At 35.6% G+C, this 72,089-nt stretch overlaps 1 protein-coding gene and 1 pseudogene across 1 annotated transcript; both read left to right on the top strand.

Annotated features, from left to right (window-relative positions):
* Nucleotides 1–31,060: 31,060 nt before the first annotated feature.
* On the top strand, nucleotides 31,061–32,895 carry LOC121417916 (annotated as a pseudogene).
* A 16,245-nt stretch (nucleotides 32,896–49,140) lies between these two features.
* On the top strand, nucleotides 49,141–51,044 carry LOC121416699. Its single transcript, XM_041610166.1, has 2 exons — nucleotides 49,141–50,460; nucleotides 50,530–51,044. Exons 1-2 carry the CDS (start codon nucleotides 49,158–49,160, stop codon nucleotides 51,042–51,044), a joined length of 1,818 nt encoding a protein of 605 aa, XP_041466100.1. The 5' UTR covers nucleotides 49,141–49,157.
* The last annotated feature ends 21,045 nt before the right edge of the window (nucleotides 51,045–72,089 follow it).

The raw sequence follows: 72,089 nt of genomic DNA, 5'->3' as shown, positions 1-72,089 counted from the left end.
ACAAGCAAAAAAAGGTTCTCAACCCAAAAATTTTAGGGGGACGTAGGAAAATAAATTGACAAGCAAAAAAAAAAATAAGGTCATCAACAACAAACTTAGGGGGGACCATCCCCCCTCCTCAAATTTAGGGGTCCCCCCCCCCCCCGCTTCCGCCGCCTATGTTTATAACCATGTGAAAGTTAACCAAAAAAGTTATGAAATAAAATAAATCTCATTGAAGAGATTAGAAAAAAATAATTTTAAAAAATATGAAATTAAGTTTGAAAACTGAGAGAATATGACATGAAATGAACTAAATTTCATTGAAGAGATTAAAAAGAAAAAAAAATGAAATTAAGGTTGAAAAAGGAGAAAATATGACATGATGAAAAATAAAACACAGAAACATGTTGTCTGGATCTGGGTGTTTACAGCGCAAATCTGTATGTCTGTAAATGAAATTGAAAATGGTATTTAGGGCGAAATCGAACGGCCATTCCGTTTGTGCGAAATTAAATGACAACAGTGCGTCGTGAATGTAAATGATTTTATCTCTAAATTGAATCTCTATCAAATTTAAAGGAATTATTTTAACAGAAATTAAATACTTCATAAATTAAAATGAATCATTAGAGGAGAGGGTTTACGGAAATCCTTCGATTTTGAATATATATTATTTAATTAAAATGCAACTCTGACGAAATTGGTCGGGAAAACCTATATTTAAATTATATACAATTATGTAAAATAAAAATGAACAAGATGATGAAGAAAAAATACCTACCATTGGCATACTAGGTCATCGACACACTCAATGGCGGATCCAGGGAAGGGCACAGCCGACTCGTGCCCCCCCCCTTTTGTTGAGGCATAATTAATTTTTTCGTGGACGAAATACCCTTATTTTTTGGTTAACAACCTTCTTTTTTTTACATTTTTTTTAAATTCCTCCGTGTTATGGACTCAGTCACTCAATCACCATACTTCCACATCTCAAATTCTCGTTGTTGCAATGAAGAGACCTTATATAGAACAGGCGTATAATGAGATTCATGTTGCCTTCTTTAATCTCTTGTAGTTTCACTTTCAAGCACCATTCAACAACTGAGTTGATTAACCCTGTAACAAGTAAACAAAACAAGAAAGCATTCATAAGAAAAATGCTCCTGTGAAGTGTTACACTGAGTTACTCTTGTGGAGTATTAACTGTGTAAGCATGTATGCTCAATAAATCCATTTACTTTGTTGTAAATAACAATAAGTTCCATTTTCATTCTTATTGTTGAACATTTCATATTTATCTCTTTAAGCTTCTCCAAAAAGAGTGAATACAATGAATCCAAATAGAGTGAATACAATGAAATTATGTTAATACTCAATTTCTCTTATACCACTTTTAAATGTATTTTTAACAATACTCCACCTACTTCCAAACTGCAAATTTAGTATATTTAAAACTTGCATTTGTTTACATGCTAAAGATGCATCTTCAAAACAATATGGTTTGGCTGATAAACTGATAAGATAAAAGAAATGATCAATTTGCTTCTTTTCTATTTCTTTTAGCCAAATGTAAATCTATGTGTTTAAATAATGCATAATTGCATCTATAACAAATTTGTATAAAGCGCCTAGAATTGAAGTCTATACGGAGGCGTATCACACTAAATTTCAAGGAAGAATATCACTCCGCGGTGGACATTGTGCGTAAAGCTTTCACTATGGAAACTCAACCAAAAATATAGTTCCCTTTTTCCAGTAAAGAATGCATAAAAACTCATTTCTAAATGTTTGAACCTTCAAATGTTTAGCTCAAGTTAATAATAATCTTTGGCTTTCATCACTACTCTTTTCAGCCCAAAAGTTTGAAACAAATCACTTTCACTTTCAATGTCCACTGCGTGAACCTCTACGGCTCTAACTTTACAATATCAACGTACGATACATTTTACATTGAATAAACGGATTGTTGTAACCTGATACGTGTCATAAAAAACCTAATAAAATAACCATTTATCACATATTTTGTCCTAGAACTTTAAGTAAATACTCAAAAAACATACCTTCAGGTGTGGGATGAATCCCGTTGAAATTAATAAAGTTTTGGAGTCATAATAAGCAATCTGCTAACTGGACTTTCTTGGCAAAACTGCCGCTGTGGTACCAAAAAATGTGATCTCGGCAATTGCACAATTGTATGCTCGTAGTTTCTTTTACCAGTCGCCTAAAAACAAATATAACTGTGAAAGCTACGATAACGTTAAGTTTTACTTGAGTAGAGCGAAGCTTCTAAATATTTGCAATGATACGAATTTCGAGAGATTTCTTATTATTTTTTATGTGCCAAGAATTTAAAAAATATTAGCTAAACATATTATTCAAAGGATTAATTACATATATATTAAACAAGTAAATGCATGCTGCAATTTAACATATTCATTTAGCAAATTATTCCAAAAAAAATATGTTGCCATGACACTCCGGAAAATGTTCCCCCTTTTGGGAAATCCTGGATCCGCCCCTGCACCCACTCATCAATCACTTAAAGAATAAGCGTTTACAACCATATCCTATAAGTGTGACATGAATTACGTTTTTATCAAACATAATGGAATAAAATGATTCTAACTGAAAATATCTGAAAAAGAAATGTAGGGTGAAATTTGAAAAAAAAAATAAATACAGAAACATTATCAGAATTTGGAAGTTTAAAGTGCAAACATGTGTTCTGATAAATGAAATTGAAATTGGTGTTTCAGGCGAAATTAATCGATCAGCTCGTCGTCGCGAAATTAAATGACACCTTAGGGCCATTAATTTGAACGAGTTTTTCTCTGAATTGAATTTCTACAAAAATCAAAGGAATGATATAAAACGGAATTAAATGTTAAAACCTGTGTATAGCTTTGGTAAAGGGTCAATAATGTGATTGATAATCGAATATCATCTAATATGACAGTCTTACTGAAGCGTAGAGACCGTTAGATATTTTTCCAACTGCACTTCTCTGAGAAAATTTCAAATATTCAAATCTTGGATATATAGCGCCCTCTCTCGGCGATGCTTGTTTTAAATTTAAAAAATGGGCATTCAAGCACCTATCTTATAAATTTAGTGATTAGATATCCAAAAGTTACAGACAAAGAACATATCTTGAAAGTTTCAGCCCATTCCATGATTTGGAATAGGATTTAATTGAAAGACAAAAACACACAGATATTTGAATTTGATCGGGAGACCCGATCAAGTTAAATTTCCATGTAAAATCGCAAAATTTATCCTGTAAAACACATTTTCCTTTCATATCCTCCACATCATAACTGTTATAGGGCATATCCATTCATATTAGCTAGTAATGAATTGGAATAGTGATAGGAGCATTTTTATGGATTTACCAAAACTATACACAAGCTTTAAAATGAATGAAAATGAACTATGTGTCCAGAGGATGGACGAAATATTTCGAATTTGAACGTCCTATCATTAATTTAATTGCAACTCTGATGAAATTGGACGGGAAAACCTATATTAAAGTACATTGAAGAATGCAAACTTCCCTTTAGCATGTTTATGTTATGAATATACTCTGTAACACAAAACAGTTCAGAAATTATAAAATCAATTTCTGCAAACCATATACTGAAAATTGCAATCAATTTTACTGACATTCCCTGCCAACCTCCATATTTATCATGACCATTGATTTTCATTGATTCATATTTATATCAATAGAAGCGCCGAATCGATCACACCCCTATCGAGGATATAATAATGTGAGTATAGAAATATGTGTAATATCACTTATCCGTTGTCAATTCATTCTCTCTCGCACGGGGTCTAACATTGTGTGTTGGGAATTCCCCTCATTATAAATACGCGATGGTGTACTATTGTCACTATGGCAACGTGTGGTGATAATATTCAACGATGCGCCATCTTGTTTGAAGGAGAATCATACGATCTCTCTAGGTCATTTGATTTTCTTTAAATACAGATCCATAGATACAAACAGATGGTTAAGGATTTCTATTAATCCGTATAGGACAAAATAAGAACCAATAGTAAGGTGAGTGGATTGTTTTGCTTCCTCCTATTACTTCCTCCGAATTTACAGTGAAATCGTATAGATCTTTACAATTGTAATTTAAGCCAGGATGGGCAGAAACATTTGGTATGTAACACACGTCATGCAGGGCACTGGGAATAATTTCAAAAGGGATAGCTGGTTTAACATTGACATGTCAACAAGGGTATTAAAGGGGGGTGTTCCCTATACCTTTCAGATTTCCAGGGGGTAATGGCTATGGTAAATAGCCTACGTAGCGCCCATGGAACTTTGCAGTACCCCGCTTCCCATGGCCATCTCATTACTGGTAGATATATACAACTCCAATTTGCGATATATTCATTCCTGTTCGAGTTTCATTTAAATCAAGGCTAAAGCAGGGACAATGCCCGGGGGGGGGGGCGGCACTTCCATTCACGAGTGGATACCATGCGCGACCATGGGGTCTCAAAAAGCACCCTAAACACGTACTTTCCATATTCTGAAAATGCACCCCTTAACTCTTTAAGCGCCATTGGCAGCTATTTGTGCCCATAGGCCACTTATGCCGGTGGCAGCTATTTGTGACAAAGTAACTTTTTTTGTTTAACCAATTTTACAGCCAGAAAATCAACACCATATTCTGTGTTTTTTATGTTGTTATACTGGCAAGAAATTCACAATTCATTTTATCATATAAAAAATAGTGGTTTACATAGACATTTTTTGAGTAAAATTGTATTTTTGCATCATTATTCTGAAGAGTTGATTTTGGATATTGCCGCGATCTGAATCAAGATTTCCCCTATAGAAACATGTGATATAACGGTTGTGTGTAGCAATACACGTACTTCTATGGGCAGAGCAAAGGCGAGTGTGCGAAGGCATTGAGCTCAGAATTGACCAATGACAGAGCGGTACGATGTTCCTCACCCAGCACTACTCGCCCATTCGCTATTGTTACATGAATATTCATGAGGTATCGATCGGGTCTTTTGCAGGCCGGTATGGTAGTATTCTTGTGTCAAGGCTTTTTTGTGCCTGCAAATGTGCACGGTTTGGGGGAGATTTTTATTTATTTTTTTTTTTTGGGGGGGGAGGTTTTATACTTTGTTTTTTGCATTCTCATAATATTGTTCTCTTTATGAATATATGAGTAAAGAAGGCTGTCATCCAACTCTCGTCGCACTGCAATCATCACACTCATCGTTTATTTATTAATTTATTATTGTTATTATTATTATCATTATTAGTATGACTATTATCATTATCATTTTTATATTATTGTTATTTTAATTATTATCATTTTCGATATTTTTCTCCTTCACCTTATTCTTATTATCATTAAAGGGATGGTCCGGGCTGAAAGTTTTATAGTTTTATAAATAGGGCAGGATTCACTGAGCAAATTACCGAACAACTGGATAACAAATAACAAAGTTCTTGAATTTTAAAAGTCAATGCGGCAAGGGCGAAATAAAATGTATGATGTGTGTGATCTTTTATTTACAAAATTCTGTGAATTTCATGCATTTTCCGCAATGCGTTTTTTTTTTTCATTCTTCCTCATTTGTTTTATTAGCGAGAAATAATTAATATTAATCAATGTATCATTTCTTCCGATGATCCGCTTTCTTTTGATTTTCCCTTTTTGCCGGCAAAACGATGATGGGTAAATAACCCTACACGCTGAGCTCATATGTCAAATCTGATATCATATACTACTAAATGAAAAAAATAATATATCAAGCAAATTTGATAATTGAAAATGTTAAATGTACTAACATATCGAGTATGTTTATTGTGCATGAGTCCTACCGCATGAATAAAATATTGACAATGCACGTTATAAAGAAGTTTATTGGTGTCATTTATATATAATGTGAACAGCAAATGATGTCCATTTCATTTTTTTCAGGAAAGGGGAAGTCAAATTAATCCTTACCAGATTAATATTTTCAATGACGGGGTAATTATCGATATCACAAATAAGAGGTGTAGTAAATATAATTTCTGATATTGTCGAAAGCAATATCTTACTTTTCCGATAGATGATCCATTACAAACATATTACTTGAATAAACAAAGGTTTAACAAATTATAAAGATCTAAATTTCTACAAATTGTTAGTAATTGCTACCTTCACACCCCATCGCTTCGTTATTTCTTTTTCCGCTTTTATCTTTCAATTTTCTGTATGTTTGATTTGTCAAGAATTACATGTATATAGCTTATACATTTCTTCAATCTTAAATTTCATCTTTATCCTTTATTTCTAAATATGCAAAGTAGGCTACAGCTATAAGTTGATTTATTTATTTTAAACTATTTGTTTTCTTTATGCTTTTGATAAGTGGAAGTAACGCTGCCAGTGTTTGTGCTGGTGGTCGTGGTGGTGGAGGTGTGCTGTTTCCCCCTTGATTTCTTGTTATCATTCTCGACATTATCCATGGCATCTTTACCATCATCCCTATCGTCATCATCATCAGTTAGATTACAGGAAATTTGACGCATATTGTTGATGCAAAATGTCTTAAAGTCGAAACAAATATTTTAATAAAAATTATGTATTTTAATGGCAATAAGTCAATGGAAGGTGTTGGGGAAAGAGACAGAGGAATTTTAATCTTGATCTCAACGGAGAGAAAAGCTATTGTTCGTATCGGAACCTTTGAAAGTATTCAATTGTCAAATCAAAAGACGCGCGCGTGGCCCGATTTCTATAAACATCCTGTGCTAAATTGCTTTCCTCGATAATAGGTCAGGAGGGAGCGCGGATTAGACATTCCTCATGAAAGGGAGTCTGGGCATCTATTGTTTATGACTTGGTGGAATGAACAATAAAATGTAGTCGCTATCAGACAGGTTGCTACTTTGGTCGAACATTATTCTTTTTAATGCCGAACAGATATAATGAATATTTCACCCCCATCATGAAATGTCCAGAGTGAATTTTACCTGTTTTATCTATCGTTCTTTCACTGTTGAGCTACGATTTTATATCAAATAGTGATCCCATTGGGTTTCCTGGCATGTCGACGAAGACCGTTGACTTTTTTTCAAACCGCTTGCTATGTGTGCTCACTCGCTGAATGAAATGAAGCCTACAGTTTGATAATAATCAATTATTCAAAGGCAAAATATGCAATGAGGCCCTTTTCTTGTCTCAGATTTTCATATTTTCATATTTATACTGCATTATATTTTCCACAAGAAAAAGAATATCCAGCATCTATTGTCCATTTCTTGGCATGCACGAGATGCATAGTTGGCTTAGATTAATATCCTTTCATAGATGAGGCTACAAAGATCAGATATGATCATATTTGAAAATATTTTTTCCAGAAATCTTTATATCCTTTCCTATACAAATCATCTTTATTTCATAACAAAATATACAATTTACCCAGGTCCTTTGCCGGATATAGTGGGGCAAAGTCCGCTTCACTGGCAATATGCAGGAATTTGGAGTGTATATATACATACATATATATACAAGTATATATATATATAAACCGTAGCTCATTACGTGTTTGTTATATATCAATGTACCTATATGGCATATAGGTACATTGATATAAAACAAACACATAATGAGCTACGTGCAGTACATAAGAAATCGTAGTATGGGGAGATGTGTAACTATAAAAGGAATGAATTATGTGGACAGATGTCACGGGAAGAGAAAGTAAAATAAAAGTGAAAAAAAAAACCGAGATGAAAAAGAAAGGAGAGAGAGTCCAGAGATTACGAGAGATGGATGGATAGATAGAGATGTGAGATCAATTACGTAATAATGATAATGTATGAATATTATGCTAGAATTATGTTTTGTAATAAATACATTTAATTTTGTATTCAACCTGGGTCATCACAAAAAAGGGCTAAAATCAACATAAACATTTCCACCTGACCTCACATTTTTTAGGCGGGGGTTCAGACCAGAAATACAGAACAAATAGGCTTATTTTCATTTTGAAAATTTGTATTGATTTTTAGTTTGTAACTGATCTGCATTTCCTCTTCTTGATTCACGAAAAAAAATCTAGTTCTGTGTACTTTGCCAAGAACGCTCACATAATTTTGTGGGATTTTACACCCCAAACCTGTTATACCCCTTTCATAAACCTAATTATGCGGCTAATTATATAGCAGCATAATTTGGTCGTAAAATCGGAAGAGGACCAGAGTTATCCACATTATTTTTATGCTGCAATTATCGGCATAATAGCAGCATCGGGACCAGATTTTGACTTTATGAACGCATTTCGAAACTAAGGCGGGTAATTGCCATGGAGCGATCACAAGGTCACCCTTTTCAAACGCAACCGCATCCGGGGGGGGGGGGGTGCGGTTTCCATGACGATTATCCTCCTTTTTCAGGACGGGCGCTCGTAAAAATAATGCGGATTATTTTCGGAGTTTATGAACGCAATTTTTATTGAATTATCCGCATAGGTTTATGAAAGGGGTATTAGTGTATTGAATCTGTCCGATCCCTCTTTATCTATATTTAAATACATCATCTTTAGTTTTCTATATTTTGTCTCCTTGTGACTGGCAATAACTTTGTTACAGTACGAAAGCCCGTATGTACGACGAATAGACCCTGACAAAATATGACCAAACTTTACACTGATTCATGATCGAACGATAGTTGACTGGGTCGCAAATGTTTGTTGGCGACACTGGATAGAAATCGCCTACATTATCCAAAACAGTATATAGTTGAGTGCATCGCACACCACAAATCGTATCCAGGTTACGATTTTTCCAAAGCATGTTTTGCATTACGACAATATTGACAAGAATTGAAATGACATAAAAATTTACTCTGCACTAATAATTTTGTTGCGGAATACCGCGCATTCTAAAAAAATTACCGGGTCTTGTTTTGAAGACTACACGAATGTAAGGGTACGGTCGGCTGCACTGTGAAGATACATGGCTCTAATATATTATTGTGTGTGTTTGCGTGGGGATCGCAGCTGTGCTGTGATTGGTCACTTGATCGACGACAATGCCCTTTTTTGGAAAAGGACGGTTTCAATTGTGTGTGTATAAACCCTCTCGTATTTCAGAGGAAATAACTTGAATAGCAAAATAGTATTTCATTCAAAAGATCATTATTTTTCATATTTTTGTTTGTTCAGTTACATCAATAGATACGTCATTTGAAAGGGTAAACATTGAACTTTCATTTTATATTCTTAATTTCTTGGTATCTCTACAATTCCTTGGGTTATTTACTCTTTGAAATGTTCATGAAATCATAATTTTCTAGGTTTTACTTATTGAAAAAAACGATGTAAAATATTTCATCTTTTCTCAATTTTTCCAAACGCAGATTTGAAAGGTCATAACATGATCATAAAGTCCATGAACCATGCATCATTTCATGTGTAGAAGTTTTCATTATACAACGTACGGGTAAAGAGTTATTACCGTTTTAAAATCAGTCTTTGCTTACGTTTCGGTCAATTTAGGATTCCTCGAATATCCCTGGCACTAGAGGGGTATTGGACCTGGCATAGTAAGAGTTAACAAAAATTGGCGTGTGGAACCCTACCCTTAACAAGTATTGGAAACACAACGATACTCTTGGCAAATATTCCCTGAAATGAACCCCTAAACAAGTACAGGAATGTTTTATTGTTACGGGTCCTTCGGTCGTCGGCTTTACCTTATTTGGTTTAGTACGACCCCACCTTCTACACCCCGCGCAAATCGGACTATAAACACGAAGTTTTGGGGCATAAAGGACATCCTTTATAAAACATTTTAATTGTTTTATCATCCCCGCAAATTCGACCCTAAACACGTAATTTTCCTCGCGAAATAGATACCCTTTTTCCATTATTTTTGTGTTTTTGACACCCTTATCACGTTACATACGTAACGTGCCCTATCGTGAAAAAGACATCCTTTTTACGTGTTTTTTGGTCGCGCATGGTATCCACTCGTCAATGTAAGTGCCCCCCCCCCCCAGGGGACAATGGTGGCACTGGGGCATGTAGGATACCAAGGTTTCACACTAAAATGAAAATCTAAATTAGTAAGCTACTTCCATGGGCGAAAATCCCAGGGGGGGGGGGCAGGGGGACGTGTCCCTCATACCAAAAATAGTAGGGGAACATTTGCCAAGTTGTCCAGGTTCTGGTCCCCCTAACTTTGGGGACATATTTACGCCCTATTTCAGTGAAATTCTTATTAAAGTTCTGATCTTACAAATCAAGACAAAACAATACGAAAACTCATACGACTATAGGACCACGAATGAGAAACTAGTGACAGATCAAAGTATTATTCTGGCGCGTTCTCGTGAATATATATGCAATGTGATGATGTCATTTTTTATATTTTTATATAAATTTGTCTCCGAGAATGTGACAATATACATCTGACTGTTGTTTTTACTGTGTAAGAGGTCTATATGTGTTAGGTGATGTCTGAGGGTTTGCCTGCATGGTGGTATGACCAATCACGATAGTGGTTTACAGTACACCAGGTGTAACATTCTGAAAATGAACTAGAAAAGATAACCGAGATCCAACTAAAACAGACAGGTGAGAAAGTGAAGGTTAGAAAGTAGAGTATCTTCACTGTAAAACATATTGGGTAAAACTTTTACCACCGCGAGGGTAATTATGTGTCCAAACAATTTTATTTTCGGTGGTATTTTACCAAATGCGGGAAGCATATTGTCCAGTATAAAAAAATAAGCAGCAATCAAAATCGGACAACAAATAACGAAGTTATCGATTTGTAAAATTTATCAATATTTTATGAAAATAGTTCTATGCACATTGTCATGAATATTTATTAGGTGGGCTGATGATGTCCTATCCACACTTTCCTTTTTCTTCTGTTATTACATGAAATCATAAATAAATCATTTTTTTCATACATGCGTATGATGTGTCCCCATTATGATGAATTCGGTTGCCGCAATAAATAACTAATGCACTCAATCAGTTGTCAATCTAATTGGTAGAAAACTTTTGAATAGACCTAATTTTATATAATAAAATAGAGCCTGGAATCCCTTTAAATATTGGACCCTTTGTAAGTGTACGTGTGTATAATAGTGGGTGTGTGGATGGAGGTCGGGTGTTTGGGATTCGTTGTCTCTGTGTGGGTGTGTTTGTGTGTGGATGGATGTTGTGTGTTTGGGATTCTTTGTCTCTGTGTGGGTATGTATGTTTGTGTGTGGATGAAGGTTGTGTGTTTGAGATTCGTTGTCTCTGTGTGGGTATGTATATTTGTGTGTGGATGAAGGTTGTGTGTTTGGGATTCGTTGTCTCTGTGTGGGTTTGTATGTTTGTCTGTGGATGGAGGTTGTGTGTTTGGGATTCGTTGTCTCTGTGTGGGTATGTATGTTTGTGTGTGGATGAAGGTTGTGTGTTTGGGATTCGTTGTCTCTGTGTGGGTATGTATGTTTGTGTGTGGATGAAGGCTGTGTGTTTGGGATTCGTTTTCTGTGTGTGGGTATGTATGTTTGTGCATGGATGAAGGTTGTGTGTTTGGGATTCATTGTCCATGTGTGGGTGTGTTTGTGTGTGGATGAAGGTCGTGTGTTTTGGATTCGTTGTCTCTGTGTGGGTATGTATGTTTGTGTGTGGATGAAGGTTGTGTGTTTGGGATTCGTTGTCTCTGTGTGGGTATGTATGTTTGTGTGTGGATGAAGGTTGTGTGTTTGGGATTCGTTGTCTCTGTGTGGGTACATGTATGTTTGTGTGTGGATGAAGGTTGTGTGTTTGGGATTCGTTGTCTCTGTGTGGGTATGTATGTTTGTGTGTGGAAGAAGGTTGTGTGTTTTGGGGGATTCGTTGTCTCGGTGTGGGTATGTATGTTTGTGTATGGATGAAGGTTGTGCGTTTGGGATTCGTTGTCTCTGTGTGGATATGTATGTTTGTGTGTGGATGAAGGTTGTGTGTTTGGGATTCGTTTTCTCTGTGTGGGTATGTATGTTTGTGTGTGGATGAAGGTTGTGTGTTTGGGATTCATTGTCCCTGTGTGGGTGTGTTTGTGTGTGGATGAAGGTCGTGTGTTTGGGATTCGTTGTCTCTGTGTGGGTATGTATGTTTGTGTGTGGATGAAGGTTGTGTGTTTGGGATTCGTTGTCTCTGTGTGGGTATGCATGTTTGTGTGTGGATGAAGGTTGTGTGTTTGGGATTCGTTGTCTCTGTGTGGGTATGTATGTTTGTCTGTGGATGGAGGTTGTGTGTTTGGGATTCGTTGTCTCTGTGTGGGTATGTATGTTTGTGTGTGGATGAAGGTTGTGTGTTTGGGATTCGTTGTCTCTGTGTGGGTATGTATGTTTGTGTGTGGATGAAGGTTGTGTGTTTGGGATTCGTTGTCTCTGTTTGGGTGTGGATGAAGGTTGTGTGTTTGGGATTCGTTGTCTCTGTGTGGGTATGTATGTGTGTTTGTGTTTGGATGAAGGTTTTGAGTTTGGTACTCGTTGTCTCTGTGTGGGTATGTATGTTTGTGTGTGGATGAAGGTTGTGTGTTTGGGATTCGTTGTCTCTGTGTGGGTATGTATGTTTGTGTGTGGATGAAGGTTGTGTGTTTGGGATTCGTTGTCTCTGTGTGGGTATGTTTGTGTGTGGATGAAGGTTGTGTGTTAGGGATTCGTTGTCTCTGTGTGGGTATGTATGTTGTGTATGGATGAAGGTTGTGTGTTTGGGATTCATTGTCCCTGTGTGGGTGTGTTTGTGTGTGGATGAAGGTTGTGTGTTTGGGATTCGTTGTCTCTGTGTGGGTATGCATGATTGTGTGTGGATGAAGGTTGTGTGTTTGGGATTCGTTGTCTCTGTGTGGGTATGTATGTTTGTGTGTGGATGAAGGTTGTGTGTTTGGGATTCATTGTCTCTGTGTGGGTATGTATGTTTGTGTGTGGATGAAGGTTGTGTGTTTGGGATTCGTTGTCTCTGTGTGGGTGTGTATGTTTGTGTGTGGATGGAGGTTGTGTGTTTGGGATTCGTTTTCTCTATGTGGGTATGTCTGTGTGGATGAAGGTTGTTTGTTTGGGATTCGTTGTCTCTGTGTGGGTATGTATGCTTGTGTGTGGATGGAGGTTGTTTGTTTGGGATTCGTTGTCTCTGTGTGGGTATGTATGTTTGTGTGTGGATGAAGGTTGTGTGTTTGGGATTCGTTTTCTCTGTGTGGGTATGTATGTTTGTGTGTGGATGAAGGTTGTGTGTTTGGGATTCATTGTCCCTGTGTGGATGTGTTTGTGTGTGGATGAAGGTCGTGTGTTTGGGATTCGTTGTCTCTGTGTGGGTATTGTATGTTTTTGTGTGGATGAAGGTTGTGTGTTTGGGATTCGTTGTCTCTGTGTGGGTATGCATGTTTGTGTGTGGATGAAGGTTGTGTGTTTGGGATTCATTGTCTCTGTGTGGGTATGTATGTTTGTGTGTGGATGAAGGTTGTGTGTTTGGGATTCATTGTCTCTGTGTGGGTATGTATGTTTGTGTGTGGATGAAGGTTGTGTGTTTGGGATTCGTTGTCTCTGTGTGGGTATGTATGTTTGTGTGTGGATGGAGGTTGTGTGTTTGGGATTCGTTGTCTCTATGTGGGTATGTCTGTGTGGATGAAGGTTGTGTGTTTGGGATTCGTTGTCTCTGTGTGGGTATGTATGCTTGTGTGTGGATGGAGGTTGTGTGTTTGGGATTCGTTGTCTCTGTGTGGGTATGTATGTTTGTGTGTGGATGAAGGTTGTGTGTTTGGGATTCGTTGTCTCTGTGTGGGTATGTATGTTTGTGTGTGGATGAAGTTTGTGTGTTTGGGATTCGTTGTCTCTGTGTGGGTATGTATGTTTGTGTGTGGATGGAGGTTGTGTGTTTGGGATTCGTTGTCTCTGTGTGGGTATGTATGTTTGTGTGTGTTTGGGATTCGTTGTCTCTGTGTGGGTATGTATGTTTGTGTGTGGATGAAGGTTGTGTGTTTGGGATTCGTTGTCTCTGTGTGGGTATGTATGTTTGTGTGTGGATGAAGGTTGTGTGTTTGGGATTCGTTGTCTCTGTGTGGGTATGTATGTTTGTGTGTGGATGAAGGTTGTGTGTTTGGGATTCGTTGTCTCTGTGTGGGTATGTATGTTTGTGTGTGGATGAAGGTTGTGTGTTTGGGATTCGTTGTCTCTGTGTGGGTATGTATGTTTGTGTATGGATGAAGGTTGTGTGTTTGGGATTCGTTTTCTCTGTGTGGGTGTGTATGTTTGTGTGTGGATGGAGGTCGTGTATTTGGGATTCGTTGTCTCTGTGTGGGTATGTATGTATGTGTGTGGATGAAGGTTGTGTGTTAGGGATTCGTTGTCTCTGTGTGGGTATGTATGTTTGTGTGTGGATGGAGGTTGTGTGTTTGGGATTCGTTTTCTCTATGTGGGTATGTCTGTGTGGATGAAGGTTGTGTGTTTGGGATTCGTTGTCTCTGTGTGGGTATGTATGCTTGTGTGTGGATGGAGGTTGTGTGTTTGGGATTCGTTGTCTCTGTGTGGGTATGTATGTTTGTGTGTGGATGAAGGTTGTGTGTTTGGGATTCGTTGTCTCTGTGTGGGTATGCATGTTTGTGTGTGGATGAAGTTTGTGTGTTTGGGATTCGTTGTCTCTGTGTGGGTATGTATATTTGTGTGTGGATGGAGGTTGTGTGTTTGGGATTCGTTGTCTCTGTGTGTAGATGAAGGTTGTGTGTTTGGGATTCGTTGTCTCTGTGTGGGTATGTATGTTTGTGTGTGGATGAAGGTTGTGTGTTTGGGATTCGTTGTCTCTGTGTGGGTATGTATGTTTTTGTGTGGATGAAGGTTGTGTGTTAGGGATTCGTTGTCTCTGTGTGGGTATGTATGTTTGTGTGTGGATAAAGCTTGTGTGTTTGGGATTCGTTGTCTCTGTGTGGGTATGTATGTTTGTGTGTGGATGAAGGTTGTGTGTTTGGGATTTGTTGTCTCTGTGTGGGTATGTATGTTTGTGTGTGGATGGAGGTTGTGTGTTAGGGATTCGTTGTCTCTGTGTGGGTATGTATGTTTGTGTATGGATGAAGGTTGTGTGTTTGGGATTCGTTTTCTCTATGTGGGTGTGTATGTTTGTGTGTGGATGGAGGTCGTGTATTTGGGATTCGTTGTCTCTGTGTGGGTATGTATGTATGTGTGTGGATGAAGGTTGTGTGTTAGGGATTCGTTGTCTCTGTGTGGGTATGTATGTTTGTGTATGGATGAAGGTCGTGTGTTTGGGATTCGTTGTCTCTGTGTGGGTATGTATGTTTGTGTGTGGATGAAGGTTGTGTGTTTGGGATTCGTTGTCTCTGTGTGGGTATGTATGTTTGTGTGTGGATGAAGGTTGTGTGTTAGGGATTCGTTGTCTCTGTGTGGGTATGTATGTTTGTGTATGGATGAAGGTTGTGTGTTTGGGATTCGTTTTCTCTGTGTGGGTATGTATGTTTGTGCATGGATGAAGGTTGTGTGTTTGGGATTCATTGTCCATGTGTGGGTGTGTTTGTGTGTGGATGAAGGTCGTGTGTTTTGGATTCGTTGTCTCTGTGTGGGTATGTATATTTGTGTGTGGATGAAGGTTGTGTGTTTTGGGGGATTCGTTATCTCGGTGTGGGTATGTATGTTTGTGTATGGATGAAGGTTGTGTGTTTGGGATTCGTTGTCTCTGTGTGGATATGTATGTTTGTGTGTGGATGAAGGTTGTGTGTTTGGGATTCATTGTCCCTGTGTGGGTGTGTTTGTGTGTGGATGAAGGTCGTGTGTTTGGGATTCGTTGTCTCTGTGTGGGTATGTGTGTTTGTGTGTGGATGAAGGTTGTGTGTTTGGGATTCGTTGTCTCTGTGTGGATATGTATGTTTGTGTGTGGATGAAGGTTGTGTGTTTGGGATTCATTGTCCCTGTGTGGGTGTGTTTGTGTGTGGATGAAGGTCGTGTGTTTGGGATTCGTTGTCTCTGTGTGGGTATGTGTGTTTGTGTGTGGATGAAGGTTGTGTGTTTGGGATTCGTTGTCTCTGTGTGGGTACGCATGTTTGTGTGTGGATGAAGGTTGTGTGTTTGGGATTCGTTGTCTCTGTGTGGGTATGTATGTTCATAGAGCTATTAGCTCCATGGTATGTTTGTGTCTGGATGTGTGTGAGCATAGAGCTATTAACAGATCTATGGTGTGAGGGTGTCGGGGTGTGTGTGGTTGTGTGTTGGGAAGTTTGGGAAGAGGCCTGTCAGTTTGGCGAAGCAGAGATTTGAATGGTCATCTGCAGTTTGTCCCATATATTGTAATGCATGCAAAATCAAAATAAAAATACGCAGGGTGAATAACCTTACCATGACCTAATGATAGTAGTAATGCATGAGATATGTATATCGCACGATGCTAAGGGCGCTTCAGAGCAGAACAACAACAAAACCTATTTACATACCTGTCTAAACATACATGTCTGAACAATAAGTCAATGTCTATCAAAAAGCACTCCTAAAATATGTTTTACCATGAAAATGGTCACTAAATTCTGGGTTTTCAACCTGTGTGGAAGAAAATTCCACAGGTTAGGCTTTGCATGAGCAACTAGAATTTTTAAGAGATTAGATGATGAGGATCGTAAGGTCACTGAGGATTGATAATTATCAGTCAAAGACTTATTGTTATTGGGGAAGTTATAAATAAATAAATGATTATTTGTTATACTAAAGACCATACTTCAAAGTGTTGGGACAATTTTCTTAGTCACTCCGTATTGTCTCATCAGGAGTATGAATCATTTTAATTGGTAAATGAACTATATTTATTATTTTGGAAGTTTTGTTGTGAATCCAAAATAATGAAAGAAGAAATCAGAAATTTGTTACCCGCTAGCGCTGATCTTGATTTCAGTGTTTTGGTTGTCATATTATTTTTTTAGCCTGGAATACCCACTAACTATTTCCCCTTAGACTCATGTGTTAAAATGAGATTTGAAAAAAAATCGCCCAAAATAAGTCTTTATAATGACACCATCCAAACCTTTATGATGTGGTAGTTCATCCAATATCCTACCAACGCCAAAATTATGAAAAGATGTTTTGCAGCATTTTTTCGCGAACTTGGTTGCATTCACAGTGCTCACTGGGTTTCTTGGGCAACTAATTAATTTCCCATAAAATCCAGCATTGACAAATTACTGCTCTCCCATGGGACTGAACAGATCCAGTAGTAATCCCTCTCTATGCCCATATGAAAAATTGTTCAGATATGCACCGTTGATTTTATATGAATATTTGTCTAACCATTACGTCATTTTTTCTAAAGGGGATTCCCGAAATTGCCCCATCCCATTTGTGGTGTGCGTCCTTCAACACTGCACTGTAGTACAACAGCAACTATGCCATCTACGGCGAACCTCTGACCAACATAATAGCTTGAAGAGGAAGCGTACCAAAATAGGTAAATTTCATGTCGATGAAAAACGAACGTTCTTCAGATGGAATATTTTGGTTATTCATGCTATTATTCATTTCAAAAGGATTATTAACCTCTTTAAAGATTTAAAAAATCAATTAAAAATAGTCATTGCCATTGGTTTTAGGGCACACGAGAATAATTCATCTGCGCGCAATGCATGCCGGACAGGCGAAAGTAAAGATCACATGACTTTGTTGATTTCAATTATTCATCAAAAATAGATCAAGTGTTTGTATATTAAAAGAAAAACGATAGAGATAATGCTATGTTCATACTCTTTCATAATTAAGGCGTTTTGGGAGGCTAGACTGCATTTTTGTATTTCATTTTAATTATTATTACCTAAAATGCAGTTCTGGTTTTTGTGGCAATGAACTGGCCGAAATTATGGTTAGTCTTATTTCAACCCATTTAACTTTCGATTGAGCTGGGCAAGTACCCGATTAACATATCAAGTCCTAATGTACTGTTAATTGTGACTAATGTCAGTGAATTGAAGCAAAATCTATCGAAGGATTGATTTTTAATGATTTTTTGATGAGCTATGATATAACACGTGAGTGAATGGGGGTCTGTAATACTCATGTGTGCCCTATATCGCGACTACACATCTACACTGTCGTTGCTATGGCTAAGCGTTGTTACAACCGATAATGTCGCACCAACGCATAATGTCGCAATCTGCGACATTATGCCAAGAGCGTCCGACGCATAATGTCGCAGTCAACGCATAATGTCGTAGTTTTTCTAACGCATAATGTCACATGTCGCAACGCATATTGTCACAGCAAATCGTTAACGCATAATGTCACATGTCGCAACGCATAATGTCACAGCGGTATTTTCTTCAGGACTTGAGCTACAGATAAGATATAAAACATGCTTTTACTTAGTATTTTGAGACACGAAAAAGAGAATGAAATTATTTTCAAATCAGGATTACTCTTTGTATGGATATTTGTCGCTTTATTGCCATTTCATCTACTGCCTTTTCCCCACTATCGCATGGTCTGATATCATTTCGTCTACCATTAGTTAGTCAACTATCAACATAGTCCAATAACCATTTCGTCTAATTACCATCTCGTCTAATTGCCAGTTGGTCTAATAGCCGTTGTGTTTATTATCATTTAGTCTAATTGTATTTTTTTCAGTTGGTCCAATATCCATTTTGTCCAATATCATTTTCTCCTGAAGAGACTGATACCTTGCATTTAATACCTAATCTGACTAAACGTGTTATAAAAAGAAAACCTCTCATTAAACACCCCTCATTTTAATGTGAAAATGCAATGTTCCATATATATTTTGTGCGCTTCCTATCGCATTGCAGCTGCAAGTTCTACTTGCTTGATGTCCATCAATGGGCTAAATATGCATTATGTGGATTTACAACTTCTTGTTTACATGTTTAATTTTGTTCGAGGTGATTTATTGCCTTTGTATTCGCATAGAAATAAACAAAGTAAATAAAAGAGAATTGATAACAAACAACGAGTGTGAGCATTTCTTTTGCTCATTTCGCCTCTCTTCCTCAAAAATGATATTAGTCCAAAGTCTTTTCTCCAGACCCAGTTGTTTCAAAAATTATAATATAAATCCAAAGTCTTTATTCCAGACCCGGTTGGTTCGAAAATAATAATATGAGCCCAAAGTCTTTATTCCAGACCCGGTTGTTTCAAAAATAATAATATGAGCCCAAAGTCTTTATTCCAGACCCGGTTGTTTCAAAAATTATAATATAAATCCAAAGTCTTTATTCCAGACCCGGTTGTTTAAAAAATAATCATATGATCCAAAAGTCTTTTCTCCAGACCCGGTTGTTTCAAAAATTATAATATAAATCCAAAGTCTTTTTCCAGACCCTGTTGTTTCTCAAAAATTATAATATAAATCAAAATTCTTCATTCCAGACCCGGTTGTTAAAAAAATAATAATATAAGTCCAAAGTCTATATTCCAGACCCGGTTGTTTAAAAAAAATAATCATATGAGCCAAAAGTCTTTATTCCAGACCCGGTTGTTTAAAAAAATAATCATATGAGCCAAAAGTCTTTATTCCAGACCCGATGTTTCAAAAATGATATTAGTCCAAAGTCTTTTCTCCAGACCCAGTTGTTTCAAAAATTATAATATAAATCCAAAGTGTTCATTCCAGACCCGGTTGTTAAAAAAATAATAATATAAGTCCAAAGTCTTTATTCCAGACCCGGTTGTTTAAAGAATAATCGTATGAGCCAAAAGTCTTTATTCCAGACCCGATGTTTCAAAAATGATATTAGTCCAAAGTCTTTTCTCCAGACCCAGTTGTTTCAAAAATTATAATATAAATCCAAAGTCTTCATTCGAGACCCGGTTGTTAAAAAATAATAATATAAGTCCAAAGTCTTTATTCCAGACCCGGTTGTTTAAAAAATAATCGTATGAACCAAAAGTCTTTATTCCAGACCCGATTGTTTAAAAATGATAATATTAGTCCAAAGTCTTTATTCCAGACCCAGTTGTTTAAACAATAATAGTGCAAGTCCAAAGTCTTTTTCCAGACCCTGTTGTTTCAAAAATCATGATATGAATCCAAAATCTTTTTTCCAGAGCCGTGTGTTTAAAAAATTATAATTTTAGTCCCAAATGAGATACATTAATGATATTCCAGTGGAATAAAAAATTAGAATCGTGCTTAGTCTTTTCTCCAGACGCTAATGTTAAATTGAAAATCATGCATAGTCTTTGCTCCAGACCCGGTAACTAAAAGCTGAAACTTTAAAGTAATGTGTTTATATAGAACAAAAATGCAAAATCTTTTTCCCAGACCCGGTTAATGAAAAAAATATAATATAAGTCCAAAGTCTTTTTTCCAGACCCATTTATTTCAAAAATTATAATAATTATAAAAAAAAACAAAGACCCACGACCCTATTTATGTTGAATAACATGGAAATGTAGCGTAGTCTTTTTGTCAGACCCAGTTATAAAAGTCATTAAAAACACAACAACAACAACAAAACAAAGACCCTGCAACCATTAAAGGTCAAGTCCTCTTCAGAAAAATGTTGATTTGAATCAATAGAGAAAAATCAGACAAGCACAATGCTGAAAATTTCATCAAAATCGGATGTAAAATAACAAAGTTATGACATTAAAAAATTTTGTTTATTTTTAACAAAACAGTTATATGAACGAGCCAGCTACATCCAAATGAGAGAGTCGATGATGTCACTCACTATTATCTTAACTGGCGATTTCAATCTTCCTAAATTAAAGTGGTGCGATGGCTATATCAAAGAAATTGATGACTCTTCTCTAACACAAATTATGCTTTCTATAATAGAAGAGAATTCGTTATACCAACCTGTATCAGAAGCAACAAGAGTAACAGACACCACAAGTACAACTTTAGATTTGTTATTTTCATCAGACCCCTCTATAGTTGATGACGTACACACCATTCCTGGTATAAGCGACCATAATGCAATTGCTTTTACGATTGATAGTCTTAAGAAAATAACATGTAAACCGAAAATGTCCTATCTATATTCAAAAGCAAATTTTGATAAAATAAGACGTGATTTTACAAATGCTCCACTAATGGATTCTTGTTGGGGCGAGAATATGGAGGTTTCATGGCAGTCCTGGAAAAGCATTGTAATCGATATTGTAAATAAAAATGTACCACGTCGTAAAGTTGTCAAATTTTCTCACCTTCCATGGGTCGATAGGGAAACTAGAAACCAACTGCGCAAAAGAAATAGTATATTTAACTTGGCAAAGAAGTCTAATTCTAAGGCTCAATGGTACAAATTCCGTAATCTGAGACGGAATATAAAAAAGATGCTGAAGGTAAAATATAAAAATTACTTGGAAAATAACGTTTGTAAAGATATTAAAAGAAATCCTAAACGTTTTTGGAATTTTGTGAAAACAAAGAAGAAAAGTCACAATCCAATCCCGTGTTTACGGGTAAAGGATGGTGTTTTAACTGACGACAAGGAAAGGCAGATGCTTTGAATAGACAATTTGAATCCGTGTTTCGATTGCCCAGTAACATACATATTCCTGAATGCACAGAAAACAGTAATATATTTGATATGGACTATATTAACTGTGATGTCGAAAATGTACGAAAATTACTCAAGAATATTGATTCTACAAAGTCTGTTGGTCCAGACGGATTAGCCCCATGTATTCTTAAAGAAGGTGCCGTTGAACTCGCACCGTCGCTTTGTGATCTCTTTAATAGATCTCTTTCAACTGGAGATTTGCCTTTAGATTGGCGCTGTGCTAATGTGTGTCCCATTTTTAAAAGGGGGAAATAAAGAAGACCCAAGTAATTATCGACCCATATCCCTAACTTCGCACGTTTGTAAGCTCCTAGAAAGAATAGTTTGTAAACAACTTGTTCGTCATTTAAATGATAACAATATCTTACACGACAATCAACATGGGTTTCGTGAAAAGCGATCATGCGAAACTCAATTGATTGAGGTCATTCAAGACTGGAGTAAATGGATGGACTCGGGTAGCAATGTTCACATAGCGTTTTTAGACTTCGCTAAAGCCTTTGATAGCGTGTCACACGCACATTTAGAGTTCAAGCTCAAACGCTGTGGTATTAAGGGCTCAAATTTGAAATGGATAATGAATTTTTTGAAATTGCGAACACAACGAGTGGTATTAAATGGAGAATATTCAAAATGGATTGACGTGAAATCAGGTGTGCCTCAAGGGACCATCCTTGGCCCCATACTTTTTCTATGTTTTATATGTGACATATCCGATGGAATTGTCTCTGAAATGAAACTCTATGCCGATGATTGTATCTTATATAGACCAGTAAATTCTACGCAAGATTGTGAAATTCTGCAAAATGATCTCGACACGTTAAAGAAATGGTCAAATAAATGGTTTCTTGATTTTAATGTGTCAAAATGTAAAATAATGAAAATGTCCCGAAAAGTTTCAAAAATAGACTATGCATACAAAATGGATGGGAACGACTTAACCATAACTAAGTCTGAAAGGTATTTAGGCATTTTAATTAATGACACATTAAATTGGAAAGATCATTGTGAAGAAACATATACTAAATGTAATAAAATTATCGGTATTGTAAAAAGAAACTTTATGAACTGTCAAAGATCAGTTTTTAAGACCCTTTACGAGTCACTCATTCGACCATGCTTAGAGTATTGCTGTATAGCATGGGACCCGTATCGGGCAGCCCATATAAAATTACTCGAGCGTATACAGAATAGATACGTGAGAATGATGTGCCGGGATTGGCAAACAAGTTACAACGTACTTTTACAAAATTTGAATATGCCAACTTTGGAAACAAGACGAAAGTACCATAGACTTGTTATGTTTTATAAGCTCACTAATAATTTAGCTCATGTCAATGTAATGATTAAAGTAGCCCACAGAATAGGTAGAAACGATCACGATAAGAAGGTAATCACGCCCTTTGCAAAAACAGATTACTTCAAAAACTCTTTTTATGTTAGAACCTCCAAAGATTGGAACATGCTCCCTAGTAATGTAACAAATAGCACATCTATCTCGACTTTTAAAAACCTACTCAAGGCTCACCTTCTTATGTAATTTCTATGATACTAAATAATTTCACTTTTCCTTTCTATGATGATGCCTCACAACTAATTATTATCATTCTTTCCATATTATGTATAATTTTGAATCACACCACAACTCATTAAGATTTTTCATCAATTTTTTTATTGTATTATATTTTATTATACTTGTTATATTATGTTATCTTATCCATATTTTATTATTTGGTTCTTGTATCACATTTTTAAATATTTTTAACGTTACATAAATCTATTATTGATTTCTATGTCCTTTTCTATGGTAATTCACATTTTACTTTTCCGATTGTTTAATTTATGTTTTTATCTTGATGTTACTTTATATTTGGGATCCAAACTTGTACGGGTTTTTCAAACCTTTTTTTGTATCCCTTGACATGTTTTACTTTGTATGTTTTACTTGTCTAAATAAATACAAATACAAATACTATTTCTTTTGATTTTCATTGTTTGAATTATACATTATTTCAATTTTTACGAATTTGACGATTAGGACCTCCTTGCCTAAAGCACAAAATGTTGAAATAATAAATTTCCACGTGTTGCAGGGAGGAATGAAACCTCATTTCACATTACAATGACGAGAAAATAAAAATATTTCATATTTCATTTAAGAAAATACAAAAGAAATAGTGAGTGAGTGATGTCATCAGTTCCTCATTTGCATACCGACCGAGATGTGCATATAACTGTTTTGTGAAATGAAGCGAAACATTAAAATGCCATAACTTTCTTATTTTACATCCGATTTTGATGAAATTTTCAGTGTTATGCTTGTTGCATTTTTCTTTTTTTATTCAAATCAAGTTTTTGTTGGGGTAGACTTGTCCTTTAAAAAAAATAATTTCTTGTATATTCATTCCTTTTTTCTATGAAAAAACTGAGAAATAACAAAACATTAAAATACATATGAAAAAAAACTGAGAAATAAGATATCAGTAAGCAATAGGGGGATTACTTCCCGAAAACGATAAAGTTGTTGATTGACGATCTATGATATATTATATAAAAGAAAAACATTCTAACAAGAGGGGATAACCATTCCATTCCAGGTTTTTATTTGGTAATAAGTCATGATTGACCATTTATGCCACCCACTGTATGAGAAGTAGGGTAACAATTTTATTTAGTATTATTTTTATTACTTCTTTTTGTCTCACCTGCATAGCAGAGTGAGACTATAGGCGCTGCTTTTCCTACGGCGACGGCGGCGGCGTCAACATCAAATCTTAACCTAAGGTTAAGTTTTTGAAATGACATCATAACTTAGAAAGTATATGGACCTAGTTCATGAAACTTGGCCATAAGGTTAATCAAATATTATTTAACATCCTCTCAGAGTTTCATGTCACATGACAAAAGTCCAAGGTCATTTAGGGTCAATGAACTTAGACCATGTTGGGGGAATCAACATCAAAATCTTAACCTCAGATTAAGATTTTGAAATATCATCATAACTTAGAAAATATATAGACCTAGTTCATTAAACTTGGACATAAGATTATTCAAGTATCACCAAACATCCTGCATGAGTTTCACGTCACATGACCAAGGTCAAAGGTCATTTAGGGTCAATGAACTTTGGCCGATTTGGGGGTATCTGATGAATTACAATCAAAACTTAAAAAGGTTTTGGATCTGATTCATGAAACTTGGACATAATAGTAATCAAGTATCACTGAACATCCTGGGCAAGTTTCAGGTCACATGGTCAAGGTCAAAGGTCATTTAGGGTCAATTAAGTTTGGCCGAATCGTTTTTTTTTTTGGTGAATTACCATCATAACTTTGAAAGTATGTTGGTCTAGTTCATAAAACTTGGACATAAGAGTAATCAAGTATCACTGAACATCCTGTGTGCATTTTAGGTCACATGACAATGGTCAAAGGTCAATGAACTTTGGCCATAATGGGGGTATCTGTTGAATTACCATCATAACTTTGCAAGTTTATTGATCTGACTTTTGAAACTTGGACATAAGAGTAATAAAGTATCACTGAATATCCTGTGCAAGTTTCAGGTCACATGATCAAGGTCAAAGGTCATGTGAGGTCAATGAATTTTTGCCACATTGGGGGTATTTGTTGAATTACCATCCTATTTCTGTAAGTGTATTGGTCTAGTTCATAAAACGTGGAAATAAGAGTATCCAAGTATCACTTAACATCTTGTGCGAGTTATAGTAGTTTTTAAAGTCAGCACTGCTGCTATTTTGAATCGTGTGATGTAGGTGAGACGGCCAGAGGCATTCCACTTGTTTATTATTATTATTTTTTGTATATTCATTCCCTTTTTTTATGAAAAAACACAAAACTTTTAAATACATATAAAACAAAAAACCGAGGAATAAGATATCAGCACACAATATGGGGATTATTTCCCGTAAACGATAAGGTTGTTGATCGACGATCTATGAGATATTATATAAAAGAAAATCATTCTAGCAAGAGGAGATAAAGTTTTAACAAGTTCTTCGGTATTTTAAATTTTCAGTGTACCAAGCACTATTTGTAATATATTCAGCATTTCTTTTTATTAGTTACAATTCCAATAATCTCAGTGGCCTAAGATATATTTTCTGGGATTTTATTGACCCGTTAAGTAAGTAAAGAGAGAGAGAGAGAGAGGGGATTTATGTGATCAAGAAGTGATAAGATAGGAAAAAAAACTGATTTGAAATGACTGAAAGAGAGACAGGCAAAGAAAGAAGGGCCCCTCCCACACCCATACCAGAGTTACGGAGTTAGGCTGTCCCGTCGGTGGATTCAGGTCCATCAACATTTTGAGGTTTAATCTTTCCAGGGGGCAAACGTGTGTGTGTGTTTGAGTTTTGTCAGACGTGTCTAAATCAGATATGATTATTTACGTCTGGGACCGACCTTTAACGTCACCATCCGAAAGACGTGACCAGGGCTCGAACCTCTGCATCAATTTGTAACTTCCCTACATAGCTTGGATTACAGGCGCACGCAACAACGACCAGTGTGTTTGTGTGTGTGTGTGTGTGTATTTGAGTTTTGTCAGACGTGTATCAATCAGATACGATTATTTACGTCTGGGACCGACCTTTAACGTCACCATCCGAAAGACGTGACCAGGGCTCGAACCTCGACCCTCTGCATCAATTTGTAACTTCCCCAAAGCTTGGATTACAGGCGCACGCCACAACGCCCAGTCTTTAAATATGGTGTAGTCTTTGCTCTAGACCCATGCAGTTATTTCAAAATAGGAAATTATTAGAAACGATAAAAACAGACAAACAATGTTAAAGATAAATTCCAGTATTGGTAACGATCTCAAAATGACTTTTTACAGAATCTAATATAATGACCACCCAAGTGTCTGTTTGTATGAATAAAAAATATGTGCCAAAGGATTCTTCAAGAAATTGTGTAATTGCTGAGAAATAAGCAAAATAAGCGCGGATTCGGTCACTTCCGTCGGGTCTTTATTCCAGCAATAATAATACACTGTCCCACGTGTTCCTATCTGTGTTGGTGATTTTCAGTGTGAACATTTTTCAGCGTAGATTTCAAGATTTCACAAAGTTCAGTTTATGTAACTGTACCAGATCTAGATCCTCGATGATATACTGACAATTAAGCCTGGATTTACAGACTTTCTCATGAAATCAGTGTTTACTGCAACTACTGGCATTTCTCTTTAACCAAGACGCCACAGTATCATTGATGTAGAATAACGTTGTTGTTGTTGTTATTTTGGGTCTTTAAGGCGCGTACCATTCAGATCTGAATATTTACGCCTTTTATTAATTTGACGTTTTTGTGGTATTCAATTCAATTCAATTTTATTTATTTCACTTCCATCAAACAAAAACAAGTTGTATACCAACTTACGGTATGCCTTATCACAGGGTTTTATAGTTTGGGAGATGCTGGTGTCTAAGTTTTTAGATTAATCTGTTGCTTAATTTGTATTTTAAGAGAACTGGATGTGGGGTAAAGACAACTCTCCAAACCCAAGCATTTAACTGGGTTTAATTTTAAAGATTGATCTTAGCGTTGATTTTTTTTCAATATTTATTTATCTTAAAAATCGCTGGGTCTAGACGAAGGTCTAAGCATAATAATAGTGTTATTCAACAGGAATAAGAATAGGACAAAGTCTTATGTTTTTAAGATTGTTTGAATTAATTTCTTAATGACTGGGTCTGGAATAGAGACAACTCTCTAAACATGTGTACTAAACTTTTGTACTTGGTCTTAATTTGGAGGATTGTTGGTTCCTAGATTCGTTGTTGGGGGTTGGGTTTTATTGTTTTTTTTATTCTTGAAATAATTGTGTCTGGAGAAAAGTCTACAATCGATCTCCATGTTATTCCACAGTAGTTAGATTATTGGGTATTTGTTTTAGACAATTTTATTTTTAAATAATAACCAAGTCTGGAAAATGGACGTTTTCTTTGCAAATGCATAATTACAATGTTTTGTAGGGGTCTTAGTATTATTATACAAAAGAATCTGGGTGTGGGGTACAGACATATTTTTTTACTGGGTGTAACTTTTGAAAACTGGTTTTAGATTTGATTTTCTTTTTTAATTCATTTCTTAGATAACCTGGTCTGGAGGAAAGAGTACGTTTTACAACTCATGTTATTCCAAGAGAATATGATAGGGTCTTATGTTAGATTTTTTCGTAATTTTTGTAATAATTAGGTCTGGAATAAAGACAACATTCTAAACCTCTTTTTAAAAACATGTTCTTAGGTTCAAGGATTGCTTGGTATTAGATTTGGAGTTATTTATATTTTTACTCTTAGCCTTATTTTGAAAAACAAATGAATGGGTCTGGCTGAAAGACTACGCTATATGTCCATGTTATCCAGCATTAATAAGATTATGGGGTCTTTATACGGTTTTTGTTGTTGTTGTATTGTTATTTATTTTTTTTGAATAAGAGGGTTTAGAGAAAAGGCTAAGCTCGATTTTCCTTTTTTCCACTGGAATATCATTATGGTATCTTAGTTTGGACTTATATTATAATTTTTGAAATAACTGAGTCTGGAAAAAAGACTTTGGACTTACATTATAATTTTTGAAACTAATGCGTCTGGAAAAAGACTTTGGACTTTTGTGCTATATGATAGGGTTTTAGTTTTTAGTTTTGAATAACCGGGTCTGGAGAAAAGACTATGCTTGATTCTCAATTTACTCATAGTGCGTATATTCACAATACGTTCAGTATAATTTGAAACGACAACAAAGACTTTGATTCCACCAGTTTTAATTAACTGGGTCTGGAGAGAAGACTAGGCTCGATTCTCATTTTTATTCCACCGGAACATCATTATCGTATCTTAGTTTGGACTTATATCATAATATTTGAAACAATCGGGTCTTTGGACATATATTATTATCTTTTGAACAACCGGGTCTGGAATAAAGACTTTGGATTTATATTATGATTTTTGAAACAACAGGGTCTGGAAAAAGACTTTGGATTTATATTATAATTTTTGAAACAACCGGGTCTGGAGAAAAGACTTTGGACTTATATTATCATTTTTGAAACAATCGGGTCTGGAATAAAGACTTTAGGCTCACATGATTATTTCTTAAACAACCGGGTCTGGAATAAAGACTTTGTACTTATATTATCATTTTTGAAACAATCGGGTCTGGAATAAAGACTTTGGACTTATATTATTATTTTTTAAACAACCGGGTCTGGAATAAAGACTTTGGATTTATATTATAATTTTTGAATCAACAGGGTCTGGAAAAAGACTTTGGATTTATATTATAATTTTTGAAACAACCGGGTCTGGAGAAAAGACTTTGGACTTATATTATCATTTTTGAAACAATCGGGTCTGGAATAAAGACTTTAGGCTCACATGATTATTTCTTAAACAACCGGGTCTGGAATAAAGACTTTGTACTTATATTATCATTTTTTAAACAATCGGGTCTGGAATAAAGACTTTGGACTTATATTATTATTTTTTAAACAACCGGGTCTGGAATAAAGACTTTGGATTTATATTATAATTTTTGAAACAACAGGGTCTGGAAAAAGACTTTGGATTTATATTATAATTTTTTTAACAACCGGGTCTGGAGAAACGACTTTGGACTTATATTATCATTTTTGAAACAATCGGGTCTGGAATAAAGACTTTAGGCTCATATGATTATTTATTAAACAACCGGGTCTGGAATAAAAACTTTGTACTTATATTATCATTTTTGAAACCGGGTCTGGAATAAAGACTTTGGGCTCATATTATTATTTTTGAAACAACCGGGTCTGGAATAAAGACTTTGGATTCATATTATAATTTTTGAAACAACAGGGTCTGGAAAAAGACTTTGGATTTATATTATAATTTTTTTAACAACCGGGTCTGGAGAAACGACTTTGGACTTATATTATCATTTTTGAAACAATCGGGTCTGGAATAAAGACTTTAGGCTCATATGATTATTTATTAAACAACCGGGTCTGGAATAAAGACTTTGTACTTATATTATTATTTTTGAAACAACCGGGTCTGGAATAAAGACTTTGGGCTCATATTATTATTTTTGAAACAACCGGGTCTGGAATAAAGACTTTGGATTCATAGTATAATTTGTTAATTAACCGGGTCAGGAAAAGAGACTGTGCACTTTTGTGCTATATGAACGCATTACTATACGATTTTAGTTCAGAACGGATTTGCCAAAAATCCCTTCAAATTTATTACATTTGTGGGTAAAGTCATTATTACATTTGTGGGCGATCAAAAATTATTACATTTGTGGGTAAAGTGCATTATTACATTTGTGGGTGAAATTATTACATTTGTGGGTAAAGTGTTATTACATTTGTGGGCGTTATTACATTTGTGGGTAAAGTGTTATTACATTTGTGGGTGCAACAACCCCCCCCCCCCCTTCTTCCTCCAAATTAACGGTTATAATGAGGAAGAGAGGCGAAATGAGCAAAAGAAATGCTCACACTCGTTGTTTGTTATCAATTCTCTTTTATTTACTTTGTTTATTTCTATGCGAATACAAAGGCAATAAATCACCTCGAACAAAATTAAACATGTAAACAAGAAGTTGTAAATCCACATAATGCATATTTAGCCCATTGATGGACATCAAGCAAGTAGAACTTGTAGCTGCAATGCGATAGGAAGCGCACAAAATATATATATGGAACATTGCATTTTCACATTAAAATGAGAGGTGTTTAATGAGAGGTTTTCTTTTTATAACACGTTTAGTCAGATTTGGTATTAAATGCAAGGTATCAATCTCTTCAGGAGAACCCACTCTTTCTTTTGAGACCAAAGTTTTTGACTTTTTGTCATTTGACCCTCAGTATAGGGCACACTAGAGTAATTCATCTGCGCGCAATGCATGCCGGACAGGCGTAAGTAAAGATCACATGATTTTGTTGATTTAAATTATTCATTACAAATAGATCAAATGTTTGTATATCAATAGAAAAACGATAGAGATAGAGCTATGTCCATACTCTTTCATAATTAAGGCGTTTGGTGTTTGGGGAGGCTAGACTGCATTTTTATATTTCATTTTAATTATTATTACCCACAATGCAGTTCTGGTTTTTGTGGCAATGAACTGGCCGAAATTATGGTTAGTCTTATTTCAGGTCATTTAACTTTTGATTGAGCTGGGCAAGTACATGATTTACATATCAATTCTTAATGTACTGTTAATTGTGACTAATGTCAGTGAATTGAAGCAAAATCTATCGAAGGATTGATTTTTAATGATTTTTTGATGAGCTATGATATAACACGTGAGTGAATGGGGGTCTGTAGTACTCATGTGTTCACTTTAGCTGTCTAATTTTTTCATTCGTATTAATGTGTGCCCGTCTTACCCGACCCTCTGACCTGACATCGCTCTTAATAATCCATCTGCTCTCTCCTCTCTCCCCCTCCCCATTCTCTCTCTCTCTCTCTCTCTCTCTTCTTCTTCTTCTTCTTCTCCCATTCTTTCTCTTGATTTTTGTTTCTATGATATTCCTTAGATCACTAGACTGATCACCATGGCAACTAACTTCAACCCAGACCAACAATGTGAAGGAAAGGAGTGTCAATCAATCACAGATGTGACGTACTACGTGGAGGAGAAGAAGAGACTCTGTGATGACTGCGCCTCTAAAGAAGGATGCGTCGCAAGAGTTAAAAGAGGTGTACCAAATATTTATTGTGAAGAACATGATGAAAAGGTAAAATTATATTGTAAATCTCATGGTGTTCCATTGTGTTATTCATGCGCTATGATCAAACACCGGCATCCTTGCGAGCGACAAGATATAATGATGCAATACAAGACAGTGGGGCGAGGCTAACAGTTCTAAAAGAAAAAGGGAGGGACAAATTGAAAGAAGGTCGTCTTTATGAAGAAGAAATTGACCAATGCACAAAAGACACAGACACCCATCTACAAGCTTTGAAAAATGAAGTTAATTCGATAATCAAGGAGGCGATCAACACAGATAAAGCCAAGGAGAAGATGGAGGCTGACAAAATCAACCAAGAATTTGATGATAAGAATCAAGTACTTCAAGAACAGATTATGAAGATCAATGAAAAGATTCGAAAGAACAATGAAGAGAGAGAGAAACAACTTGAATTACTCCATACAAATGCACAGATTAGACAAAGACACATGGACAATAAGAAGATTGGTCTTCATAGAGACATTGATAACATTGTTAAAGAGAAGGATAAGAAGATCAGAGAGTTGATGAAATCATTACATGATGACACAAAAACAATAGAGAATGCATTACAGACCATAGATACATTACTAGAAGACGATAAAAACATTGTTAAAGATGGTCATAGTGTGAACATTTCAGTGAGTGATAAACTAAAGAAACCACATTATAAGGATAAAGTGAAACAAATCACTGATAAAATATCATGTGTGAGGTTTGTGAAGGGTGTTGGGAGAGAGAAGTATGATGGTAGGATTGGTGGGTATGATGGCGAGTGGATGCTTAGTGATACAATCAGTGTCAAAGATGAAATCAAAGTCCCGCTTATTGTGGGCTGCTTAGATGAAAGTAATGTGATCATCACCGACTGGTTGTCAGATAGACATACATACATGTTAGATATGAACACTAAACACATCCAAAGAGTGATAACAGGTACTGACACATCATGGGTCGTCTCCTGTGCATTACTGAATGATGGCAAGATAGTATGTGGTAAATACTCTAAAGGTTGTACAGGGAAATGTTTGACTAGATGCATCAGTGTGTATGACAGACAATGGACGAACATCAATGACGTCACAATACCAAGAAACACAACGCACGATACCTCATGGGTGGATGTAGCTGTTGACCGTGATGGGATGATCATCGCTGAGGAGAGGGATCAGTCTAAGTTATACGTCATCAACCCAGCTGATAGTAAGATCGTAAATACCATCAAATATAAACAGAAAGTACTGATGCGAGGTGTGCTATCATCAGGTCACATCATCGCTCAACCTTACCCTCTTGGTAAGAGAGTACTAATCATAGACAGACAGGCTGGTAAAAGGGAAATCCCCCACAGTGACGTCATCTTGAATGTCAGTGTTGATTCTGTAACAGAGGACCTCTACGTCGTGAAATCAGATGATGAGGGCAAGACGTGTGTGATTGATCAGGTGATGAGAGGGAGTGAAGTGAAGAAGAGAAGAGTGACGTCATTCCCTCTATCAACTAGACTGACTGATCAATGGACTAATGTTGGGTCAAGGCAATATTATCTTTCAGTATCTCGTGTAATGATCTCATTATCAGGCAAGATAATTGCTTCTGATGGAGACAGTATTCTCGTATTCGAAAAAAGACTCACATTCTAAACGAAACGTTGGGGATCAATTAGTTAATACATTCATTGTGACGACCATGAGACACATTGACAAGCAAAATACCTTCCTTTTTTAATAGACACTGAAAAACATTATTTCATAAAAAAATATATACCTACTGTAACCTTATAACTCTGCCTCTTTATTAAATGCTAATTTCCCGTTGTTTGCAAATTGCCATTTTGTTAATAAAACCTGCATTCCAAAAATATAGCACGTATTCTGAAATAACTTTCAGAATAATTTGTTGGATTGGTAATAATGATAATGATGATGGTGACGATGGTGATGATGATGATGATGATGATTATTATGATGGTAGTGATGATGATGATGACAATGATGACGACGGTGGTAATGATGATGGTGGCGATGATGATGATGGTGACAATGATGATATGCTAAGTTCACGCCAACGGCGAATGCCGCGCTTTAAATCGGCGATTAATTCGGCGTCATTTTTATTTAAGGATGAGGAGGGGGAGAAGGGTGACGATGATGAGCGTTGGAGAGTTGTGGCCCAGTGGATTAGTCTTCGGACTTTGAAACAGAGGGTCGTGGGTTCGAATCCCAGCCATGGCGTAATTTCCTTCGGCAAGATATTTATCCACATTGCTACAGCCGGGGTAATAATAATATACCAAGTATATTTCAGCGCCTTGAGCACACAATCAATGTGGATTTGGCGCTTTAGAAATACTCTATATTATTATCATTATTATTATTATGTTGAAAGTGATCGATGTAGATGACTGCCCAGAATACATTTACTGGTCAGCAATTTGTTATGGTCAGAAGAATCGATATAGTGTTTACATTATAATTCATGATGATAACAGCGTATACATAGCTTAGATAAAGTCAAAGGTAGTTTTACAAAATGATATTGTTATTGATTGTATTTTACATTGTTTAAAAATACTTTAAGTGAACTGCTAAGAACAATTATGCGTGTATCAAGTTACAATTTATTCTTTTTTAACTCTCTCAATGTATTTTTTGTGTACGTTTCTAGATACTTGTTTTTCGTATCTGTGGTGTAGTGGGCTTATTCTTCGTCAATGGTGTCAGTTTATATGTAAATATTCAGTGATATGATATTATGAAAACTATGTTACATAAACTCATAATATATCAATTTGTTAGAAATCACAATGCTTGCCTTTAATGGCTAATAATTTACTTTCAGTTTCAGCATATAGTAATGTATATAATAATGTGTATCTGATATAACGTGCATGTGGAAAAAAATTAAAAGATAAGTCCAACCCAAAGAATATTTTAAAGAAAGAGTAAAATCCAACAAGAATAACACTGAAACTTTCATCGAAATGGGATACAAAATAAGAAAATTATGACATTTTAAGGATTCCCATGATTTCACAAAGCAGTTATATGCACATTTTGGTCGGTATGCAAATGAGGAGACTGATGACCTCATGCAGGCACTATTTTTGTATTTTGTTATATGAAATATTCTAATTTTCTCTTCAATGTCAAGTGAAACATTGATTAATTTCATCCTGAACATGTGGAATTAGCCTTATATATATATATATATATATATATATATATATATATATATATATATATATATATATATATATATATCATATGGCTCTGTCGAGTTGGTACTTATGTCAAATCTGTAAAAATTGAAATATTGTATATTTCAAACAATAAAAAAGAATAGAGAGTGAGGGACATCATCGACTGTCTTTAATTGTATGTCTCTTTTTTGTCAAAAATAAGCGAAATTTAAACATGTCATAACTTTCTCCTTCTACATCCGATTACGATGAAATTTTCAGCATTATGCTAATTTGATTCTGTCTGTGTATTCAAATCAACATTTTTTTTGAGGGGGGGGGTGGACTTGACCTTAATTACATGTATGTCCGTTCTTAAAACGGTACTCCAGGCTGAAAATAGTACGATTTCAACAGATACAAACAAAGCAATGAAAATTGCATCAAAATCGGACAAGGAATGTCAAAGATTTGCATTATTAATGTGAAACAGTTCTAGGCATGTCTTCATGAATATTCAGTGAGCAAACTGATGATGTCATATCTCACTCGTTCATTGGTATTTTATTATTTGAAATTAGGTTTATTCATTTTTTGTTTCCTTCAAGAACCAAAACTACTGGAATAACAATTGATTAAGTGCATTAGATATGCATTGCTGTAACTTATTTCATTACAAGGGACATATATAATTCACACACGTACGGTATGAAAGAATGAAACAATTATGATTACAGGTAATAACATAAGAAAATGAAAGTGGGCATGCTACATCATCGGTCAATCTAATGAATATTCATGATGATGTACATATAACTGTTTTAATAATATATTGTTAAACATTAAAATTCAATCAACTTTGCTATTTGTATTTTGTGTTTTCAGTACTTTGCTTTGTGAATTTTACTTTATTTACTTTGGTATAAATATCTCCATCCCGGAACAATTCTATATTTTTTTTTATTGTTGCGGTACCAAAGACCTATTCTTGATAGAAGCTCTAATAAAAATTAAATATATTTATTCATAATGAATAGTAAATTGGGAAATTCATCTGATTTCATTTAATAGGCATGCTTTTCAGTAGGTGCTATTAATGCAAGCCAGAAACTCTAAATGTTTGTTTTACTTTAATTTACCTCCACCGAACATTAATTGTTTTCTTTCTCGTTAATTTTTGGTCTTGTGTAGAAGCAACATAATGTCAGATCGATCTTTCCCTTGAATAATTCATTTCATTTTCTATCTCACTCTGACTCGTTTGCCTAAAAGTCTATTGTACTAGGGAATATCTTGCTTTAAATTACAGGGTATTTTTCCTTCTTTTTTTGTCGATGTATGTTTTGAGCAAACTGATTTCGAACGATAAATTGAAACAGAAGGAAATAGCTGTTCACTCGCTGAGTACGAGAATCATTTTTTGAATTTTCAATTTAGTTACCGCTTAACAGAGACAAACAATCGCAAAATGGGAATGTCAAATCAAAATCATGGTTGAATGTACATAATTGTTCATAATAATCACAATGAACCAACCAGAATCAATATTTACAAGAAACAATTGATTGTAAATTTGTGTTAACGGGGCAATGATCGCAGTTGTTGTACAATGGACTCTGTTGTTAAATCACTTCTTAATGGTTGAATGCAGACACGTTAAATCTCGGTTGCTTTATTCCATGATATCTGAAACTTATGAACGTTTGTGAATAATAAAACTACAATAATCGGCTTCATATTTACATTGTGACTGAGGCCTGTGTGGTATATGGTATATGTACATGAAAGCAATCAGTTTTACGAACAATAATTACCGCAGTGTGATGTAACTGATCGTAGGTTGGTTTTATTTCATTATGTTACAAGACACTGAGGTTGGTTATTGATGAGAGGGTGCAAAGAAGCAGAGAGAGAGCTAGTTCATTGAGAGAGAGAGAGATAGCATGTGAGATAGAGATGATTGATTTGAAAGTGTGTGCGTGTGTGTGTGGGGGTGAGAATGAGGTATAAAAAGGAAATAATAAGAACAGAGATAGCGTATGGGAATGGAGGTGTATTAAATGGAGAGAGAGAGAGAATGTGTGTGGGGGGGGGGGAGAAGGGAAAACAAAAGAGGAAATTTAAAGATGAAGAACAGAGATTACGAAGGGGAATGGAGGTGTATTAGAATGGAGAGAGTGTGTATGTGTGTGTATGGAGGATGGATTAAAAAAGAAAGCAAAGATATAAATGGAGAACATAGATGAGGGGTAGAGAATGGGAGAGGGTTAGTAAAGAGAAAAGAATTTGCATGGGTGTGTGCGCGCGTGCGTGTGTGATTGTCTTAGGGAGGGAGGGTGCGTGTGTGTAGGTGTAGGTGTGGTGTGTGAATGGAGTGTGGATTACACAAGAGGGGAGAGATGAGGGTAGAGAATGGGAGAGAGTTAGTACAATAGAGAGAGAAAATAGTTTTTCGTGGGTGTGTGCGTGGGTTCTTGTGTGTGTGATAGGGTAGGAGGAATATTGATGTCAAATTTCAAATTTGAAACAAATCGAGTCAACATAAAAGAAGATTGGCAATTAGTTCAAGAGGACAACGTTCTAAAGATTAAAGGCTTGTTACGGTCAAAATGTTCACCATCCTTATCTTAATACATTGAATTCATTCTGTCATTTGTTAGCCATGGAGAAGACCAGAGTGTAATTTCAATGAAAGTATTAAGCCTGGAAAGTGGGTCGTACCGTGATATGATAGACTTCAACACTAAAGAATATCACTTGAGCAAGTGCAGGTCAACAGCAATTCAAAAGTTCTAATTTTTGGTGGCTGCTTCTCCCCCCCCCCCCCCGCCCTCCTCCCCCGTTTGATTAATACAATATGTAATCAATTTTCAAACAGGATAGGAAAGGATAGTAGTTGAGATGGAGTTATTAAAATGTAGTCCTATTTTTTATCACCACGTAGCTTATGGATCACATCAATTTTTTTGCAATCTATTCTTAACCAGTTTAATCTGAAGCACGAAAGGGTTACTCTGCTCTGGGTCTTATGTAAATGCACCTACATATATGTCATATGCGTTATACACTCACTGTTCCTTTCTTATTTTATGGAATTTCAAATGTTTCAAATGCTGTCTCATCTTCTTATGTCTCTCTTTCTCCCCGTTTAATAAACACTAATTTGCTTTAAATCATTCATATTAATATATTGTTGGGACGGATCTGAGTATTTTGGAGGATTTGGTGGAGAAAATGTTATGTTTCTTTTCTAAAAAAACAAAAACAAATCAAACACACCAATCAATCAGACTACGAAAAAAGGGAAAAAAAACTAAACGAACAACAACAAGCACGGCGACTCAAACATCCCAACTTTTTAGCTATATGTGATCACTCAAGAAAAATAAGCACTTGACAAAATAATTACGGTTCGATGACTTCAATTTATAATTAAAATGATTCGAATGCTCTCTTTGACAAATTTTCAGAGTGTTTACAACTCAAAGAAATGCCTGTATAATTTATCCAATAAATCGAAGACAACAAATAAAGTATGTCGAATATTCAAAGAAATAAGAGCTCTATCAGTAAAACAGAGTAATTGATTAAGTGACAAAATAGGATATAAACTCCAAACTAGGCCAAAGCGTTGAAAAGTTGACTGTCTACCAAAGTTGGTGTCTACTTAGCGAATTGAGTTGTTCGACCTGAACTTGGAATGATGAAATACGTAGCTATAGGCCTGCCATGTGCATCGGAGAGTGGAAACGAGATGAATCGTCGATATCAGGACAAAACTCGTCAATGGTGAGGGTCTCAGTGGAACCTGACAATTATCAGGAAAATGACGTAGGTAAAAAGTCAGCTAAAACAGGAGTCCATTTCTCCTCTACAAAAAGACCAGCCCAGACAGCATCGGTGAGGTACGCTGTTGGGAGCTAAGCCGACGATCTCGGGAGATATTGGTTCAAATCCCCATAGAGAAAGATGTAACCAAAATTGAACACTGACGACTCTACTGAAGTATCAGCAACCGGGCTTTTTTTTTAAGAGTCCCGTATCGTCAATTAAGAACGCACGAAACGCCCTTACAGGGCGAGATCTAATTGGTCATTTTGCGTAACCAAGAAAAACATTATTTACATATTATTACTAAGTTCGTGTCTCTTAGGTTTCAACACGTATTGGGAATGCTTTCTTTTGAAAATTCACCTGCTGTTCGGGAAATACTGTCTTTAAAATTAACAGGTGAATATTTCTTTACGTCTAACTAAAAAAGGCTAAATTGCTTTTGATTCTTTTTTTACACAGTATCACATAAACGAGATAAACGTGTGTTTTTTTACACAGTATCCCAAGAACGTATTTCAGGCTTCTTTGATATCCTAAAATAAACTCAGAATTTGTCACTACAATATATTCATGTATTGACATTTTAAGTACAGTGCATTAAACGGATATGTACGTCACTAATCAAATAGTGCGAGCGCGAACTGAAAATGTTTGATATTCAGACCCAAAATGGGGCGTTATAAGCAATTTTTTGTAAATCATGATACGTACCTGTCTCACTAAACAAAAAATGCGAGCGCAAAGAGCGAGCTGAAATTTTTGTATATTTTGACCCATACAGGGATATTTTAAGGACCACTTTTTTAAGGAATCAATTAACAGCATGCATATCTCAACATAGTCATCTAATGCGAATGTCAACATGGTCAAGTGCCTGTTGAATTTGTTAAAACTACATCTCAACACACAAAGCACTTTTTGTAGTTGTAATCATTATTATCTTACGCATCTCACTAATCATATATTGCGAGCGCGAAGCGCGAGCTGAATATTTAGGAAATTCCGACCTGGCGAGGGGCATTCTAAGGCTTGTTTGTAGGAATTCACTAAGACCAAGCGTATTTCACTAACCAAACGATGCGAGCGCGAAGCGCGAGCTGAACATTTCTTATATTCAGATTTATTTCATAAAAGGGGGCAATTACTTTAAATAGTCATGGAAAAGAAGCATATGTCACTACATAAAACAATAATAACTTGAAATGCGAGGAAATATATTTCGTGTAAATTGACTTGAAAACGGGAGGTTTCAGTACTGTAGGATCATATATCACGTTGAACAGTCAATGCAAGCACAGGAACAATACAGACATAGGCCCTGAAATCATGTTTCATAAAATTATGAAAAACGTTTTTTTATGCAAAAATAATTACAATGAACAATAACTTATTCTTTGCCACTACGTTTTCTCTTCCTTCTTTTCTTTTCCCCGTTTTTTTAATTTTTTGGGGGGTCAGCCGATGGCGGCGGGGGGGGGGTGGGCACGTGCCCCCATGCACCCACTAGTTACACCAATGTATTCACAAGAAGCACTGAAGCACGCCCCTCATCGATACCCTCATTGTGAAGCTCATACCAGCTCTAATTATATGACGAGTGAGAAGGGTGTGGTTGTGAAGTTTCCCAAAGGGCCTTGAAATTATTGTTAAAGAGTTATTTATGTTTTACATTTAACGAGCAAAAACCGATACAATATATAGCTTTTCGCTCAAAAAAATATGATTTTGGTTAAATTTCTATATTTCGGCATACCCGCCTGATTTCCAGTAGGTAATATACAACACATCCTAGAAATGTACGACAAATCGTTTTTGTTTTTTTGTAAAGCGCACACAAATTGTGTATTTATTTTTCAAACAAAGTTTCTATATATTATTACGACCCAACATTTAGTTGTTGTAATTTGGTAATAAAACTAAGTTAGGGGCTTGCCTTTTATACAAGCTTTGTTTTTTTTTCAGCGAGACCCACCGTTTTACTTTTAAATACAAATTTCATCTGAGATAACATGTATTTATTTAATGAATTGATTATGTTATACATATATATTATCTATGTTTTGTAGTATTTTCGACCATGTTATGTTATGTTTATCATATTATGTACAATTGTGAAACGGAAATCAATAAATCAAATCAATCCCTGGGGTGGGGTGATTCAGCACTACCAGTGCCCCTGTTTCCCTATTGTCACTATACCGTACACATGGAGCAATGCCAGTCCAAGTTTATTTCCTATTTTGCTGGTGTAATGTCTAGTATTTCACGAGTTGTTATCTCTCTGAATCTCTCTCTTTCTTTTCTCTTCTCTCTTTCCCTGCTTATTTCTTTGTGAAGTGTTCAATATTTAGCAGTTCATTATGTCTCTCATTTCACTCCCTTTTCATAAATATTCCTTTGCTTTAATTCATATTCATGTTAATCTATTCACAAGAAACACTGAAGCATGTCTCTCATCGATTTACCATCGTGACTGATAACTCCTCCAATCAGAAACGCTTTAATCATGTGACCTCTAATAAATCATGACGTTTACCTTTTTTGCCTTTGATATAGTGCGTCCCACAAAAAAGGAAGCCCATTTTCTGAGATAGATTTCACAATAAAAATGAATATGTTTTTATAATGAATTTGATACTCATGTCAAGAGTGGAATCTCATCTCTCATTTTAAAACCCACAGTTTTAATAGAAAATCGCTTACACACGGCAAATTACAAAATATTGAGGCATATAAGAATCGATTTGCGTAGAAACTTACGTGTGAAATTGAATCCACTGTCATTTAAGGGATCACTTGAGAGAAACTTAACAAAGAATTCAAAAGGAATGCTAATGAGTTAGTCGTCAAATATGCACGGTCGTCGTATCACGAACAATGTTGTCAAATTTTTCTTCGCATTCTGGATTTGAGATTAAAATTTCAAACTCGTCTTGCTCAATAATGCATGGTGTTCGTCTCATGCTATAAAGAGGAATAATTGAATTATTTGATTATGTAAATGAAATATAAGAATTCATTTGCCTTTGAATTGAAAATACATAGGAATCCCGGGCTTTTTTTCTGGGACGCACTGTATATGAGGTGTAAAAAAGACCTCGTCAGATTCTAAAAATATACTTACCGTTCCTTTTTAACTTTGGGAAATGTCAAATATTTCATAGATTGGTTCTCTCTCTCTCTATTATCTATTCTCCTCAATATCACTGCTATACTATCTCTGTGTCTATTTCTTCTTCTCTTTACTTTAATTCGTATTCATATCAATCAAGGGGTCGTGTGGTCCAGTGGTTAGAGCATTGGACTCATAATCGCAAAGTTGTGAGTTCGAATCCCTACCCTGCCATTGTCTCCACTTTGATAAAAAGGCCAGAGAGTTACATCTGTCGTCTATAAGGTCAGCCACTAAGACTGATTAACCTAGACGTAAAATCTTTCCTAGGTAATTGGTTATACCAGCTTGGCGTTTACCAGCAAAACGCTGTCCTGCCATAAACAGAAACAGAATCTATTCAGAATACTCATTGAATTTCATCAATTGTCGACGCTCCCACCATGAAGCTATTATTATCATGTTCCATGCAAACATGTGACTACTGAAAACTGGGTTGTGACATTTCTCTCAATTCATATTTAATATTCATCCGCTCACAGAAGTACAGCCTAGCCATGTGTGAAAATTACCCCTGAAATAAGGGAATTACCACTGCGTAATTCATAGACGTGTAACGACATTGGTCATGTACATACGCCATCTTGTCTCACAGCATAGATAATTATACTTTAACACATCGGTCTCTGAAGTTTATACAAAGTTTTAAGATAACATCAAAACGATCATTTCTTTTCAAGAGATCATCATAGAAGGTGACGTCATAATACATCAGAGAGGATCTATAAAAACAAGGTGAGTAATAAAGGTCGTTATACCCTACAACAGGGGTTCTCAAACTTTTTCTTTGAAGGGCCAGATGAGACAACAAGTAAACCTGAAAGGGCCTGGGTGGAGTGGATAATTAGAAAAAAATGTACGCAAAGCGGAAAGACCCTTGCGGTCGGTGTCCGAGATGCTCTCTTTTGCAATCTGACCCTTATTTTTGGAGCATTTAATAAAAAAATATAACAGTTTTATATGGAACGCAGGCAAAATAAGAAAAGTTTTCAAAATGCAGCGAGAGAGAGTCAATATTAATGAAAACAAAATTTTAGTTTCTATATTGTACCTGGTATTGAGGAGACAGGTAATGTCTTAAAGTACCAATATTTTTGGTAGTCAAAGTAAAATTAATAATAAAGTATGTCTGTTGTAGACTCTAACAAGGATGTCAGTCTCCTAGTCACTTTCAATATACATGTGAAAAGTGTCTGTCAGCAACAAGTTGCTTGAACCTTGGCACAGACAAAGGCACTGGTACAAATGTTCACTGGTCAAGCAGGGGCCGAGGAAGCGCGGGGGGGGGGGTCGGCCCCCACTTTTTTCCCAAACCATGCACAAACAACGTAAAAATATGATTGCGATTTTTTTGCATGGCCAGCCACCACCCCCCCCCCCCCCCCCCACTTTGAAAACCTTTCCGCGGCCCCTGTCAAGGTACTTCGGTATGAGTTCTTAAACAGTGTTCATTGTGGAAATGTACTTTCGCACCTGTATGTTGATCCAAACATGGTGAGAACAGCGGTGGTCATCTAATAAGAGAGTAGATCGAACAGACAGAAAAGACTCTACTAAACTTTGTTTAAAAGTCAACTGTCAAGGTACTTCGGTATGAGTTCTTTAAAAGTGTTCATTGTGGAAATGTAGTTTCGCACCTGTATGTTGATCCAAACATGGTGAGAACAGCGGTGGTCATCTAATAAGAGAGTAGATCGAACAGACAGAAAAGACTCTACTAAACTTTGTTTAAAAGTCAACTGTCAAGGTACTTCGGTATGAGTTCTTTAAAAGTGTTCATTGTGGAAATGTAGTTTCGCACCTGTATGTTGATCCAAACATGGTGAGAACAGCGGTGGTCATCTAATAAGAGAGTAGATCGAACAGACAGAAAAGACTCTACTAAACTTTGTTTAAAAGTCAAATTAATTTACCTGCCATTACTTTTATTACGGTTAGGTCTACAAAGATACACATTGTAATCATATTGAGCTATGTTTCATATTGTGACCTAAAAATAAAAATAAAAAATGACACTTTATAAATGCTCTTATGAGAAAACGATATTGGTCGGAGTTTCTATTCATAGTTTGTTTGAAACATTATCTGAAAGTGAAGAATTTCCAATGGCAAAGGGGAAACGCTCTTGTAGTTTGGGTTTTTAGATGAGTATTTTGTTTCCTTTATCAATCTTGGTGATCTCTAGAAAGACTGATCTCATTAGATTTAGTAGTTGTGAGTACATGTAGTAGTATAATTCCAAACTAGCTGATTTGTAAGTAATGTCTGCAGATGCATGTTTTTTCGGTTGAAAGGAATATGACTGAGATTTGAACCTCTTTTTCTTCTTGCTCATCTCTTCCTTTCCTCTACAGTGCGTATAAAAAATTGCACTTAGGAGAATCCTAATATATATATATGTGTGTGTGTAAAATATCCTAAAGATTTTTTCCACAATTAGAAATTGGTACAGGTCTCTTTAAAAGAATGACGATATAACTGCTACTTTCCGCTTGAGTGAGCACCACTTACTTTTGAAAAGTTCGGAAAAAATTATTTACACAGAAATTAAAAAATAGTTATATGGATAAAGGTAAACATCAATCATGAAGAGTTCATTGACTTTATAAAAATAGTAATTTGAAAATATGCTTTACCTTTTTAATTTGTTTCCTTGCCCGAAATAGTTCATAGAGCCCCAATGCCCCCCCCCCCCACACACACACACCAAGGCATTATGACGGCATCTGGCTTTACACAGAGATGAATGGCTTGATTGGCATTATTTTCGTTCTGTTTATCATTGTCATGCTCGGGAAAAGTGTCTAGAAACAAGAAGTAAAATGAAAAGGGACATCAAAACTTATGCACTAAATATAATAGCTTAGTAAAAATGCTGGAAATATCCCAAATATATATATGTTTTTTTTTTACATTCAGATTTTTCTTCAGATCCAGCTGGCACAACCGCGTAGCCAGGATTTCATTTTGGAGGGGGCGGTAAATGCACGCAAAGCGTGCCAAGACGTACAGAGCGCGCGAAGCGCGCTCCCTAGGGGGTGGGTGCAGGGAGGGGGAGTTTCCCCCTCCCGCGCGAAGCGCGAAGCTTTTGGTGTTTCATAAATTAAAATGAAAAGGAGCCGTCTCTCTTGTCTCTAGTGCCTATTTCAGCTCCAATTCAGTTGACTCATTGTGATTTTGAATATTGTTTTCATGAATCTAATTTGTTTTCAAAAAGTGATTGTGAACGCACAAAAAAGGAATACATTGGAGGAAATTAAAATAATAATACCCTCGCGCGAAGCGCGGAAGCTAAAGCGTTTTATCAGTTTTTTTGCCATGAAAAGGGTCCCGACTAAAGGGTCTTCTCAAAGATATATTGAATACTTCCCTTGGAAAGATCAGATTTGATTACAAACAATTTAGCGACAGTGCATATCTTTAACTCGCAAAATAGAGGAGAAGAAGTGTATATATGCCGGGAGAAAGATATTCAGTCCCGCGCAGAGCAATGAAACTCTGAAATTTCAAAGGGCGGACGTTTCATCAAAATAATGCAGATACGTCTAATACCACCATTGGCTCTAATTGAAATGATTTTTTAAGATTATTGAACTTCTTTATGAGGAAATATTGCGCAAAAAAGTTGAAACTTCTGTGATTTATTGAAATTGAATTTAAAAAAAAGAGGATTCCTAATTTCTTTTGACTTATCATCCTGAAGTGCTTCATTTTGAATAATAAAGAAACTTAAGTGTCATTCTAAATTTCAAACTGAGGGCGCAAAACAGGGCAGGAGATGAATGTGAAGGGAAATGACATGAAGTTTAATAGAATTTGATAAAAAAAAAATATTGTACTTCTTTATTTAATACGACGCGAATTTTAGGAACCTGTTTGCCCCAGAATTATGGTTGTTTGGTAATGAGCTGAAAAGCAGGAGAAGTTGACTTTATGGAGGTTGCGGCAGAAATTGATATAAAATTTTACCCGCCCGGAGCCGACCGGACCAGAAGTTGCACGATCAATTAAAAAAAAAAGATAACTTCATATACTTTGGCGTAGCCTTACTCTAATTCCATGCCCTAATGGATACATTTGAACTTTAACCGGTAAGAAACACATACACCTGAGGTGGAAAAACAGGGTTAGAGAAAGGGTGGGGAAACAATGGAGAATTGCAATATTGTCATTTAACCGCGCGCAGCACGGAAGAAAAATTCATATATGAATTTAAAGCAAGAATGATGGAGTTTCTCTTTTAAGAAAAAAAAAAGAATAAAAAGAAAAAAAAAACAAAGCTACCTTTCTTCCCTTTCCTTTCCTCCCTTCCCTTTTTCTTTTCTCCTCTCTTTTTTTCCCTTCTTTTTTTCTTTTTGGGGACGTTTTGGGGGGGGGGCGACCGCCCCCACCGCCCCCCCTGGCTACGCGCCTGAGCTGGGACAAGAAAGGTAATGGTTGTGCTTACCTCGGGTTAAAATGTAAGCTTGGGTTGCAAAATTGTTACAGAATGTTGAAATTTATATTTTTATTCAAATAAATGAAAATGAAAAAAAGTATGAGAAATGAACCGCACGGTCAGTTTGTTTCTCCCATTTTTCATTGACACAGCGTGAATAATAAGCATTTCTGCGCAAACCGATTTCTGTGAGATTTATTAAAATGGACAGTGCTCACTCAAGTGTAGCATTCCGTCAAAAAATTGCTTTCATTTGAAAGGTGAGACCAAAACCCAAGAACATAACAGATCACTCCAGGTTGTTTCTTTTTCAATTCCAAGAACTTAATCAATGAAAGTGTAAGCTTGTTATCGATACGTACTGTATAAGCAGGGATATGGAATCCCTGGTATAAGTGAGAGAATAAATAAAAACGGAGCTACAAAACTTCAGTTCGTGAGAACAATGTTCGGGGTAGGAGGGGTATGAAACATTCCACATCGAGGCTTACGCACATTCACATATCAAACTGCTTATGATTACTCGAAGCGTAAAGAATATGATTGTATATATACATGTATATAAACCAAGAAAGCTTCAACGAGCACACACGAAAAACCTCTATCAACATTATAGATTAAAGTTATAGACCAATTTCACGGCCGGTTTATGTATTTGGCCCTCTATCGGCGACGCCATTGCTGCGGTGGGCAAGTGCGCTGACCGCGCTTGGCTCTGTGTACAAATTCAATAAAAGATTACAGATAAGCTCTGATATTGTGTCATTAAATTCATCATAAAACAATAAAATAAAGCATGGACACCTGGGTAGACGATGTAAGACAATGGCCATATCTGACCGATGAAGGTATGATGAATTTTTGCGCTTTGGCTACTTTTCCCCTTAGTTTTGTCAGTAAAAGTGAGTTAATGATGACCAAGAATCGCTGTTGGTTTTCATCAGGGAGCTCACTTCTTGTTGCTAGTAAATTGTGTTAGAGTAGCGGGAGAGTGAGAGAGAGGATGAGAGAGGGGAGAGGGGGAGCTAGTATGTGTGATAGGAGGGGACAGTGAGAGGGGAGAGGGGAATAGTGAGAAAGGGGGGAGGGTAGTGAGAGAGAGAGAGAGAGGGGCTAGCGAGAGAGTGTGTGAGAGAGGGATAGTGTAATACAGAGAAGGGGATAGTGAGAGGGAGAGCGGGAGGGATAGTGTGAGATAGAGAGGGAGAGGGAGAGGGAGAGAGGGGGGGGACTGATATTTCCATCTAAGTCCTTTCTGTTGATGTTTTTTATCCACTGGCGACGCATTCCTTCATCACGGCCTGGAAACCTATGCAGGGAGTACGGCTTCACACACAAACAGGCTTCATGAGTCCAAGGCGAGTGAATTTCACATTCACTTTGCTTCCAATCCTGAAGCTTTCTCCAATTGTTGTGGCAATTGAACACAGCACAGCTGCGACCTGAACTTCTCCGATTAATGCTCATTGTGAATCTTACAAGAAATCTGCTCAATTGGTCCAAAATAAAAAAAAAATCGAACGAATGTACCAAATACCCTATTGACTTGTGTACTATAAAAGTTGATTCGCCCACCGCAGCATGGCGACCAGTCTGCTGCCCTCTCACGTTGTGAAATTGGTCTATTGGTTAACATTGGTTTGACTTTTGACAAATCTGAGCTAGAAGGTCATACTTGTCACCTGTGTCTGTGATATGTTACAAAAATGAAGCCCGGAAAAAATTGTGTTCGAAAATAATTATTAAGTGCTTGAAAAATTGAAATATAAAGTGACCGGAAACACCATCTTAATTTCATCCCATACACTTATGTTTACTATATATGCGTCTATAAGACGCCTATTTACAAAATCAGGGTTTGCCTTTATAGTTTTAGCTTTTCATTCTCGATAATGGTTGTTTTCAGGGTTTATTAGTTCTAATACATGCACTTGTTCACATGTTTCATCTTGGTTGGAGAATTTTTTAAATCGGCTGCTCACAAAGTTAAACAATACAGTAACGGAGATATTGAATATTAAAATTTGACAATATTTTGTGAAAACGGGTAGGCCTATATATATATACAGTTAATGGTATGTGCGTGAGCAATATGTCTCCAAGTAACAAATTAAGAAAATATGATCTTACATATTGAATCAAATGTCAATCCTATTTTCTCATTTTTTGTGGAAAAAAGGTCTTGAGACGGTTGGGAGATTCATATCAACAAAGCCAAAATTGTAAAGAAGGGTTCCTTAGAAATAGCAAAAAAAACATATATTTATACAATTCCCAATTTTTATTGTAACATTTGTCTGACATTATTCTTTCTATTCTTCAATTCATATCATTTTCAGCCTGGAGTACACCTCAACTTTCCGCTGCATCAGCAAACATGTCATCTTCGGTGAATATTTGGTGAACAAGGTATCTTAGAAAGCGCTTACCACAACAGGTAATATGTCAAATTGTGAAAAGCAAAAGTTGTCTTATTTTATCACAACAATCAGAGATATTTTTTCCTGTGATTTATGCCATCGTTAATTTAAACATTTTGTGATTAAGAATGAGAATCATGTGGTCCAGTACGGGTTCGGGTCGTGTGGTCCAGTGGTAAGAGCATTGGACTCATAATCGCAAGGTTGTGAGTTCGAATCCCAACTGTGTCATTGTCTCTACTTTGATAAAAAAGGCCCAAGATTGATATCTGTCGTCTATTACGTCAGCCACTATGACTGATTAACCTAGACGTTAAATGTTTCCAAGGTAATTGGTTATATACCAGCTTGGCGTTTACCAGCAAAAAATGCTGTCCTGCCGAGTTCCTACGGGAGTTACCACAAACAGAAACAGAAGAATTGTTCATAATAGGGCATTTGCCAACGTAAGGAGAAAAGTCGTTTCTATGACTTATTATTTCTCTCTGCTTCTTTCTTCCACTTTCTCTCTATCTCTCTCTAAATTTTTCATCCTTCTCTCCCTTTCTCCCTAGATGGTTTAACTTTCTTTTTCTCTCTCTCCTATTCTTACTCTCACTCTCATTCTTTCTTTTTTATTTCTTTAACCGCTACTCTGTATCCCTCCCTCCATCTCTATCCCACCCCCCCCCCTTTATTCAAATCACCCCTATTTTTCCGTTTGCATTCTCTCTCCTCCACTCTAACTCTCCCTCTTTATAAATCTTTACCACCCAATCTGCCCCTCTCTCTCTCTGTCTTTATCTATCTATCTATCTATCTTCCCTTTTTTAAATATATTTTTTGTCTTCCATTTTCATCAGATCAGTACTCTGATCACCATGGCAACTAACTTCACCCCAGACCAACAATGTGAAGGAAAGGAGTGTCAATCAATCACAGATGTGACGTACTACGTGGAGGAGAAGAAGAGACTCTGTGATGACTGCGCCTCTAAAGAAGGATGCATCGCAAGAGTTAAAAGAGGTGTACCAAATATTTATTGTGAAGAACATGATGAAAAGGTAAAATTATATTGTAAATCTCATGGCGTTCCATTGTGTTATTCATGCGCTATGATCAAACATCTACAGCCTTGCCAGAGACAAGATATAAATGATGCAATAAAAGAAAGTGGGGCGAGGCTAACAGTTCTAAAAGAAAAAGGGAGGGACAAATTGAAAGAAGGTCGTCTTTATGAAGATGAAATTGACCAATGCACGAAAGACACAGACACCCATCTACAAGCTTTGAAAGATGAAGTTAATTCGACAATCAAGGAGGCGATCAACATAGATAAAGTCAAGGAGAAGATGGAGGCTGACAAAATTAATCAAGCATTTGATGGTAAGAATCAAGTACTCCGAGAAGAGATAATGAAGATCAATGAAAAGATTCGAAAGAACAATGAAGAGAGAGATAAACAACTTGAATTAATCCATACAAATGCACAGATTAGACAAAGACACATGGACAATAAGAAGATTGGTCTTCATAGAGACATTGATAACATTGTTAAAGAGAAGGATAGGAAAATCAGAGAGTTGATGAAATCAATGCAGGATGACACAAAAACAATAGAGAATGCAATACAGACCATAGATACAGTACTAGAAGACGATAAAAACATTGTTAAAGACGGTCATAGTATGAACATGTCAGTGAGTGATAAACTAAAGAAACGACTTTATAAGAATGATGTGAAACAAATCACTGATAGAATATCAGATGTGAGGTTTGTGAAGGGTGTTGGGAGAGAGAAGTATGATGGTAGGATTGGTGGTCATGATGGCGAGTGGATGCTTAGTGATACAATCAGTGTTGAAGATAAAATCACATTCCCACTTATTGTGGGATGCATAGATGAATGTAATGTGATCATCACAGATGTGGAGTCAGATAGCCATACATACATGTTAGATATAAACACTAAACACATCCAGAGAGTGATAACGGGTACTGATACATCATGTGTTCTCTCCTGTGCATTACTGAATGGTGAAAAGATAGTATGTGGTAGACTGTGTGAAGGTTGTACAGGGGACAGTTTGACTGAATCCATCAGTGTGTATGACAGACAATGGATACACTTAAATGACGTCACAATACCAAGAAACAAATCTTACGATATCGCGTCATCTTCTGGTCGCTTAACTCGTCTTTTCTCCCGGTTACCTTTTAAAGAGGTTAAGAACAAAACGGACGATATCTCAGGGGTGTATGTAGCTGTTGACCGTGATGGGATGATCATCGCTGCTGAGTGTGATCAGTCTAAGATATACGTCATCAACCCAGCTGATAGTAAGATCGTGAAAACCATCAAATGTAAACAGAATGTACAGATGCGAGGTGTGCTATCATCAGGTCACATCATCGCTCAACCTTACCCTCATGATAAGAGAGTACTAATCATAGACAGACAGGGTGGTCAAAGGGAAATCCCCCACAGTGATGTCATCTTGAATGTCAGTGTCGATCATATAACAGACGACCTCTACGTCGTGACATCAGATGATGAGTACAAGACGTGTGTGATTGATCAGGTGATCAGTGGGAGTGAAGTGAAGAAGAGAAGGGTGACGTCATTCCCTCTATCAACTGAAATGACTGATGGGAATGATAGCTGGGGTTGCCTTACATCATCTCGTGTAATGATCTCGTCATCAGGCAAGATAATTGCTTCTGATGGAGATAGTATTTTCGTATTTGAAAAGAGAATCTCACTATAGAATGATGATATATTGGGATCACTTTTATTTTCCGTGTCATTTTGAAAGATAGATAGCCATACACACCATGAAATAGAGGGGCAGATAATGATCAGATTCAACTGAACACGGTGACCGAACAAATTTAGTTTAGAATGGGCACGCGGACTTACTAGGAAAAGATTCCTGAGATTTATCAAAAAATTTAATGAAAAGATATAAAACAAAATAAATTGGAATCATTCACGCTTAATATAACTGGAATTTCGCATGAAGCGAGGAATGTGCATTTTCTTCATGAAAAAAGTGTAACCTATTTCCAGAAATACATGTATATACCAAGGGGGCTGTCGGACACTGTTTGAAATAATCTGTTTCGTCTGTCATTCTAATAACATTCATGTTTCTATCAGCGAACAAAAAGATGGAAAATCAATGTAAAAATCATCTCAATTTTTGGCTTTTATTTTGCGAACAATGAACCGGGTGGCTGCATGAAATATTAGGCTTCAACCAATATTTAATGAATTCAACACGTTACAAAGTAAAAAAAAAATAGTAAACATGGTGATATAAAGTGAAATTGGCAAGCCAAGTTCCAATGCTTGGACAAAGATTCAGATTCATTTATTATTGATCCATTATAAAATGCATAAAAATGTATTTATGCTGCATCTCATTTTACCATTTTCACTTATCTTCCCTCTTGTAATGATCTTAAAGTTTCACGAAATTGCAGTCGTTGGACGGTATAGATATATTTAGAATAAACATGATGTGATACTTAAATAATATAGGTTGAAAACACGTTGAATATTGATATTATGATGCATGGTAGACTTAGAGGGGAGAGAGAGAAAGAGAGAAACGGAGAGTAAGAAAACCAAGGAAATGAGGAAGGTTGAACATAAAGAGAGAGAGAGAGAGAGAGAAGGACAGGTATAAGGATATGACGGGACAGGGATAATGGGTAGATTATGTTTCAGCATTAGACATCATTCCCCTTATAACACTGGGGTAAATCCGATCCGAGCAATGGGGGAGGGGGGGGGGGGGTGATAGCAATATACTGATCTGAAAATTCAAATTAGGGACACCCACCACATTAAAAGCTATGTATACGGGGGTATATGTCTATGTACATAATGCTACCATCTTTAACGGGTTTTTTTTATAGATGTTAAGTAATGGTGTACATTAAATCTAGTTTTGCGCGCGAGTATTTGGAAGACAAAGTTATGTCCAAAAAACTCTTTCAAGACTGGGATGTAATTATCACATCACGGGCAGTGTATAACTGTGTATATACTTTAAATGTATATATTACTGAAGACATATAAGGAATTTGTTCGATGGCTATGTTGAAATGGATTTGTTAGGTTATAAATAAATGAATTAGAGCAAATATCAATATGCGACCAAGCGAAGCGAGGGATAGATATAATTTTGGATAGTCGTAAGACGAAATGATGACCAAATCATCTTTCAAGGGGTATGTAATAGAATGGGCACATTTTGCTAGCCTTGAAAAGTTGCTTCAGTCGTTTAAAATGATGTGAATATTATTACAGAGGATGATGAAGGTAAATTAGCAATAAATTACAGAACTACAGAAGAAAGGGAAAAGAAATAAAGAGAGCATTAAGTATCAAACAGTCCATATTTTATTCAATGAAAACTCATCAAAGTGAGATGAGAATGAAAAGGGGAATCATCATTTTCGGGAAAAAGAGCGCTTACGAAATGATTATAAGTCATCACAGGCCACAAAATTAACTTCCAAATAGGTGATAAAATGCGATAAAAATATTGCAGAAAGAAAAGATTTTGAATAATCTAAGATTATATTGAGAGGTGATGCAATATTCAAAATTTGCAACAGATTTCATGTTTGAAATGTTCAACAATTTTTGTGGAGTCAATTAAAGTCTCCTATAAACGGATGAAATTGCAAAGTGTGAGGGAAATAGTGATGTCCGAACTTGCCTTTGTGTTTAATTAACGGCATTGATTTGGTCAATGCCATCAGTAACTCATCGTTATCTTAACTCTCGAAGCATAGAGTATACCTATATTTGCCTCGCTTCCACAAAGATGCAATGATATAGTATGACACCCCCGCACACACACACCCTTACCCACGTGTGTATGGTAAATGATGTTTTCATTTGGTTTATGATCAAAGTAATAATCACATTTATATGCTAAACGTAGGGATTTGTAATGGCCAAAATCTTGTAATAGTCAGGCAGCATATGTCATGATTTACCGGCTACTTCGACAAATTGGCTAGGTCTGATTTTTCACTTTTATGTGATTGGTGACATCACAAGGAACAACTTCCAACTTGGTGACAAATTTCTAATGGTCATCTTGACCATGTTAGGGGTCAAAATGTGGTCAATAGGGGTCATTTTTTTAAATTGCCCCAATTCTGTCAAATGACACATCAAATTGTTTGTCTTGTTATACTGAACAAAAAAGTGTACACAATCATATACTCTTGACCTCCCGTTAAAAAGTTATGACCGGAAATGTCAAAGGTCAACGAACTTTTGTTCAATGGCAAATTACACTGAAGGTGTTAAGAAAGCTCATTTTTTCCGTGTTTTTATGCATGTGTGTACTTTTTTATTTTCGATTTTGATAAGTCCATCGTCAGAAGTCCTTATCCAGAAGATATAAAGGGTCAAGACAAGGTCAGGGAAAGGTCAAAAGGTCAACAAACTTTCATTGGAGGCCAAAATACACGTCTAATATAGCGGTTAGAAGTTTAGAAGTCTTATTTTTCGTGGGTTTTTTTATTTTGAGTCTATATCTAAGAAGATATTTTATATACAAAGGGGTCAAATATGCTTATTTAGGAACAATATAGATAAACAGAGATAGACGTCGAATACATTCAGTGTGGTATGGTATTGCAGGAATACTTTGAAAAGACTTGACAAACCCTTATGCCCTTAAAATCTTATGATCTTCAAGATGTGATGAGTGCAACCAGGGTGTTTTTTATTTAGGAATTCAATTCAAGTTCAGTTCACTTTCCATTTTCTAATCTTTGATATGTAAAGAAGTATTTCCTTCATTTGCTTTGTACAGAATATCTTAATTAACAGAAATTATTGTAATGTATTGGGGTATAAGTATAATACTATGTTAACAGAAAAAACACATCGATTGATCAGTGCTCCCAGCTCCTAAGAAAGATGCCCAACATTTCATTTGGATTATCTTGCAAATAAGATAATGAGGTTAGGATTGAGGATGATAAGTTGGGCTCCAATTGCTCCTCAATTAATTCTAATGTCTGACGGTTATATTGTTTCTGACAAAGAAGCAACATCGTGTATGCATGCTCATTGTAGTCATGGATGTCCATTATGCTGATGTAATATATTCTGACCATTACTCGATCTCTGGAGTCAAGAAGGACTGTATTCACATTTATGGTTCATTTGCTGTTCTAAGCTTATCATTGGGCCCTTTTGCATTTTGTAAAGTGAAAATTTATAAGGATTTTGCGCATACTTTTGGTCAAATGTATTTATTTGTTTAGTAAAAATGCAAGTCTTCACAATTTCTGGGGGCAGCTGCCCCCCTTCCCGCTGCGGTATGGCTGTGGTTTACTTCAATTATATAATCATTCTTTCTAGTAACATGCAGGTAATTCAGCAAGTAGGAAAAAACAAGAACCACAAAAGAACAAAAACAAAATCTGCATCTGGTATTAAGTTTAGTTTCACGTTGTATGCTCTGGAAACACACAGTCTTGATAAAATAGTACAAGCCGCGTTAATGTCAGCACATAATCAGGAATGTGTAGTCATTGGCTCCAGAGATCGAGTAATGGTCAGAACATATCACATCAGCATGATATGGATACCCATGACTACAATGATCATGCATACACGATGTTGCCTCTTTGTCAGAAATAATAGAACAGTCACACATTAGAATTAATAGCAATTTGAGTCCAACTTATATCATATCATCCTCATTCCTTACCTCATTATCTTATTCGTAAGTTAATCCAAATAAGATGTTAGGTATCTTTCTTAGGAGCTGGGAGCACTGATCAATCGATGTGTCTGTTAACATAGTGCACATATACCCCAATACATTACAATACACTCTCTATTGATTAAAATATTATGTACAAAGCAAACTAAGCATTAAATGTATCTTTACATATCAAAGACGAGTAAATTGAAAATGAACTGAACTTGAATTGAATTCCTAAATCCAGAAACTCGGAAAGAGCTGGTTGCACTTATAACATCATGAAGATGATTTTAAGGGCATAAGGGTTTTTCAAGTCGTTTCAAAGTACCACACTGAATGTATTCGACGTCTATTTCTGTTTATCTATTTTAAATAAGCATATTTGACCCCTTTGTATATAAAATATCTTCTTAGATATAGACTCAAAATAAAAAAAACCCACGAAAAATAAGACTTCTAAACTTCTAACCGCTATATAAGACGTGTATTTTGGCCTCCAATGAAAGTTTGTTGACCTTTTGTCCTTTCCCTGACCTTGTCTTGACCCTTTATATCTTCTGGATAAGGACTTTTGATGATGGACTTATCAAAATCGAGAATAAAAAAGTACGCACATGCATAAAAACACGGAAAAAATGAGCTTTCTTAACACCTTCAGTGTAATTTGCCATTGAACGAAAGTTCATTGACCTTTGACATTTCCGGTCATAACTTTTTAACGGGAGGTCAAGAGTATATGATTGTGTACACTTTTTTGTTCAGTATAACAAGACAAACAATTTGATGTGTCATTTGACAGAATTGGGGCAATTTAAAAAATTGACCCCTATTGACCACATTTTGACCCCTAACATGGTCAAGATGACCATTAGAAATTTGTCACCAAGTTGGAAGTTGTTCCTTGTGATGTCACCAATCACATAAAAGTGAAAAATCAGACTTAGCCAATTTGTCGAGGTAAATGACATATGCTGCCTGACTATAAGATTAGTTTCAGCGAGGGAGTGGAGCGACTGCGCATAAAAAATGCGTTTTTTCAGAATTCAAAATTAGGCATTTTTAAGCACCTTGACTGCTTTCAAGGGGGGGGGGGGTCCATGCATTTACAGTAGTATTAATCATTTGATTATTTTATTTCTATCTTGAAAAGGGGTTGATTGTGCATGCCGTACCCCTGTTGCACCCACAAATGTAATAATGCCCACAAATGTAATAACGCCCACAAATGTAATAACACTTTACCCACAAATGTAATAACACTTTACCCACAAATGTAATAATTTCACCCACAAATGTAATAATGCACTTTACCCACAAATGTAATAATTTTTGATCGCCCACAAATGTAATAATGACTTTACCCACAAATGTAATAAATTTGAAGGGATTTTTGGCAAATCCGTTTTGAACTAAAATCGTATAGTAATGCGTTCATATAGCACACAAGTGCAAAGTCTCTTTTCCTGACCCGGTTAATTAACAAATTATAACATAAATCCAAAGTCTTTATTCCAGACCCGGTTGTTTCAAAAATTATAATATAAATCCAAAGTCTTTACTCCAGACCCGGTTGTTTCAAAATTTATATTATAAGTACAAAGTCTTTATTCCAGACCCGGTTATTTAAAAAAATAATCATATGAGCCTAAAGTCTTTGTTCCAGACCCGATTGTTTCAAAAATGATAATATAATTCCAAAGTCTTTTCTCCAGACCCAGTTGTTTCAAAAATTATAATATAAATCAAAAGTCTTTATTCCAGACCCGGTTGTTTCAAAAATTATAATATAAATCCAAAGTCTTTATTCCAGACCCAGTTGTTTAAAAAATAATAATATAAGTCCAAAGTCTTTTCTCCAGACCCGATTGTTTCAAAAATTATAATATACGTCCAAAGTCTTTTTTCCAGACCCATTTGTTAAAAAAATAATGATTTAAGTCCAAAGTCTTTTTTCCAGACCCGGTTGTTTAAAAAATTATAATATACGTCCAAAGTCTTTTTTCCAGACCCGGTTGTTTAAACATAATAATATGAGTTTTGTCAGACGTGTATCAATCAGATATGATTATTTACGTCTGGGACCGACCTTTAACGTCACCATCCGAAAGACGTGACCAGGGCTCGAACCTCTGCATCAATTTGTAACTTCCCAACAGCTTGGATTACAGGCGCACGCCACAACGCCCAGTAAATTGAGAACGTGTAGCCTTTTCTCCAGACCGGGTTATTTTTCTTAGAGGCGCATCCTTTGACCTAAGACCCTACCATTTAATTTTATCTTTGTTTTAATCAAAAAAAAACAATGATTATATTAATAATAATAAGAGATAAAGGACTTGAAGCATTCATGAAATTCAATGGTCGTAGAAAATACAATACCGCGTGAGCAAAAAGATGAGACGACACCACCACAAGTCCCCTATTTAAGGAAAATATATCAATATACATAATTATCATATATGGCCTTGAAGAGTGTATTCTCCCAGAGAATGTGATACCATATTTATAGCTTGATGATGATGATCAGGCGGTATTCTTTGCAATGATGTAAATTTTGATTTGCGCCATAGTAAGGCAATAAATGAATCGAGGTGTGATCCTACAAGTGTTGCATTGAAACGCATTTCTAAACACATTTTTACTAAATCACATTACGATTTGAAAAGAGATTTGCAAACAATATGTTTACCAACTCATGTGAGATTATGATATTCCAAGTCCTAACAGTGTGAAAATGATATATAAAGACACTTGACATATTCCATATTACAATAATGGGTTTAGTTGAACACAAACGCATCCCGGTATGCATCATCTTAAACGAAAACATGATGGTGAATTTAGGTCTAAACGTTTCTCTCTCTTCTCCTCTTCTTTTCTCTTTTATTCTCTTCTTTTTTTCGTACTCTCCTTTTCCTCCTGGATTTTTTTTATTCTTGCTTTTGATTTTTAGGGGATTCGATTGATCAACCCTACCGCCTGCTACGGGCTTGATATGTATATACTAATATGACTAATGCGGTACACGATGTGAATTCATTAGAACAAAATTTATTCAAAAGCAAATACAAACGAAGGTTTTTATATTACAATTTCCCTACTTCTTTCTAATACAACCATTGTAATGAACAAGAACAAGTCAAAAATGATAATCTGTTAACACCACATAAAAACGTATACTTTCATAAATTACAACAAATGAGATCGTAACAATATTTGCATGTTTTGAGTGAACGATTTAGAACTCTTGTCATTAATATACACAGAATCAAAATAGAACCAAAATCATTATGTATAGCTAAGTTGAATAACTGACATGACTTTTGCAAGCAAACAATGTTATAATTTTCGGAAATATTGAGCCAGATAGCCTCAACTGAACTTGATATCAAACGCGAAACACCTTACACGTGACAATTCTTCTAATCTAGGGAACACAAGAGGACAAGATGGTGCCGAAAGACTAAATGTACCTGACTTTCTGTAACTTAGTATTCGTCCATATATTTATTCTGTGTTATTTATTTAAACAAACGCCATTCAATATGAAAAAGAGTAAGGTAACATAACAGACCTAAATACTAAAAACAAAGCATCTAGAGTGGATAAAACGCATTATAAAAAGTAGATACATGAAAAGTACTGGAAGAGGACAAGTCCACCCAACAAAAAGTAGATTTGAACAAATAATGAAAAAATCCAAAAAGCAAAGCACTAAAAATTTCTTCAAAATCGGATGTAAAATAGGAAAGTTATACTTTTGCTACATTTCACTAATCAGGTACATGCACATCCTGGTTGGTATGCTAATGAGAGGACTGATGACGCACTCTCTCAGTGTATCTTTTGTACTCTATGAAATATTTTGATTTTCTCCTCATTGGAAGGTGAAACATGTTTTCTTCTTCCATGAACATCGGGAATTACAATCGTTCTAACATTTTATGGTTCAGCAAAGCCATGAAAGCTGGTCCTTATTGTCAAATCTGTAAAATTTGAAATATTGTGCAATTCAAACAATAAAAAATAAAAGATTTAGTGAGTGATAGACATCATCCACTGACTCACCTAGTTGTTCGTAACACTGTTTTGTGAAAAATAAGCGAAACTTCAAAATGTCATAATTTTCCTATCTTACATCCGATTTTGATGAAATTTTCAACACTATGCTGGATTTAACTTTCTATTTTATTCATATCAGCATGTTCCTGGGGTGGACTTGACCTTTAATTGTAGCCCGGAACATTTAAGGGTGGGAGTTCATACAGAAGAAGAATATAACAATCCCCACCTTGACGTCAACAGGCCCAGAAATAACTACTAAACTGTTGCAATTATTGTTATATTCACACATAATGCACATCCAATCACCATCAATTAACGTTCACACTAAGTCATTAATCAATGTAAATTATTAAACTCAATAGAATAAACCAATATATTAAAGATGTTACTCAATACTAATCTCATAAAAACATACATAATAAATTTATTTTCAAAGATAGGAAAGATGATGAACACCCAGTTCATATACTTATTGAAGGTAATTTTCATAAACTACTTTATTTAACCTAATAATACTAGGTCATAAGCATCTACGTTTATCCAGAGATTCCAGACTAACAACAACATTATATTCTTACATGAAAGGGTACTCTCAGAGCAGATAGTGAAGAATGTCCAGTGTATGGTCAGATAACCTTGACCTAAGGATAAAAAATATACAGGAATTATTAAAATTCTTGGAAGATCCTCCCTCCCCATTTCCCACAGTTATAGTACCTTATCATGAATATCATTTATCTTAAATATTACATTAAATTAAAAACTTAAATTACCATCTCAAATAATTCATAATACATAGAATTAGTAACGTTATTAACAGTAATGAATACAAATAAATACCTCCAATGGAATGGAACGGTCTAGCACAATATATTTCAGGAGAGTCACTTTTTAAATAGAGAACTTGATCTATCTGCTGCATGCCCAGTGTAATACCGTTGGCATAACTTTCTATCTTTTGACGCAAAGTTAAAAGAAAAAGGCCATAAGACACAGAACACTATGCTGCCAGACAATCATACAAAGCAAGTGCCTGGCCATGAACAATAATCATAAAGGGTTAGTACGGTTTATAATGTGATTCAAATATTCTACAAGATGTAGATTATATAATAGTATATATTATCAGATATGTAAAAGTAAACTTTAGATTATTCTTCAGTTGAAAGTTTCATACACAAGAGGAGCAAAATTTAATTTTGGAAAAGAAACTTTAAATCCAATATCAACATGATCAAGTCAACAACATCAATTATCCGATAGTGATTTAAACATTAAACATGAAATCATTAAACATTAAATCATTTAAACATGAAATCATTAATAAAAATATTAATACATAGAAGTATGACTTATGATCTTACCTAATAATCAGGACCAATAAACAAACAAACAAGAATCAAAGCAATTGATGATGCTTAATTCCTCTCCATCCGCTAGAGCTATGGAAGAAGAATATGCCACTGGAAGTTATGGATGATGGTGTTCTAATGTTGAATAACATAGAAAGTGTAGACATTCATCCAGACCAGATTATTTTGAAATTAGAAATGATAAAAAAATCCTACACTCTTGGTAATGTTGAATTACATGAAAATATAGCATAGTCTTTCCTCCAAACCCAGTTATCTAAAAAAATATGAATAACAGTTTAAAAACAGTATAAAGACCCATAATCTTATTGATGCTTGATAACATGGACATATAGGGTAGTCTTTCAGCCCGACCCAGTTTTTCTTTGTCTCACCTGCATAGCAGAGTGAGACTATAGACGCCGCTTTCCGACGGCGGTGGCGGCGGCGACGACGGCGGCGGTGGCGACGGCGGCGTCAACATCAAATCTTAACCTGAGGTTAAGTTTTTGAAATGACATCATAACTTAGAGAGTATATGGACCTAGTTAATAAAACTTGGCCATAAGGTTAATCAAGTATTACTGAACATCCTATTAGAGTTTCATGTCACATGACCAAGGTCAAAGGTCATTTAGGGTCAATGAACTTAGACCATGTTGGAGGAATCAACATCAAAATCTTAACCTGAGGTTAAGTTTTTGAAATGTCATCATAACTTAGAAAATATATGGACCTTGTTCATGAAACTTGGACATAAGGTTAATTAAGTATCACTAAACATCCTGCATGAGTTTCACGTCACATGACTAAGGTCAAAGGTCATTTATGGTCAATGAACTTTGGCCGAATTGGGGATATCTGTTGAATTCCCATCATAACTTTAAAAGTTTATGGATCTGATTCATGAAACTTGGACATAATAGTAATCAAGCATCACTGAATGTTTTGTTAAAGTTTCAGGTCTTATGATTAAGGTCAAATGTCATTTAGGGTCAATGAACTTTGGCCGAATTGGGGGTATCTGTTGAATTACCATAATAACTTTGAAAGTTTATTGGTCTAGTTCGTTAAACTTGGACATTAGAGTAATCAAGTATCACTGAACATCCTGTGCGCATTTCAGGTCACATGACCAAGGTCAAAGGTCAATGAACTTTGGCCGAATTGGGTGTATCTGTTGAATTACCATCATAACTTTGAAAGTTTATGGATCTGATTTATGAAACTTGGACATGAGAGTAATCAAGTATCACTGAACATCCTGTGCGAGTTTCAGGTCACATGATCAAGGTCAAAGGTCATGTTAGGTCAATGAACTTTGGCCATGTTGGGGTTTTTGTTGAATAAACATCATATCTCTGTAAGTTTATTGGTCTAGTTCATAAAAAGTGGACATAAGAGTAACCATGTATCACTGAACATCTTTTGCGTGTTAGAGTAGTTTTCAAAGTCAGCACTGCTGCTGTATTGAACTGCGTGATGCAGGTGAGACGGCCAAAGGCATTCCACTTGTTTCGAATAACGCTAATAGTTATAATAACAAAAATCGAAGTCTAAGACCAAACAGACCTTCAACCTAATAACCTGTTTTAAAAAGAGGTTTAGAGTGTTGTCTTTATTCCAGAACCAGTAATTTAAAAATGATTTAAACAATCTTAAAAACAAAAGACTTTGTCATATTCTTATTCTTGTGGAATAACACTAGTATTATGCTTAGTCTTTCGTCCAGACCCGTTTATTTAAATGATAAACAAATATTGAAAAAAAAAATCACAGCTAAGACCAATCTTCAAAATTAAACCCACTGAAAATGCTTGGGCTTAGAATGTTGTCTTTACCCCTCACCCAGTTCTCTTAAGAATAGAAATTAAGCGAAACATAACTAAGACCCCAGCATCTTCCAAACTATAAAACCCTTGTGATAACGCATACTTAATTTGAACAAACCAGTTTATAAAAAAAGAACAAAAAAATTAACCCTCTTCCAGCCTAAGATCCTGTAATAAATGATGTAATTAAACATTCACTTTTTCTTTCAGGCAAAGAATTAATAATTAAAAAAATATAACATCAAAACTTAGAGCCCGGGGGCCGGGGAGCATTTCATGAAAGGAGTTGTCTGACGTTTTACCCGACACTTACTATGGTAGCACTGCTTCTTAGCCAATCAACATCAAGGACAGTTGCCAGATCTGACAACTTGTCAGACATAAATGTTGATGAAATACTCCCCCAATCATCTTATTCATGTTGAACAGGCACAAGAATATGATTGAGTCTTAGTTATGAGTATTTCATTTATCTTATTTTTGAAAATGACAAGGTCTGGAATAAAGAAAACTCTCTAAACCTTTATTTATTGAAGGTTCTTAGTTTGAAGGATAGTTGGGCCTTATTTTGTAATAATTGGGTCTGGAGGAAAGACTACGCTATATTTCCATGTTTTTCAGCATAAAGAGGATCGTGGGTCTTTGTTTGCTCATTTTAGTATTACTTACTTATTATTATTAATATTAATTTCTTGTTTGAAAGATGTGGGTCTGGAGGAAAGACTACGCTATATTTCCATGTTATTCAACATTAATAGGATCGTGGGTCTTTGTTTGCTTTTTTTATTATTACCAATTTATTATTATTGTTATTATTCATTTTTTATTTGAAAGATCTTGGTCTGGAGGAAAGACTACGCTATATTTCCATGTTATTTAACATTAATAAGAGAGTTTGGGTCTTTGTTACTGTGTTCCACCAGTTTCAATTAACTGGGTCTGGAGAAAAGACTAAGCTCGATTCTCATTTTCATTCCACTAGAATATCATTATCGTATCTTAGTTTGGACTTATGTAATAATTTTTTAAACAACCGGGTCTGGAAAAGACTTTGGACTTATATTATAATTTTTGAAACAACCGAGTCTGAAAAAAGACTTTGGACTTATGTTATATTTTTTTAAACAACCGGGTCTGAAAGAAGACTTTGGACTTGCATTATGATTTTTTAATTAACTGGGTCTGGAAAAAAGACTTTGGACTTGCATTATAATTTTTTAATTTACCGGGTCTGGAGAAAAGACTATGCTTGATTCACAATGTACTCTTAGCGCATATATTCACAATACGCGCTGTATAAGTTAAAACAACAACAAAGACATTAATTCCACCAGTTTTAATTAAATGGGTCTGGAGAAAAGACTAAGCTCGATTCTCATTTTTATTCCCCTTAAATATCATTATCGTATCTTAATTTGGACTTGTATTATAATTTTTGAAATAACCGGGTCTGGAAATAAGACTTTAGATCTGTATTGTAATATTTGAAACAACCGGGTCTGGAAAAAAGACTTTGGATTTATATTATAATTTTGGAATTAACCGGGTCTGGAAAAAAGACTTTGCACTCTTGTGCTATATGAACGTATTACTATAGGATTTTAGTTCAGAACGGATTCGCCAAAAATCCCTTCAAATTTATTACATTTGTGGGTAAAGTCATTATTACATTTGTGGGTAAAGTGCATTATTACATTTGTGGGTGAAATTATTACATTTGTGGGTAAAGTGTTATTACATTTGTGGGCGTTATTACATTTGTGGGTAAAGTGTTATTACATTTGTGGGCGTTATTACATTTGTGGGCGATTATTACATTTGTGGGTGTAACAACCCCCCCCCCCCCTCCTCTCTCTCCACAAAGGAGGATGTATCCTCCCATACCCGTTCATTTACGCCCGTGTCTCATGATATATAGTTATGTTGATGTGCAGTAAGTCAATGAAGTTTGTAAAACATGGTATTGAGAGGGTAAAAGGAATGAGTATTGTTATTATATCATGATGTACATTAAGAAGCAAAATCTATATCATTATGAGCGCTGCACGAGAGAAGTGAACAACTGGAAGAGCCGTGGTGTAGTGGTTCTGACTCTCGCCTTGTAAACAAGATGGTCGTGTGTTCGAATCCTTCCGCGGTCTAGAGTCCTTTGGCAAGACGTTGATCCACAACGGTAGGATGCGAAAGATATTGTATGTTGGAATTTGCCAGCGCTATAATGAAGCTGCGATGAATGCAAGTAATGATCCCAGGGAGTAGAAACTGTGTACTTTTCATGCAGATTGAAATAAATTCTATTACCAATGTAATAATATGCTGTAAACGCTTTGAGCCACTCTGGGAAAAGCACTATATAAAAATTGTCTAATATTATTATTATTATTATATTAAGTTACGTACCTACCGCCAAGAGAAACATTGCAACGGTGATATGACGGGCATTTCATGCTGATGATGATGTTGATGATGATGATGGTGATTATGATGTTGATGATGACGATGATGAGGATGATGATGATGATGGTGATGATGGTGATTATGATGATGATTATGGTGATGATGATGATTATTATTTTTATGATGATGATGATTATGATGATGGTGATTATTATTATTATGATGATGATGACGATGGTGATGATGGTGATTATGATGTTGATTATGGTGATGATGATGATTATTATTTTTATGATGATGATGATTATGATGATGGTGATTATTATTATGATGATGATGATGATGATGGTGATGATAGTGATTATGATGATGATGATGATGGTGGTGGTGATGATGGTGATTATGATGATGATTATGGTAATGATGATTATTTTCATGATGATGATGATTATGATGATGGTGATTATTATGATGATGATTATGATGATGATTATGATTATTGTGATGACGATAAGAATTCGTCTTTGATTGATGGTTCCTTAGCTAAATCGAACTGAAAACTAGTTCATTCTTTCATACATAACATACTGTATATAAAATATATTTTAGGAAATGTGTGTATTTCTATGATACATGGGACTTAAGTGATTGTTCTTTGTTCAATAGACCTATCTTATTCTTCATGTTCCTGATACCATACTGCTCAAGATTGTGACAATGATGATGTTGACGATGACGATGATGGTAATGTTAATGATAGTGATGTCGACGACGGTCCAGAATACAGTGACTAGTATACTAATTTGTTATTTGTAAGGGTAAGAAGGGTCAATAAAATAAAGTGAAGATAACTTTATAATACAGAACTTAGACAAAAGATAATTGTATAAAGGATATTGATATCGATTGCATTTTATACAGTGCAGAACAGTTATCATCAAATCGCACTTAATGTTTGTGGCTACATGTATATACTTGTTTTCGAATTGGTGTAATAAGCTTATTATTGTTCGAAAATGGTGTTAGTTTGTACGAATATATATAGTGATATGATAGCCTCGTAATCTATCGTTTTGTGAAAATTCATAATGATTGTGCTTATAATGTTGATAATTGAAAAAAGTTAAATTCCTTTGTAATTTTGAAACTCTTTCATCTTTAGAATAAAATGTAGAGATCTCATTGATTAGTATTAGCGTTGTGCTGATAAACAGCAGAAAATAATAAGAATGTTGGTTTCAGCAAAATACTGATTTCTAAATTTCAGTTCTATGCGTTGTCTCATGGTATATCTTTGAAAATACATGTACTGATTATCTTTTTTGCACGTTTCTAGTAAAATCAGTGTTTACATCAACTACGTGTTTGATTTATCTTTAATGGAAGAGATTTATCGATATATTTTTGACTATGATATATCCAAATAATAATGACGTGTTAATGCTATTTTCGACATGACTGCCATGCCCAATGTTTCAAGAAAAAACAATAATATATGTTTCAGAGGTCTGATATGTGCATGATCTAAATATTTCTCTTGATATCTCTTGATATGATATAAGTTGTAATTAAGATAATATCTATTCATCATGTATCATAAATTAGGAAATTTATTCAAGCTTATAAAGTCGCGTTTTTGAGTAGCTGGTAATGGAAGCCACAACATATGAGTTAATTCTTTTACTTGATGTATCTCCGCCAACTAAATTGATATGTTTCATGTTAATTTTTGGTCTTAAGTAAAAGCAACATGACGTCAGTGGGATCTTTGCCTTTGATTTTTTGTTTTGTTTTCATTTTCTATCGCACGTTGACTCTTTCGCGTAATTTACATTGTTCTGGTGAATGTTTGGCATACATCACAGTCTCTTCTCTTTTGTCAGTTAAAGAGAAATACCAGTAGTTGCAGGAAACACTGATTTCATGAGAAAGTCTGTAAAACCAGGCTTAATTGTCAGTATATCATCGAGGATCTAGATCTGGTACAGCTACATAAACTGAACTTTGTGAAATCTTGAAATCTACGCTGAAAAACGTTCACACTGAAGATCCCCAACACAGATAGGCACACATGGGACAGTGTATTATTATTGCTGGAATAAAGACCCGACGGAAGTGACCGAATCCGCGCTTATTTTGCTTATTTCTCAGCAATTACACAATTTCTCGCAGAATCCTTTGGCATATATTTTTTATTCATACAAACAGACACTTGGGTGGTCATTATATTAGATTCTGTAAAAAGTCATTTTGAGATCATTACCAAAACTGGAATTTATCTTTAATATTTACAGCAAGCTGATTCCGAACAATAATTGGAAGCAAAAGGTTGTTATTGTAGGCTCTTTGAGCACGTCGAGAATGATTTTGGGAATACCCAGTTTAGTAACCGTTTCACAAAAGTTTACAGTCAATCGTAAAATTGCCATGGCATAACAAGATCACGTACATGATTGTTTAGAATAATCACAATGAACCAACCAGAATCAATGCTTATAATGAGCAATTGATCGTAAATTTGTGTGTTACCGGGCCACTGAGAGTAGATGTTGTACATTGGACTCTATTGTTAAATCACTTCTTTATGATTGAATGCAGACACACATTCAATCTCGTTTGCTTTATTCCATGACATCTGTGAACTTGTGAATGTTGGTGAAAAATAAAATACACTGATCAGCTTCACATTAACGTTCTGACTGGGGTATATGTTATATATGGTATATGTACATGAAAGCAATCAATTTTACGAACAAAATTTAATGCAATGGGATATGCTTGATCGTAAGATTGATTTTATTTCATTATGTTGCAAGACACCGAGGTTGGTTATTGATGAGAGAGTGCAAAAAAGCAATGAGAGAGCTAGTGCATTGATTAAAGGTCACGTCCACCTCAGAAAAATGTTGATTTGAATCAATAGAGAAAAATCAGACAAGCACAATGCTGAACATTTCATCAAAATCGGATGTAAGATAAGATTGATATTTTAAAGTTTCGCTTATTTCTAACAAAATAGTTATATGAACGAGCCAGTTACATCCAAATGAGAGAGTCGATGATGTCACTCACTATTTCTTTTGTTTTTATTGTTTGAATTATGCAATATTTCAATTTTTACGAATTTGATGATTAGGACCTCCTTGCCTGAAGCACAAAATGTTAAAATATTGGAATTCCACGTTTTCAGGGAGGAATGAAACTTCATTTAACATGACAATGACGAGAAAATAAAAATATTTCATATAACAAAATACAAAAGAAATAGTGAGTTAGTGATGTCATCAGTTGTCTCATTTGCATACCGACCGAGATGTGCAAATAACTGTTTTGTGAAATGAAACGAAACTTTAAAATTTCACAACTTTCTTATTTAATATCCGATTTTGATGAAATTTTCAGTGTTATGCTTGTTGAATTTTTCTCTTTTCATTCAAATCAAGTTTTTGTTGGGGTAGATTTGTCTTTTAAACAGAGACAAAGATATAGTTTGTGAGATAAAGATGATTGAATCGAGAGAAAGTGTGTGTGTGTGTGTGTGTGCGTGTGTGGGAGTGTAATAGAGGACAAATAAAGATGAAGAACAGAAATGGAGAAGGTGAATGGAGGTGTATTATGATGGAGAGAGAGTGTGTGGTTGGGGGGGAAACAAAAGAGGAAATATAAAGATGAAGAACAGAGATGGCGAAGGGGAATGGAGGTGTATCATAATGGAGAGAGAGAGTGTGTGGGGAGAAGGGAGAACAAAAGAGGGAATATGAAGATAATAATAATGATAATAACGGTGGCTACTTATATAGCGCACAGGTCCACCTTTCGGTGCTCATGGCGCTTTAAAAAGGCACTGCTATTATTATTACCCCGGCTAAGCTAGGCAACCGATTAAGGCGCACACAGCTTTTTGAGAAATTACTTCCTGCCGGTACCCATTTACATCACCTGGGTCGAGTGCAGCACACAGTGGATGAATTTCTTGCTGAAGGAAATTACGCCATGGCTGGGATTTGAACCCACGACCCTCTGTTTCAAAGTCCGGAGACTAATCCACTGGGCCACAACGCTCCACGATGAAGAACAGAGATGGCGAAGGGGAATGGAGGTGTATTAGAATGAAAAGAGAGAGTGTGTGGGGGGAGAAGGGAGAACAAAAGAGGAAATATAAAGATGAAGAACAGAGATGGCGAAGGGAATGGAGGTGTATAAGAATGAAAAGAGAGAGTGTGTGGGGGGAGAAGGGAGAACAAAAGAGGGAATATGAAGATGAAGAACAGAGATGGCGAAGGGGAATGAAGGTGTATTAGAATGAAAAGAGAGAGTGTGTGGGGGGAGAAGGGAGAACAAAAGAGGGAATATGAAGATGAAGAACAGAGATGGCGAAGGGGAATGGAGGTGTATTAGAATGGAGAGAGAGAGTGTGGGGGCGTTCGAGTGTGTGTGAGGGTGTGTGGGCGAGGTGCTTTAGACGGCTGCTAATAGATGTGTGTGTTTTCTAGAGAACAGGTGTATACAATAGAATATTTTTGCAATCACAACGCACACGCTTTTTACAACACAGAAATTAATTTGATATTACAAGTCAAATACAGCTGAGGGTTTTTTGTCGATAGAGATGGGATGAAGAAGAGAAAGATGAATGATTTAGTATAGAGAGAGTGTGTGTGTGTGTGAATAAATGAAGGAAGGAAGGAAGGATGGATGGATTACAAAAGAAGGAGAGATAAGGAGGACAGAGATGAGGGGTAGAGAATGGGAGTTAGTACAATAGAGAGAGAAAAGAATTTTGCGTGGGTGTGTGCGCGTGTGCGTGCGTGTGTGATACGGAGGGAAGGTGGTTGTTGACAAATTTCAAGTTTGAAACAAATCGAGTCAACATAAAAGAAGATTGGCAATTAGTTTCAGAGGACAAGTTTCTAAAGAGTAAAGGTTTGTATACTGTTAAATGTCCGCCATCTTAAACTTATGCATTTAATTCAATTTGTCATTTGTTAACCATGGAAAAGGCCAGAATTGAATTTCAATGATAGTATTAAGCCTGTAAAGGGGGTCTTACCGTGATATGGTAGACTCCAACACTATATTAATACAAGATGCAATCAATTTTCAATCAGGATGGGAGAAATATCTTAGTTAAGATGGAGTTATTTAAACGTAGTCCTACTTTTGATCACCACGTAGCTCATGGATCACATCCATTTTTTATTGTCATCAATTCTTAACCAGTTTAATCTGTTCACGAAACGGTTATTCAGCACTGGTTCTCGTATAAATGCACCCTACATACATGCCATATGTGTTCATTATACACTCACTGTTCCTTTCTTACTTTAAAGAGTTTCAAACGTTTGAAATGCTGTCTCACCTTCCTTATGTCTCTTGTTTCCCCCTTTAGATAAACATTAATTTGCTTTAAATCGTATTCATATTGATATATATACAACAAAAATTTAACCCCTACCCCCCTTAAATCAAATCGCTGTAACTTTTGAACGCAATAATTTTCAAATATGATATTTCGTAGGTATTTTTCCACTGTCATTAAACAACTCCTGGTGAAAAATGAGATTGATCAGTTGAGTAACGCATGAGTAATCAATGATTGAATTAAAAATAACCATTTTTGAAAGTCATAAGAGTCGTTTTTCAGATTGTGTAAATACAAATTTGGCAAAGGTTCTTTTTAGGTGAATTTTATGGTGTTACTGCTGTTTTTTCTATCAATCATTTAGCCACTCCACACACAATTTTGATAACGTATGTCTATGGTTGAGTGAGCACAATTTTTTTGTGGCGTATCATCATAGGGGTTCATGGTAGTATCTTCTACAACTTGTTAAACATGTTAAAACATGTAAAAATTTGAAAATGCTGATGGCTCCCCCCCCCCATTACTCGGCCTTCCCCCATTTTTAAATTCTGGATCTACCACTGTTTGTCCATAAATTCAACTGATCCTGAAAAATTAGTAGGAAAAGAATAGCATTTATGCCGATGAAGAGTATTCTTTCCCAAGCTAATTAAGTCACATTTGAAACCAAACTTGCCCCCATTATTCACTTTATTACCCCTCAAAATGAGTCAGTGACATTATAAATGCCCCGTTTTCCCACTTTGATGCGTGCTCACTCATCCATAAATAAACAAATCGATTTCATTTTAGCACAAATTCTGCCCATAGGTTAAAAAACATTGATTTCAAATAACACTGTTTATAGACAGCCATGAAAAAAGTTCCACCATATTGAATAAGGGGTTAATTATTCTTAAACAATACACCCATAGTGCACACAATGTGTATGAGACAGGAAGTCAAATTTTTAACAAAAGTGAAATGAGGGTTTGTTTCATGGACGGTGTTTGTTACTTTTGCCAACAGTTTTTTTTCGTGAAACTTCCCACATGGCTTCAGAGTAACACTATCCAAAAGATGCGCATACCAAAATAACCATTCAATACGGCACAGAGTGGAGCCAAGGCCTTGAACTTTTTTCCTCATTTGCATAATTTTCGAATACTGTGTGCTCACTGAAAATTAGAAATCGGGATTTTCATAAAACTCGAATTAAATGAACTATGCAAGGAGGTTTGTGACAGATATCCATTGTATATAACAAATTCATTTTTTCCAACATCGTAAAATAAAGAGCCAATCACATTCCACATGTTCATTCAAGCGTAAATGTCAAATTAAACGCCTTTGAATGATTGAAGCATGATAATTGGTCATGAACATATCGAAAAAAAGTTGAGAAGAGATAATTTCAGTTAAATGAAACAATACTTGCATATCATTTAGAAAATCGTATTTCTGTTTTCATTAAATGTTCATTAAACCGTGAAATGAGATTTGTTGAAGACACTCTTTGGGAAAATAACTCATCACATTTGATCAATTTTATCGATAGAAATGTGTAAAATCAAATTACAGAAGATTTTGACTTGTTTTTATTCAATCTTGAAATTTAGTTTAAAAAAAAAGTTGTATCGTCTTTAGAAAGCACATTTTACAGCCCATCTGCCTATTTTTATGATGAGAATGTGGAATTCGTTCCAATAAAGTAAAATCAAAGTCTTGACACTTGGCTTGTGACTTGTGAAAAGTGATAATTCTGACTGTGCTTACTGAAGCATGACATAAAAAACCTCCCTAGCGTTTACTCAGAGGGTAGCCTATCAAATTACCTACACACTCATGTAAAATATATATCAAAAAATCCCATTGGTTGGGAAGTTCTGGATGTTTGTTTAAGGGAGACTTACTTTTTTGTTGTGTATACATTCATTAGAAGCACTGAAGCACGCCCTCATCGATGATTTCATTGTGAAGCTCATACCAGCTCTAATTATATGACCAGTGAAAAGGGTGTGATTGTGACGTTTCTCAAGGGGCCTGCAAACGATGGTTAAAGAGTCTTTTGTTT

Source organism: Lytechinus variegatus, chromosome 6, assembly GCF_018143015.1.
Source record: "Lytechinus variegatus isolate NC3 chromosome 6, Lvar_3.0, whole genome shotgun sequence".
Lineage (NCBI taxonomy): Eukaryota > Metazoa > Echinodermata > Echinoidea > Temnopleuroida > Toxopneustidae > Lytechinus > Lytechinus variegatus.
The sequence above is the reverse complement of the archived record's forward strand: the minus strand, read 5'-3'. Positions and strand labels throughout refer to the sequence as shown.

What these genes read in the sequence shown, in the direction of transcription:
- LOC121416699 (XM_041610166.1), top strand. Translation starts at nt 49,158, where the DNA reads ATGGCAACTAACTTCACCCCAGACCAACAATGTGAAGGAAAGGAGTGT. An exon ending in CGATATCGCGTCATCTTCTG is followed by an intron (nt 50,461 to 50,529) that starts GTCGCTTAACTC and finishes ACGATATCTCAG; the next exon opens with GGGTGTATGTAGCTGTTGAC.